Below are 72,089 nucleotides of genomic sequence, written 5' to 3' on the forward strand. Positions count from 1 at the left end.
ATTTCTCCTATTTTTTTTACTCTCTCTCTATAAAACACAAGTTTTAGAGAGAGGGAAAGACTAACCCACTTTTTTATAATATTTTATTTTAGTTTTTTTTTTTAATAATGTAATCTAATCTAGAAGGGGGTGTCGTCCCCTCTAAATAGCTTTAGAGAGTAGAGTTATACTTAATGTAGAAATCTACCTCTTCTAGATATCTCATTAAATTAAAAAAAATAATTTTTTTTATATTAATTAACTAAATATTCTAAAGAATATTTCAGAGGGCGTCGCCCCCTTCTAGAAGACCTCTAAGTTTTATCTTAGGTAAAACTCTACCTTATCCTCTTTTAATTTAAAGTTGATTTTAAAGTTTTAAATTGGCCAAGGATGAATTTCATATCGAGATATGGACCCAAGATCCAAATCTAAATCTACATGAATCCCACCTGAACTAGATCATAGTCAATATGGATCTTGGACTGAATCTAGATCTATATTAACTTGGATAAAAAAGAGTGGATCGAGACTGATCTAATCCATAAGAAATTAAAAATTGAGTTGGGTCATTTTTTAAAAATGTAATTTTTTGGGTCAGTTGTAATCCAAATTTGAAAAAAAAAGATCGCCAATGCAATTTGTGTTATGAGGCACATCTAATGGTGTTCATACATAAATTTCGCTTGAATTTAACTTGAATTTCATTAAAATGTAAATGTTAATTTTTTTTCTCAAATCACAATTGGCTCAATTGGTCTAGTCAATGGACTTTGGGCCATGCCCAAACCTAGTTGATGTCACCTATAATTTAAATCATTTAATTATAAATTTTTTAATTTAATTAGATATAATTAAAAAATCCTATTTATCAAATTTTAAAAAGCATGACAAAATACACGATATTACACTCTACACCTAGCTGCCCTTTTAAGATGAAAGACACTCGTTACAATGGCAACACTCAAAGCACGCCATGTGATGGCAGCTGATCCTTACTCACTTTTCAGAGCCCAAGTAAGCTGGTTCGGATTATGTTCCATACGAGGGCACAAAAAAATATGCCTTACACACCAGATCCGGATTCCAAACAAGCCCATTACTCCATCGACCCGAGTTTGGATAAGGTCTTGGGTCCCACACCTGACTGCCGTGTCCCCCAAGGTGGAGGGTGATCAGGTGCTTAATGCACAAATATTTGTGGAATCATGTGGTACGTGATCCTTTCACCCACCGACCCACCCACCTCGCGAATGCAACCCTAATTCATCCAATGCGGGTCCAGTAATAGTCACTTCGGATTCAATGTCAAACCCGATCCAATATTGTAGAACCCGGGAGTGGTAGGCTTGGCGGGGAAGCTGTTCAATCAGTCTAGGGCAAGGAGCGATCGTCCGTCTTCTCGCGCGGGAATTTTGGGTTCGCAGACTCTCTGGTAAGGTGGGTGGGGTCGATGGCGACGAGCGGGGGGGAAGGAGATCGGCCATGGCAGTCTTATCACACAGCCTACACCAATGCCAAAGCCGGTAGCCCTCTCTCTCTTTCTCTGATTAGAAATGATCGGTTATTGAATTTGAGTCTGACAATTTGCACATTCAAAAAATCTTTTTTTGAGAGCACAATGTATTTAGTTTGGTTATTGAGGAATGGTTGAGAGCACTGTTATCAATGGGTTATTTCGCGATCTAATTATTTGTGAACATGTCGAGGAATTCAATTTTTGAGGTTGCAATGTATTCACTGTGATCGTTGATCTCTTTTATCGGTTAGAGAATAGCTGATGGAACTGTAAGGCACTTCAGTGTTGACGATGCAACTTTCCCATTGGATTGCTGGATTACTCTGATTACATGGACACCGTTTGACCACACTGATCCGGTAATACGGCGTACACCAGCTGGACCGACATGCCGACTTGCTGATATTGAAGATACCATAGTGATCATATCTCAAGATATTTTGAAAGTATCCCAGATATAAAGGCTCCTTAAGAAAGAGGAAAAGAGGGAAATAATTATGATATTTTTGTATCACATCATTTTTTCTGAGAATTTTCTTTCTAGAACCCTTTTGACTTTTAAAATTTCAGTTATTATTTATGTTAAAATTTCAAAATAATCCTGAGGAAAGCCGCTTGTTTTTAAATTGTCACTAGAAAACCCCTTGCTGAGATATCACACAGACTGATATTTACTGATCGCGTGCTTATATACGTGGAAAACAACATTCTTCTGAGTCTAGTATGGTTCATATGCTGCTTTATGCTTCTAAATGTGGAAATTGTTTGATGCTTTAGTTTTTTTATATCCTTAGATATTGCCTGTTATAGAGTTTTTTTGTTTTTTTAAATTATTGATGTTCAAGACGATCAAGGCCTCCACTCTCAAACCTGCGAATCAAGAAACTGACATCTAGACCACCTCCATCTGGATCGATCTCAGTAGAGACTTTGATGAAATTTGTTTTCTGTAATGTCATAAATAAACCTTATTGTTGCTGTAAAATCTATTCATATATGGCGTCTTTCTCTGTCACATGAACAGCCTTCTTGGGCTTTCATAAATGTGTTCAATAATAGAACACAAACACTGAAAATGGATGTGCTATTACATATCACGAACAAGGTGAAGCAAGTGTTGGATGCAATCAATAATGTGTCCATGACTGCAAGTTACCTAGACACCAGCCACAAATGTGGGTGGGAAAAAATATGTACGGAGTTTGACATGGATTTGTATATAAATATGTCATTATGCAGATATTGTGGTCATGTCACTAGTACTGTACCATCTATTGGGAAGTCATAGGTCCAACCAAACCTGGCCCCTGTAGGTGTGTTCACCATGGTGTGGTTAGGAGGAAACATGCTTTAGATCGAGTCATTACAATGTAAAGACCTGATATTTCTGTTAATGTAATTTTGGTGTCGTATGGGGTATTGCTTTTTGAAGCTCTTGAGAAGCCTATTTACACATGGCAATTGCATGATCCAAAACATGTTTGTGCTGAACATGCTATATAGATCATATCTGTAGGACTTGCACAACTTTTTGAGAAACATTAAAACCCAGTGGCTTTTCGACTATATATTATAATGTTAATGGCATGCCTGAATATTAATCCATCCATATCGTTGGTACAAAACCATATAGTTCGGTCATAGTTGTGAGTTTTTCTGCTTGACATGTGTTTGTATGTTTAGTGGGAAAATCAGTTTAGATTGAGTATTTTTGAAGTAAATCTTTGATTTATTCAATTAAAAAATCTCAGTGCTCTATGGACCATTGATTTTTGGAAGCCCTTAAAATGGTGTTTAAACATTGAGGAATCCAAACATGTCCTATTAAGCATGCCATGTACATTAGGGCTCAATCGATGAACATTGGAAAAAAACTGATTGTATGATACCAATGACATAACAAAATGTTATCCACACACAAAGACACATGCACGTATGTATGTATATATGTATGTCTGTGCTGTCCATATATATAATACGTTGTGTGTGGAATGCAAAAAAATGGTTGAATTGTGCCATAAATATGAGCTCCAAAGTCATAAAAATATATTGCATGCTATTCGTGGAACCATAAAAACAAAAACCTAAAAGATTAACTTTGAAACCCGTATTTCAATCCAACAATGGAAAAGAAAAGGCCAAGGCCAAGGCTATTCATGGATATTTGAAAATGTGGACATTGTATGGTACTATGGAGTGTGGAAGGGGCACTTAAGGAACAAAAAAATGGAGGGAAGAGTGTCCAGGTGACATAGCATGACTTTATCTATGTGTTTAGGATCTTGGTCTATTTCTTTTGTTAATTGCTAATTTTCCTTGGTAAGTTACACATAGCAGAGACAATTATTTGCCAATCTAGCTACAACTATTGCTATGTGCCAAGGCTCACTTACTTATTTGAAAGATTTCACTAGGTCATGTTTGACTACTGCAATTTCAAAGTTTGAGGTTGGATCGGGTTTGGGTCCCACACCAGATCTGACCTTTAGTTAAAAAGGGATATTTGATCCCCGATCTAAGATTCCTAAAACATGTTAATAAGTCATTAATCTTTGGCTCAAGTGGGTGGGGGTTGCGAGGGGTCATGGATGTGAGATCCCCCAATCTCATATTCATGCTTAAAGTCTATGTCGCATAGGTGCTGGTGCAGATGTGACACTTAAAAAACTTGGCTGGGGAGGATATATATATGATTTTTAACAACAGGCCTGGGTTCGGCCCTTGTGTCAACGAGGGGAGGAGAAGAAAGGTGGAGAATGAAGAAGAAGAGAGGAGGAAGAGAAGAAAGAAGAAAGAAGAAAGAAGAAAGAAGAAAGGGAGGAGCAGCCGGCGGAGGGAGGAGGAGAAGGAAGAAGAAGAAAGACAGACTATGTCACATGGGTACAGGTGCAAGTACGACACAACAATTCCCAAAAAAGTGGGTACGGGGACTTGGCGGTATATATATAATATTATTAATATTACATAAATATAAAATAAATTTCAAAAATCAAAATCTATTATTCCAACAACACAACATAAATTAATTTAAAATTTAAACAATTAACATTTAATAACCAACTAAACTAGTAACAGAACAGGCTAACAACTTTTATTCAAAGAATCAAAATTCAATAGCAAGTAAAGCTACAACTACAACTGAAAATATCTAAATAATCTATATGCAGTCCGAAAATATCTAGATTATTAGATATATTCAATAGAAAATATCTAATAATCTATATTTTGTCTGAAAATAGACAATCTATATTCGGTCTGAATATCTAATAATATATATAAGTATAACTGAAAACACCTTAAAACAAAAAACAGCAACTAAAAAACAACTTAAAAAAACTGAAAGAGGAAAATCAAGAGGGAGACAGAAATGGGGAAGACAAGAGCAAGAGAGCGGGAGACAAAGAAGGGGAAGGCAAAAGAGATAGAAAGAGGGAAATCAAGAAAGGCGAGGCGAGAAGGAGACAAAGATAAGAGAGGCGAGTTGAGAGGGAGACAGAGATGAGAGAGAGGGACAAAGATGAGAGAAGTACCTGAGCTGCGTAGAGAGGGCAACAATGTGAGGGGCTGAGAGTGGCGATATTATGAAGGGTTGAGCGACGTTGCAAGGGGCTGAGAGAGGCAGCGTTGTGAGGGGTAGAGAGAGTCGAGAGTGAATGAGTCAGGGTAGAGAGAGCTAAGAGAGAGAGGGAGTCAGGGAGGGGGGTTCTTTATAAAACTCCGACACGAGTCAGGTTTTCTTGGATTCAACACGATGCAATGTGGGACCTGATCCGTGGTGTACTCGCTCTGCATCCGGTGGTGGTACTCATGTCGACATGGATACGACACCCTAAATGAAGTGTCCGTGTTACATATAAGACAAAAGAAGAAGAAGAAGAAGAAGAAGAAGAAGAAGAAGAAGAAGAAGAAGAAGAAGAAGAAGAAGAAGAGAGGAGGCAGAGAAGGAAGAAGAAAGACAAAAGAGAGAGAGAGAGAGAGAGAGAGAGAGAGAGAGAGAGAGAGAGAGAGAGAGAGAGGTACCTGTTGATCTTCCATAAGAAGAGGAGTCTGGCCGTTAGTTAAAATACATGTAATCCATATATATATATATTGTCTAATATACCCAATAGGGGTATTTTAGTTATTTCACAAGTACCCGATAGGGGTACTTGTTATTTTCATTTATTTTTGTAATTCTTTTTGCACTTTATTTTTTCTTTTTCTTTTTGTTTTTTTGCTCACATAAAAGGGGCCCCACCATGGAGTCGATGGGGCCCTCAACGACTCCATGGGGAGCCCCTAGGTGGCTCTTCTTTTAAGGCCATAAGGCCATCCCTCCTCTCCTTCTTTTGTGTATATATAGGGGTGAACCCCTCTTGTATTTTTCACTCTTGAGAGCTCTCTCTTTTTTTCAATAAGAGACATTTATATTTTTATGTTGTTTTGTCTCTTGTGGGTTTGGATGTTACCTCTTTTGTTTGTTCATTAGTGGGTATTGTAAGTGCTTATCGCACTCTTTGTTTTTCCGCATATTTCATTACATGGTATCAGAGCCTTGTGTATGCTCTTCTTCTTAATATAGCTAGTTGAGTAGTTATATATTATTGTTTTTTGTATCTCTCTTCGTTTGTCCTCTTGTGAGTGATTAAATGGAAGGGGAACAAAAGATTGATCTCTCCTTCAAGCTCAATGGCTCCAACTACATGATGTGGGCCGCCGCCATGGAGAACAACCTCAAAGGTAAAAAAAACTTTGGGGGTACGTTATGGGCACCATTCCGGAACCACAACTCCAACTCACTAAGATGGATGGTGGTCAAGAAAAAGCTCTTGAAGGAAATGCACGCATGAAGGCCATTGAAGATCACCAATCTAAAGTGGAAGATTGAGAAAGTAAGCATGCGAAGATTCTTGCTTGGTTCATGAACAATGTGGAGCTCAAGATTTGCGCCAACATTGCTAAGTTTCGGATGGCTAATGAAGCATGGTTCTTTATGAAAGGTATGTTTACTCAAAAAGACCTTTCTCGTCAATTCTTTCTCCAAGAAAAAATCCGGACTATCAAGCAAGGAGAAATGAGTGTAAGGGATTACTATAGCACTCTTGGACCCTTATGGGATGAGCTATCTTTACTAGAACCAAAGTGGGTTTCTAGTGTGGATGTAGAACTAAGAAGAGAACAAATGAAAAAAGAACACTTTTTCCAATTTCTACATGGGCTTAGGCCCGAATATGAACAAGTTAGATCTTCCCTTCTTCATATATCTAAGCCTCTTCCCTTGAAAGATGCCATAGCCGAAATATGCCAAGAAGAAACTCGTCTTGGCATGATTAAAGGAGGAGATGATGTTTTGGCCGTATCTAAACCCGCAACCATGTAAAAGCCTATAAGCCTCCACACTTTGCTAGGCAAAATAATTATAATGGCAACTATAGAAAAGCCATTTGCCATCATTGCCAAGAACCGGGTCACATAAGACCTAATTTCCCTAAGTTGAATGAAGCACCTAAAAACAAGGTTGCCTCCGTTGAAGAAGCTACTCAAAAGAAGGAGGAAACTATCAAAGGGAAGGAGTCTTTTTCTCTTGCTCAACTATCGGAAGCACTACAAACTCTACTCAAGATTCCATCAACCTCGGGTGCCGCCATAGCTTCTTCCTCTCCTCCAGGTATGTCTTCTTGGATCCTTGATTCTGGAGCTTCCTTTCATATGACCCCTCTTGAAAATGAGCTTTTCGATTTGTGTAATAACTCTAAAAACTTCTATGTTTCAACTGCCGATGGTACATCTTTACAAGTAAAAAGTTTTGGGACCTTAAATTTTTCTAAAGATTTCTTTATGCCAAACGTGAGAGTGGTACCTCAACTTAATTTAAATCTCCTCTCTGTTGCTCAAATATGTGATCATGGATGTGAAATCTCCTTCTCAACTACGGATTGCTCTATACAGGATCTCCGGTCCGGGAAGCAGATTGGGCAAGGCCATAGGAGGGGAGATCTCTATTACATGAGCAACTTGAAACTTCCCACTAACTCTTTTTGTAACCATGTTCAAGATAAAAATATTGAAATTTGGCATCAAAGACTTGGACATCTAAGTTTCTAAAAAATGTACTCCTTTCCATTTGGAAAGAAATTTTGTAATGAGAAACATTTTGTTTGCAAGAGTTGTATTTTTGGCAAAATGAAATCCACCCCTTTTCCAAATCGAACCTTTGTGTCCAAAAGACCTTTTGAGTTAGTCCATTCGGACGTTTGGGGTCCTTCCCCGGTCATGTCTAAAGGAGGATACTCCTATTACGTTACTTTCATTGATGACTACACTAGATATGTGTGGATCTACTTTCTCAATTTAAAATCCGAAGTCTTTGACTTCTTCAAGAAATTTCATATGATAGTCAAAAATCAATTTTCAAGTAATATCTCTACTCTTAGATCCGATTTAGGTGGAGAATATCTATCAAATGAATTTCAAAATTATTTAGAAATAAATGGAATTTGTCATCAAAGATCGTGTCCTAGGACTCCTCAACAAAATGGTTTAGCCGAAAGAAAGCATAGACACATCATGGAAACCACTAAGACACTCCTTATTTCCAAAGAAATTCCAAAGAGTTTTTGGGCCGAAGCCGCCTTAACCTCAACTTACTTGATAAATAGAATGATATCTTCATCCTTACAAAATACATCTCCATATGAAAAACTATTTGAAAGAGCACCCGATTTCAATAGATTAAGAATTTTTGGGTGTAAATGTTTTTTCCTTACATATAAAAGAGACAAATTATCTCCTAAAGCTATTGAATGTGTTTTCTTAGGATATGGAGAAAATCAAAAGGGTTTTAGATGTTTTGACTTAAAAAATAACAAAATCTATGTATCCAAAGATGTAACCTTTTTGGAAAATGAAAATGGTTTTATGAAAACTAAAGATATTGACGAAAGTGAATATGCTTTCTTATTTGATCTTCTCTCCCAAGAAGATGAGACTCCTCAAGAAGAGGAAATCTCTAATGAGTCGTTGAATGACCTAGAGGATATTCCCCTTGACAATGTTGAAGATGAAAGTGATAGACCAATCCAAACCTATGTTAGGCGTGGTCAACAAGCTCAAATGAGCGCCTTAGAAAAATACTCTCAAGGGTCCAACATAGAAGAAACTTCTTTAAGGAGATTCGGCCGAATCTCCAATCCTTCTAATAGGTTTGTTTCCTATGAGTCTCTAACTTCAAGGTATAGAGCGTGTCTAATTGCGTTACACTCATTTCATGAACCTTCACATTATAATGAAGCCAAAAACATTCCCCAATGGGTTGAAGCCATGAACTTAGAGCTTAGTGCCCTTGAAAAGGCAAAAACTTGGGAAATAACTTCATTACCCACTGGAAAGAGATCGATTGAATGTAGATGGGTCTTCAAAATTAAAACTAAAAGTGATGGTTCATTAGAACGCTATAAAGCCCGATTAGTAGCAAAAGGATATGCTCAGGAATACGGTATAGATTATGAAGAAACTTTTGCACCCGTAGCTAGGATGACCAGTGTTAGGACTCTTATCGCCGTTGCGTCAGTCAAAAAATGGCCTATCTATCAACTAGATGTTAAGAATGCATTCCTAAATGGTGAATTAAATGAAGAAGTTTACATGGATCCTCCACCAGGAGTATGTATTGGTAAAAATAAATTTCTCAAACTTAAAAAGGCATTATATGGTTTGAAACAAGCCCCAAAGGCTTGGCATGATAAATTTAGTAATGTAATGATAAGTTTGAATTTTCGTTCATGTTATACTGACACTGCTTTGTTTATGAAAATTGCAGGGTCTTCAGTAGTTATTTTACTACTTTATGTTGATGATATGATCATCACTGGAAGTGATGAGCAAAGAATTAATGATATTAAGAAAGTTTTAAAAGAAAAATTTGACATGTCTGACCTTGGTTTCTTAAGATATTTTTTAGGAATTGAAGTGGCGTACTCTCCTCGAGGGTACATTCTCTCTCAGATGAAACTTGCTGCTGACATTTGTTCCAAATCTGGTATCTCCGATTATAAGAAGACAGAAACCCCTGAAGTCATCAATGCAAAGTTAAGGTTGGAAGATGGAACACCTCTCGAGGATCCTACTCCCTACCGGCAACTTGTTGGGTCTCTAACCTACTTATCCATCACTCGGCCAGACATAGCTCATGCCGTCCACTCTGTCAGTCAGTTTCAACATGCACCTACAACCGTGCACATGAGTGCAGTCTTAAGGATCGTCAGATATATCAAAAACACCATAACTAAGGGAGTTTTTCTTTCCTCCTCCTCATCACTTGATTTAATTGCTTATATTGATGCTGATTGGGGAGGAAATCCCAATGATCGAGTCTCAACTACGAGATTTTGTGTTTTCTTAGTTGACTCTATGATTTCTTGGAGATGCAAGAAGCAGCACAAAGTATCCTTGTCCTCAACGGAAGCGGAATATCGTGCTATGACCACTACAACCATGAAACTTGTATGGCTAAGAAGTCTCCTCAGCTATGTCATAGGGACTCGGCTAGCAGGGTGCCGCACCCGCGTCGACGCGACTCGACGCGGGTGCGGCACCGGGTGCGGTCAACCCAATTTTGGGTGCGTTGACCGCACCCAGGATCATTTATGTCCTTTTTTTTCGGATTTTTTTTTAAAAAAAAAATTGCCCTATGAAATGGGCTGCGATTTTTTTTAAAAAAAAATTTGCTGACAGCAGTTGTCAGCTCCTGACTTTTCAATGATGGTGGTAGCCTTGCTTGTGCTATCGTGCAGCTGACTTTTCAATGATGGTGGTAGCCTTGCTTGTGCTATCGTGCAGCTGTATATAAAAAAAATCTGCTGACAGCTGCTGTCAGCTCCTGACTTTTCAATGATGGTGGTAGCCTTGCTTGTGCTATCGTGCAACTGTATATAAAAAAAAATCTGCTGACAGCAGCTGTCAGCTCCTGACTTTTCAATGATGGTGGTAGCCTTGCTTGTGCTATCGTGTAGCTGTATATAAAATGAAATTTGAAAAAACCCGCCCCCGACCCCTTTTATATATATATATATATTTACATTTTTGCCCCTGCCGCACCCCCGCACCCGGTTTTTTTGGAAGTGCCGAATCCCCGCACCCGCACCCATGTGACATAGCTCCTCAGTGATATGGGCATTGTCATCTCTACTCCTTCAAAGATGTGTTGTGACAACAAAAACGCAATTTATATTGCAAGCAATCACACCTTCCATGAGCGTACTAAGCATATTGAGATGGACTGCCATTACGTACGTGATGAATACCTAAGAGGAACCATAGCACTACCTTACGTCACATCCGAGTACCAGTTGGCGGACTTCTTCGCTAAGGCCCTTGCTGCTCCTTGTTTTTTGTTTCTCCTTAACAAGCTTTCGGTTATATCCCCGTAAAGCTTGAGGGAGGGTGTTAAAATACATGTAATCCATATATATATATATTGTCTAATATACCCAATAGGGGTATTTTAGTCATTTCACAAGTACCCGATAGGGGTACTTATTATTTTCATTTATTTTTGTAATTCTTTTTGCACTTTATTTTTTCTTTTTCTTTTTTGTTTTTTTGCTCACATAAAAGGAGCCCCACCATGGAGTCGATGGGGCCCCCAACGACTCCATGGGGAGCCCCTAGGTGGCTCTTCTTTTAAGGCCATAAGGCCATCCCTCCTCTCCTTCTTTTGTGTATATATAGGGGTGAACCCCTCTTGTATTTTTCACTCTTGAGAGCTCTCTCTCTCTTTTTCAATAAGAGACATTTATATTTTTATGTTGTGTTGTCTCTCGTGGGTTTGGGTGTTACCTCTTTTGTTTGTTCATTAGTGGGTATTGTAAGTGCTTATCGCACTCTTTGTTTTTCCGCATATTTCATTACACCGTTGTCTCTATTGAGAGAGAGAGAGAGAGAGAGAGAGAGAGGTACCTGTTGAACTTCCATAAGAAGAGGAGTCCGGCCGTTGTCGCCATTGGAAGAGGTGGAGGAGAGGAGGAGTTGTCGTGCTCTCTCCCTCCCCCAATGTATTTTTTTGTTTAAATTGGACCAAAAAGGACTCGGTCAAAGTTTGCTGAGTTTATTTTGGACAAAGATGGCCCTGCCGACTGCACCCAGTGTGGTAAAACATGGTTTTTTCCGCACCTGGTGTCCCACCCGCACCGGCGTCACGTCGACTGGGTGTGGCGGCCTCTTTGGCGACTCTATGTGACTTAGTTTAAAGTTTATCATGAATCTGAAATCAGGGAATCACACACCATAAGTAAATGTGTGGAACTAATGGACCGTTTGATGTGGGATATTCTTTGCTAAAATTTCTTGATTAGTTTCAGTTTGCTAGTTTATGCTTATTTATTTGATATTGAAGGTGAGATATAGCCCTTGATGGGTCTTGATCCCAAGACACATCAGTTGCAACTGGGATTTCTTGCCATCTGTGTGTGTGCATGCTCAAGCATGCATGTCTATATGTGCATGCACACATGCATGTGAGATCACATAATCTGTCTTTAATAAAAATTGAAACTTGTACAAACATGTTCACTGTGTCATGCATGTGGTGAAATTAGTATATCTTGTATTGTATGTGTACATGCTTATGTCAATGATAGCGTACATGGAAAATTTCTGCTTCTTTTATTGCATCAAGGGACATATACTTTTCCCTAGAACTGCCTTAGTCTTTTATTTCATTCCATGTCAGCTTGCATCTTTGCTTTTCTTAAATCAAGTTCACAGGGTGGAATTGAAAAAACATGCTTGGTTTTCAAAAGCAGGCATTTCACTAGTTTGCTTTGAGGCAAGTTGTTTACCTGATCTTTTGATTTCTCAGCTAGTAGAACTCAGTGCCTCCACACAATAGCTTGATGAAGCAAGTTCAACCGATGATTTTTCCATTTTCTTGGTCTTTTAAGGCTAACAAGTGCAAGTGGTTCCATGTTGAGTAGTTCATTCTGTTGCATCCCATTTCATGGTTTTTTCTATTCAGTAAACTTGCAAGTGAAAATGATACACATGATCTTTTACTATTTATTTTTCATATAAGTAATTACAGGTTTTTCATTAATAACTTAATTTGTTTCAGGAATGGAAGGTGTTGACAAAGAGAGGGTTCAGAAGATTATTTATGAGATGAGCAAGGGATCAAAATATTTTGAGAATGAGCAACGAAAAGAGTCTATTATAAACCAAAAAGTTGAGAAAATGCGTTCTTATTGCCTAAAACTTACAGAAAGTGACATATCACATTTCCAAATGGTACACATTGCAGCCTGATGTGCTTAGTTATGACAAGCCGTGTTCTTGAATTAGATTTTATTTATTGTATCACTTTTTTCCATTTATGTCAGCACGTTTCCATTAAATTGTATGAAATATATCTTTTGAAGACAATTATTGAATAATTTATGTGCAAGCAAGTTAAAGATCAATAACATCAAAAAATGCACAAACTATGAAGGGTAATCCTGTTTTTTCATGAAGAACTAAATATATTTGGATCATCTTCATCACTACAGAATAACTGGAAGAAATGTATCCTGATCAAAATAATGACTTTGATTGCATGCTAGTTGCATACTAGTTGCTTGACATTTCTGAGAGAAGAAACTGATGGACTCAGCTGTCGAAAAGTCACCATCACTTGGAGATGCCAAATTTTCCTCATCTATTGGCCATATGATACCTGAGAGATAGAGGATCTCTGAAGTTGATAATAAGTTGATTCAAGTGAGGTACAGAGTTGGGTCCAGTTAATTGGTTTAGGAGGAGTTCAAGCTGGTCTTGATGACTTGACTTAAGATCATAGAAAAATATTAGTTGAAAGGAACCCTTAATGATGTGGCTAAAGCTAATCATTACCTGTCTTTCTGTTTGGAAATCTGCTCCTCAGTTGAGATTTATGTTGCACGTACCTAGAAAATTATGGCTCTGTTTTAGTGATGGACATTGGCGGATTGTCAGGGAATATGGGAATGCCCATTGGTAATGGTTCTAAAAGTATATCCTTTTCTTTGCCATCCCTAGATTTCTTCAGAATCTCTCTCTCTCTTTTCAAAAGTCCCCAAATGGTGCAACATGATAAAATTGAATGTCTTCCATGAGTTGAAAGTCAGATATGGTTTACTTTGTGACTGAAGCATTATCCTAAACTGGTGCCAAAACAAGTTCTATCAACCCAGAGGGCCTGGAGGCTGGATTGGAGGCATGGATGATAGGCGGGTGGTTTCAGCTTCAAGTTCTTAACACATTGCACCACAATTGTCTCATGAGGGTTCTTTTCCATATGTGAAATTTAGGAAATCTATTAAAAGTGCTTGTTTACTGAGCAACCTTAGTCATTCTCTTTCAACCAAATTGGCTCCTAATATGTAAATAGATGCAGTAACCATATCCATGATAAATTGTTTACAGAGGGCAGAGGAAGATAGGCTCTTCTTCTTACCGTATTTCCCAAGTGCTCTGTCCAGGGTTACCGACTTACCGGAAACTCCACTTTCTTGTGGGAAACCCGTTTTCACAATGTGAAACCAACATTTTGGAAACATGTGCAGGAAATGTGTGGGAAACTAATGGGAAACCTGTTTCCCACCGTTCAATAAACCTATTTAATTAGTATGAAAAACCCATTTTATACATGTTTTTCATGCATATTACTTAAATAAAAAATCTTGTTCGTATAAAAAAGTTGAAACACACACACATCCCCCTGCACATACATATATACGTTTCCCCTTTCACATGAGCGTAAAAAGTCATGTTTCCTGTTTCAGTTTCTCAAGACGATATCTGTTTCCATTTCCCTGCAACAAGGTGATTATAGTAATAATTTGTTTTGACATATGGGATCTGACCATGTGAATTATCATGTATGTTCTTTCCCATTCTCTGAGCTCTTGGTTGGCACATATTAGTTTTCACCTTTATAATTTCACTTGTGCTTTAATACAGCTTGCTGACAAAAGAATCTTAGAGCTGGAGACTACAAGAGATCTGTCAAAGGTGTGGCTTCATGTTGACATGGATGCATTCTATGCAGCTGTTGAGACATTAGAAAATCCATCACTAACAGAGAAACCATTGGCGGTTGGCAGCACATCGATGATATGTACAGCTAATTATGAGGTGTGATGATTATCTAATACTGACTGATTAATGAATCAATGTACTAGGGTGGGAAATTGCTACGTTATACAATCTGGTCATTTCAATTTAGGCATCGCTTAAGATCATGCTGATGTTCCTTCATAGATCAAGGCCTATTTAACCTTCTGATGTTTGGCATTCTGTAATAATGTGAATTAAATCTGCTGATGTTCATAGGCTCGAAAGTATGGTGTTCGTGCTGCAATGCCTGGATTTATTGCATGTAAATTGTGTCCAGAATTGATTCTTGTTCCAACAAACATGAAGAAGTATGCACACTACAGTGAATTGTCCAGAGAAGGTTTTCTTTTTTTTTTAATGCGTTATTTTTTTGATTAGATGTCTGGTTGCCTAATTTTCATTTCTTATTAATGATGTTAATATTGTAGTTTTTCGCAAATATGATTGTAACTTCATTGCCACTGGCTTGGATGAAGCATACCTTGATATCACTACGGTTTGCAAAGATCAGGACAAACGTGGTGAACACGTAAGCAAGGATGTCATTTACTAATATTCTAACCTGTATTAAACTGTTTTTTTTCACTGAAAGGATGGAATGTCGTCACTCACTCACACTCTCTCTCTTTCTCTCCATATCTCCATATCTGGGTGTGTATGTATGTGGCTGGATGTGTACATGTGTGTGCGTGTGCCTGATGCATGCTTGCCTTTTGTTTCTATTCCATCAACAGTCTTTTAAATGCTCTTTTTCCTGCAATTGATAAGATTGCTGAAGAGCTCAGGCATGGCGTCTTTGAGGCAACTGGTCTTACTTGTAGTGCTGGCATTGCACCAAACCGCTTGCTTGCGAAGGTTATTTCAGCTATCCTGTGAACTCCTAATGGCTGCTGCTCTACATATTTTTGAAAGATAATTGACTTTGTACTTTTTGATGTATTCTTCCTACCATTTCTTTTAAGTAATGCTAATGTTTGTATTATCAGGCTAGTAAACCTTATTGGAGATCAAGTGCAACACAATAATTTCAAAATATTGCAAATTTGATTATATAGGAGAGCATCATGTTATTGCAATAATTTTCTATCTATTTCTACAATGAAAATTTGTTTCTTGTTCTTATTCATAATTTTTCTATATCTCGATAACTTTTCCACCTTTTCTACATCATTTTGTGAATAGATTAGTAAAGTAATTTGTTATTTTTTAATATTTTCAATTTTCTTTTTTATTTGTAATTCTTGGTTGTTAAAAGTACATGTTATTCCAAGAAATTACTTGCCAAAATATTTTTGAGACCAAAATTGATGGCTGTAGTGTATATGTACCTATTATGTATATAACTATATCACATAGGTGCGGGTTGTAACGACCCCAACTCATACCTCTTGAAAATGCAGATTTTTTTTTTTTTAAAAACAGTGCGAAAAACTTTTCAGAGACCCGGGGTCCTCACAGTTTCAATTCCAACTGGATAACCAAACACCACAAAGGGACTTACATTTATCATCCACAAGAACCAAAACAACTCTTTTTATTTATAAATCAAGAATCAATTTCAGAGACAATGTTTTACTCAACAGAAAGTAACTTACTGCAACAAAAGAAAAGTAGAACTAAAAAACAAAAGAGAGAGTCACTCTATCCACTAGCTGTCAAGAACCAAGTGTGACTCTCGTGCCTTCCCAGTAGCTGCCGATTTTACTGATCACCTGTTCCTGTAAAAAAAAAACAATAAAGTAGGGTATCAGAATCGAAATTCTGAGCACAACCATTTCTAGTGAAACCAAGTGAGACAAAAAATATAGATAAGGTTTCATGTAATAGTTTGAGTGAGTGCAAATATAACAATTTGCAGCATTTAAGTAATCATACATGCAACATGTTACATATGATAAGCAGGAAGAAACAGTAAAGTAGTAGCATATAGCAAGAACTAAGTGGTCAAGATTTTCGGCATGCATTAGAAAGTAATTAACATACACTCATCATCATGTAATGATTGAGAGAATAAGTAAAATGTGCATGTTCTAATGCATCACAGGAAAATGCATGATTTATGTGCGATGCATGAATCCTTTGTTATCTTTCATTTAAGTTTTTCTTTTCCATATGCATGCCCTATTAAATACATACAACATATGATCACATTTAAGTGTACATGCTTACGTTAATTACAAAATATCAATGACCTGGCGGTTATATGACAACATATGATCACATTCATGATTGCGTAACGAGGACAAGGCAATATTAAGATAAACTTTTGCATTCTTCGTATGTCAAAAGTGTAAGTTTCTGCATATGCTAGAGTAGTTGGTCGGGCTTATCAATCCCGGACCGGGCAACCTACCGGCTGCCTAGTCAAATTCCATCCAGCCAATTGGGCCTATCAGCCCGTCCAGCCGACAAACATATCAACTAGTTGTGCTGGAACTACATGGGCGGTCATAAAAGAAAAACATAGTTTGCACATCACCATGAGTCTATACCAAAAAGGAAATTATATTAGAAACCACAAGGACTGACTGATCATGAACATATCATAATCCAGAGTCCACGATTCCAGTAAGCGCTTATATGGGCTCACTCGTAAAAATTAGATGATAAACCTGTTTAACAAAACCAACTATATATATGCTACATGGACATAACTTATAAATCTCAGGCATAAGCAAATATTTCAATCTATCATGTTTGAATAGAATTAGCATTATGGACAACACTAACCATCACAAACATAGTTTAGCTTAATACACGTGTCCCCACATGCATTCAAGTTGCTTATCTCACGATTTCAGCGTCAGTACACCCCCCCCCACACAGTTTTATAACAGAAGTTTTATTTTCTGCTTGGCACTGAAACAACCCACAAAAGGTGGGTACCTAACAAGTATTTTCCCAGTCAGAATTTCAGTTAAGCACTGTACCGATTTCCCTTTTCTTAATTCTGAACAGAGAAATCAATTTTGTTAAGAAAAGCAGTTACACAAAATTAGTCTCAACCGCAGTGTCGCTTCTGAATGTGTAAATTAATCTTATTATGAACATAGATGATGTGTAAAACAATCTTATTATAATCATGGTTACCGTTCCACCCGAATCAAGCTTCACTCAACGTGAAACTTCATTCCAGCAAGGACACAGACTATAACTATCAGTCCTGTGTGCTCTCAACCCGAGAAAACAAGGAAACACGCAGGCAGATATACCCAGTTTAAGTCTTAAACAGAAAACGAATGGGACTGTGTAATGGCAGTCCAACTTTGGTACACGTTCGCCCCTTACTTGGTGGAGCAAAAATCAGCGTAAACCCCCTTTTGGTAAAGAAGCTCAACTACAGATTTATGCCCTGGCGTAAATCCATTCCAAGAACGTGAATCCACGTTGAAACAATGGCTTTAGTTTAAATAAAAACTAAGATTCTTAACAAAGAAGAAAATTAGTTTGTTTAGGCTCATCGATATACATAAATCTTTTTCTTAAAAAGAAAGAGGAAGGCATGCGAACAAGCAAGAGAAATCGGGCCATGGGGAAACGATCCATGGTCCTACCCCATGGATCTTGAAAAAAAAACAACCATCTAGAGTGTTTCCATGGATTCTCATCTCGAACAAATACACGGAATCGAACCCATATTCGATTCCTCACCCAGATTCAAAAGAAGGACCGTACCTCTTTTGATGCTTTTTCGACGATCGGAGACTGCCGTCGCGAGAGAAGAGTCGGCTGAGGTCGATCTCTCCGTTGTTGAGCTCGGGTCGAGGGGGAACAACGAGGAGGAAGAGGGAGCTTCACTCGACGAGAGTGGTATAAATGCCTGTCGCGGGTGGGAAGTCGCCGACGATGGTGGCTCTGACGTTGCGCAGAAAAACGAGAGGGAGATGAAAGATTAGGGGAAGAGAACACGAGAGTGAGGGAGAAAAAGAGAGCAGAGTGAAGAGGGCGAGACCCTCTCCATCCCCCTTTTATCGAACCGAGCCCCCTTCCCTCTCTCCGAGAAAAACGGGGTTGGTTACACCTTCTGTACCCCCCTCCCCTTTCGATCTTTGCAAGAATCGTGCCCTAGGCACGAATCTTGTTTTTGTTATTTTATAAGGCGTAACCCGGGTCCGAACCCCGCGACTCGGGATCCGAATCGGGATTTGGATCCAGGCTAATTAGGAATGTGAATTCGGTCACACAAATAACGGTGGATCCAATAGGATCCAACTGTGGATTAAACCAAAAAAATAATAAATTTCTTTCTTTCTTTCTTTTATTATGATTTTATATATATTACAATATATTTATATGGATATATGGATCCATAAGGTGGATCTCAGACCCATCTACGCACTATTTGAAATAGTTATCACTTGAATAATTTAATTAATTAAAATTATTGCACTTATATATAATATAAGTTTATACGAGATAAATATATACGTAAAGATTCCTTTATGGGTCCTGGATCCGAAACTTGGATCCCAAGCCCAAATCACAATATTATGAAATTTGTATATAATATTTCTAAATAAATGCCTAAAAATTACGGTTATTACACGGGTGTTGCGATGTGGCACTTTAAAAAAACATGGGTGCGGGAGTGCGGGAGGATATATATATATATAAATTTTAACAGTTAAGAGTAACACTAATGAAATAAAAAACAATTTTCATAATTTCATCAATTTATCATGCATGCAATAAATCTAATTAACAATCTATAATTCTATTCTTCATTATAAAAATTAAGCCTAAATATATTATGGAAACAATCAAACAAGTAAAGCAGAAAATAATTAAATTATGTAGTATACTAATAAAAGAAGCAAATAATGTATAATTACATACCGAAAGTATATCCTACGCAATGTATATGACGATGAGGTAATGATCCTAACAATTTCCTGCATCATCATCAAATGCTTAATAAGAAAGATGACTAGGCTCAAATAAGTCCATGTTTGTAATAATGAAATCATGCTCTCCTTCTAAGTCACACTCTTCTGGGTTTACATCCCAAAATTTGGATGATCCTTGTCTGTATTACAAATCCAATTTGAAAATGTTAAATACTTGCATATTTAAATAAAAAAACTAAGAAATAGTAAAATAACTAAGAGAGCAATTAGTACTTGCTCATTGGTTCGCGAAAGTAATCGAAGATTAGAATGGACATAGACTAAATCCTCTGCACGCTTACTGGTGAGTTTGTTTCTCTTCATGTTGTAGATTTGAGAATATATGCTCTAATTTCTTTTACAATAAGATGAACTAGCAGACTGAGATAACAATCTCAATACAAGACGTTGAAGAGGAGTTTCTGGTCCATATGTTGACCACCATGTGATATAATTTATATTCTCCTCCTCTCTCATTATTAATGCCTATCCATATAACCTCGAAGATGAAATTTTTTCAAACTGTAACGACCTAAACTTATTCCCATGAAAAGATAAGTTCCCAATTGTAGTTTAACACACAATTTGTATCAGTGTTTTAAAACTCGCCGAGTCAACTCGGTGACTCGGCTGACTCGGCCCTCCAGCGAGTCAACCCGACAAGCTTAACTCAGGCTGCGAAAACTCGGCGGCCAGACTCGGGCGAGTTCTGGGATGTTTGAAATTTGATTTTTTGGGTATTTCACACACACATATTCACCTTTGTACTAAATAATACATCTTTTCCATGGACTGTCAGGAAAGATCTTTTTGAACAAATAACTGTTATAGTATATGAATCAAACAACAAAGCATTCTAGTCTATAAACTCAATTAACAAAGAATTCTATGCATCTAAAAGCAGAGATTTCTTTCAAGACACATGGAGATTGGAGAGTTAGGACCTAAGGATTCCTTATCTGAATATCACATATTACTTTACATACATGATGATACAACTTCATAAAAAAACTCTGCCTCTATAACTAACATTGCCCCATCACCACCCTTTCGTGGACCACTAGAGGTCCAAGGCAACTTCTAGTTTTCCACTTTATGTTCTTGTAAATGATAGTTTATAGTTTTCCCCAGTCTGTAGCATTTGGTGCAGCTTCTGGGCAATTTTACCAACATCATCTGTCTCTGTTTCTGCCCTTTGTCTAATTGGAATCTTTTTTATTTAAGAGCTGGGCATCATGAATCTAAGGCCTGCAGCAATTTCACTTTTCCTAACCTCTAATCTTAGGCATTGAAAATTTTATTCTATCTTCTTTCGAGCTGCTAATAGCTGTTTGAATTCTTTCAAGGTGATGCATGGTGCAGAAAATCTGTCCAACTCCATTATGTGTTCTTTGTTTGTCCAAAATAATGAATCTCTTAACTCGACCTGCCATTCTCTGTATATTGCATGATCCAAGTGACTGCAATCCATAATCACACAGGATACCAGTGCCATTGGGATCATGTAGTTCCCAAGGGCTATGAAGGTGTTGGCGTGATGAATTACTCTTGTACTGAATAATACATCTTTCCCATGGGCTGACAATTTATATATTGTTTTTCTTTTAAAATCAAAAGTTAACAAAACTCGGTCCGAGTCACCGAGTTGACCCGTCGAGTCACGAGTCAAGTTCCGAGTCACGGGTTTTAAAACCTTGATTTGTATTTTATTACCGGGTTTTACACTTATTCCTCGACCAATATCAGGAATCAACATTTATCGGAACATTATAAATCAACATCTAATATTGGGACACCAGGAAAATCAATATATAATGATGCCACTTTCTTGGTATATCAATAATAACAACTCTGTCTACAACACCACCACAAGTCAAAGTGACTGAAAACTTCTTAAAAACGCGGTCGGGAGGCGAACCACCATATCAGATTCAGGGGCACAATCGCACACGGAGTTTTAGTATCCTCACGGTTTTCCTAAAACTGCCATCAAGGATTCCCATATTGTGAAAGGGACATCCAAGAAGAAAAAAAATCATTAATTACACTGTTTATCTCTTTTATCTTTTTAACAAGAGTCAAATTCTTTACAAAAGAATCGTTTTGCAAATCGATATGCAAAACACAACACGGAACCTTGGCCTGTTACAATATCTAACAGTGCAATTAATTCAGAAATCCAATAATTTCAAAAATGGATTTTTACAATGCATATACACAAATCTTAGAGCTACACATGCTCGTGGCCCACATGGCCTACAGTGGTTCACATCTGACTATCGATGCATCTTATTAAAAAATTCTCAGTGAACATGAAACCACAAAATTATTCAAACATGTCCACAATGCACATTCATTCCTACACAACAAGATTGTACATATAAAACAATTTGCATATGCATATGAACACTTGCTTGCAACATGCATTTTGCTTTCATGATTCACCTCATGCATAACATCCAAATATGCACATGATTATATTGATGCAACATTAAAATAACTTCAGAATTTACGTGTTCATGATATGCACATTTATGTCAACCTACTATTCAATTGCATGAGCATATATAACCAATAAATACTTTTGCCAATTTGGGCATTGCTCGGGATACAAAATATAACTATCGAACCATAGTTATGCTGCCCCCATTCACAAGACAACACTATCATACCATTGGCAACATGTTTCTCATGCATAAACATGTGGCCATTGGTAGTGGATAGTGGATGGTCTTTTACAAAAATGTGCAGCACTGGTCTGCCTCACAACAACCCACAAAATTCATAAATACAACACATTTAACAACATTATAACAGATCAAATGACAACTATAAAATCAAATTAATATTAAGCCTAATCATGATAGCATACATATTTTTTTTTTGACATAATACAACAACTACGTCTTCATCCCCCAAAAAATGGGGTCGGTTTTTTGACATAATGCTAACATAAATAAAAAATTATGATATCAAGGTTGTTTCGATGCCCACCCATAGGACAACATCAAACAACCTAATGACGTCCTCATTGTTGGAAAACAAACATGAATAGCCTGTTCTTGACTCACACAATGTCGGTTTATGTACCCAGGCCAAAAAAGCATTGATCTTTATCAAATTGGCATTAATGGCCTAACCCGATTTTTGGTTTATTTCCCTTCCCTGCATAACAACCAACCGAACCACTAATATACAAACTTCTGGACAGGCTTAACACACATAAGTGTAACAGCAAGTCTAGGTTTGATCTCACAACCTCGGTTTGGGGATTGATTCACATAAATAACTTCCTAAACAACTTCAACAGGTCATAAAACAACATTAAATAAAACAATTTTAACCAACCCAATGACATCAAGTACGATTTTTGATATAAAAGCAATTTTTGACAGCCTCGAAGTAGCTATGCTTTGCAACATTAACAGGGCTAACAAATAAAAAAAATAACGCTGCCATGCATTATAACAAAAAAATTGGCTTTAAAGATATTTTTATTTTGTCCGGCCAAAGGGGGTAAGTACATGATAGATCTAAAATAGATCTGCATGTGCAAAATCTCTGGCAGATCTACATCAGATCTGCATGTGCAAAAACACAACAGATCTGATCGCAATAGCAAGCCTAAACTCGGCAGATCAACACCAGATCTGCCTGCCAGAATCTTGGCAGATCTGCATATATATATATATATGCTCCAGATGTGCACATTTATTTGCCTCGTAGATCTGATAATAACATGAACAAAAATTTATTTTTCAGCTGCATATGTATGTAACACTTGACCGATCTGAACATGTAAAAAGAAATACATGATAACAATAAAAAACTGCATATGCATTTAAATCTGAACATGCTTCCTTAATTAGAAATGATACATGATAAACAGAAATTGCATATGCATTAAATTTGAACATGCTCCCTTAAACAGAAACTGCATATGCATTTAAATCTAAACATGTTTCCTTAATGGAAATGATACATGATAAAAAAAAAACAGAAACTGCATATGCATTTAAATATGAACATGTTTCCTTAATGGAAATGATACATGATAAAAACAACAGAAACTGTATATGCATTTAAATCTGAACGTGCTTATCAATCTAAGTATGTTGTTGTGTTCATCGTATGAGTAATAAAACATGCTAAGTGAAATTTGTACCTTCACTTAACAATTTAACTGAGTGCATGAACACATACAAACCAAGACCGGAATCAACCAGCTATATCGAAGTTGTAGATGCACTTAACGATAACATTAGAACACATACATATTTTTAAACCTCCAAATTAATGATTTCCAAAACTACACATACATATTGATAATCGCATTTTAGAAAAAGATAAATCTGTATATACATATACATATATACTCGAAATCATGTATTTCAAGATATATATACATTAAAAAAATCAAATTTTCCCCTTTTCTTTATTCTCTTTTTTTTTGCCCCCACCAAAAACATTATATAAACCTAATTTAAGCTATTTCTCTCCGTTCGAATTAATAGAAGAACCTGTACCTTCATTTGAAAACGGTAAAAGATCAGAAATAACGTTGAACGATCGGAGCGGAAGGAAGCCCTCTTCCTTCTTTCTTTCTTCTTTTCCCTTTCTTTCTCCTCTCCCACGATTTTCTCTCTCTCCCTCTTTCTCTCTCTTTTTTTTTTGAGTTTTTATAGAGGATGGGCTCCTCTAGAGAGGATGACGCCCCTCTAGAGTCCAAATCTGGTTGAGGATAGAGTTCTACAAGTATAAAACTCTATCTCTCTCTTTTTAACTACTTTTATCTCTTAATTTATTTTTATTATTTTAAATTTATTTTTTAGTTTTTCTAGAGGGTGTCGCCTCCTCTAGAATCTTCTCTTCATTAGGTAGAGTTCTACAATTTTAGAACTCCACCATATCCAAAAATAAATTTTCAGAATTAATTAATTATTGATATTTACTTAATTATTTATTTATTATTTATAAAATAATAAATTTCTATAAAGTTCCAGAGGGTATTTCACCCCTCTAAGAGTCTTTTTAAACTTCCAATTTCATAAATTAAACCTTTATATTGAATTTTAAACTTTAAATTCGTTGGACCTAGATTTTGGATCTGAATCCAAGATCCAAATTTATATGGATCTCAAACTGGACCATATCCTGATTAATATGGGTCTTGGATTTGGTTTAGATCTATATCAACTTGGATCATATGGATCGGATCAGATCCGATCCAATCCATAACCGGTCACATCTAGGCATGTTATTTTTGAAAAAATATGATTTTTGGGCCAACCATAGCTCAAATTCAGAAAAACAAAATATCAATGTTTTAAGAATTTTGAGACGCATCTAATGATATATTACTTGAATTTCGCTTCTGAATTTTGCCTGAATTTAACTTGAATTTCGTTCGATTTTAAAGGTAAAAAATAAAATGTTTTACCAAATATTAATTGGCACGTTTAGGTTTTGTCAAGGGGTCCTGGGCCACACCCAAACTCAATTGACGCCACCTAAAATCGAAGATTTTCATTGACTTCACAAAACCCATGATATTACATGGGGAAGAATTTTTTTGCCCTAATCCCCCTCCCAACCCCCATTTCATTGTGTTTTTTTTAGATTCCAGATTTGGACTATTATGACCTTGGGTGCGTTGACCGCACCCAGTGTCAGTTTGACTTTGACCACATCGGGTGCCGCACCCACACCCGCACCCAAGTCGCATCTCATCGACCCGAGTGTGGCACCCTGCTGGCTGAATCCCTCTGACATAGTGTTATCATTGCAAAATTTTACTTTTGCAAGTCAAACTGACATTTGAAAAAGATTTTGAAAATAACTCGCCTTCGTTTTAAAATGCAGATAAGAATCAGAAGTTTTGAAAACAGAGTTCTAGACTAATTGAAACTTTGGATTCAAGTCCTGAAATTTTGAAACTCTTGAAACTTGGGTTTTTTGAAAGAAAACGAAGAGGTTTTGAAAGATTTTTTCAGAAATTGGTGAAAATGAACAAAATACGAGACCAGGATCAAAGTTCTAATCAGCTGGGACTCTGGGATAGAGTCCCAGAATTTTAAAACTCTCAGAACTGAATCTGTTTTCGAAGAACAGGTGAAATAAAAGTAACAGGATGAAATCAGAGTAGAATTCTGACCCGATTGAGACTTTGGGGCAGAGTCCTAAAATTTTGAAACTCTAAGATAGAGTCCTAAATTTTTGAAACTCTGAGAATGAGGTTTGTTTTTACAAAACAAGTAAAACAGGGGTAAGAGATGACATCAGAGTAGAGTTTTGAACTGACTGAAACTCTGGGACAAAGTCCTAAAATTTTGAAACTCTACAACGAAGTCCTGAAATTTTAAAATTTGGTTTTTGAGAGTTGAATGAAGAGATTTTTGAAAGATTTTCTAAAAAATGAAGCCAGGGTTAGACTCCTGAAAGTTTGAAACTCTTAAATAGAGTCCTGAAATTTTGGAACTCTAAAAATTTGACTTCTTTTGAAATTTTTTGAAAGATTTTCTTGAAAACAAGTAAAAATGGAGATGATAGATAGAGTACTACTCTGACTGGAACTTCGGGATAGAGTCCTAGAATTTTAAAACTCTACAGTTTTGACATTTTTGAAAGTCCGATGAGAAGGTTTTTGAAAAAAAGTAAAAAACATGAATAAAGAACGAAATCAGGATAGAGTCCTAGTCCGACTGAAACTCTGAGATAGAGTCCTAGTCCGACTGAAACTCTATGATTTTGGCCAAAACGAAATAAGTGGATAAGGGATAAAGACTACCTCTGGTTTAAAATCGAAATGGAATTTTGAAGGGGTTTAAAAAGGTAAAAAGACAGAGTCCTGGTTCAACTAAAACTCTGAAATTTGAAGATTTTGAATGAAGTGATCTAGAAGCAACACCACCTAGATGAGTCTCATCTGAGAGTTGAGATCAGTTAAAAATTGAGTTTAAAATGAATCCAGATCGCTTTTCTAGGAAAAATATTTTGAAATAAAGAAATATAAGATCCTGGGGGTTGACAAATGACAAATATCGGTTTAAACCCCGTTTTTTTGAAATTGCTTTCGAAAGGAAGGTTTTAAAATCAAATTTGGATTAGATGTTTAGAAAAACCAGAGTGTTGAATCTCGAAAATGAGATGAAATGCAATGAAATGATGAGAAATGATAAATGCTAAGAAATGATGAGATATGACATGGAATGTCATGTGAAATGCAAACCCTGGATAAAGGATTTCAGGTATCGGACCCCGATCGACAGTTGTACTAGTTTAAAAAGTGATAAAATTGATAAAAATGAACAAAATGATTCAAGAAATGGTTTTTGTCCCTACAGGTCCGAGAGTGACACTGAAAACTGGGATTTTTAACTGGTTTGAACTGAGTTCTAGGGTTTCAAAATTCAAATGAACTGACAAAACACTGACTCAACTAAACTCCTAGACTGAACGATCGAGAAATGCTATCATTTCTTAGAGAAATAGTGAGAAATGATCACTGGAGTAAAGTGAGTTACGAACAAGAACCGGGTTTGAAGTAGAACAAAGATCAATAATACTGAGAAGAACTAAAACTGAAGCTCAAACGTTAGCTCAACTGACTGGACTTAGCTCAATTTCAGCTGAAATGGGCTAAAATGGACTCTTAGACTGTGAGAAATGGATTTAAACTGAGACCGCTCTACTTGAACTCTTGATGAGCTCAGGTTAGACTCAGGGGAATTGGGTCAACTGGATTTGACTGACTCGGGAGCAATTGACTGAGATTCAGGTTAGAAATAAGCTCATTTCTCAAGAAATGAACCCATTTTGGCCGGAATGGTCAGAAATGAACATGATCTGCTCATCGTGAGCTCAGGTAAGATGTAAATTACTGACATTCTAACTGTTCTGAGCTTAAAAATGAGCTTGGTCGACTGAAAAGGATTTAAGGTGGCCTAGGGGAAAAATGAGAATTTTACTGACAGAATGTGGGTGAAATAACACCTAAAAGGGGACAAACCTAGGGTTAGACTCTTACACTGACCTACAGGTTTGGCATCTATGGCAGGGGGTGTCTGGAAGTGAATGAGAAAAATTTGGGTGTTTACACATAGGTATATAATTGTTTTATATGATTGACTTTATTTGATTCTGACACCTTAGCTGTTTCCAGCCAATCAGATGCTGGATGGTGCGCAAAACACAAAATCGTCTGTCATACAGTCAGGCCAGCTTGGCTGGAAAACTGGCTTGGTTTTTTGTCAAGCAGGTGCTGGTTAAAATCAGGATGGTTAAAGTTTAAACCATTAAACATTCTATAAAAGTGACTGAAACACATGTTTTAGGAATACTGACCAAATCTAAGTTGTAAAGGGAACTATGTTAAGGAATCATTGTGAGTTTTTAGTTTGCATAAGACCTAGCATAGCAACAATTACAAAACAGGAAAAAACATAAATGGAAGACTAAAATTATCTGAAGAAAAAAATGTCTTAATACAATGTTATAATGACCTGTGTTGTGAAAACAGGTGTAGGCAAACTGCATGACAGCCCATCAAAATTACATGTTAGGCTTTACCCACTCTATGCAACAATCTCATCCTAAACTTGTTATTTACTTGTTGGAAGATGACAGTGTTCTTTTCTGCTAGGTGCATAAAAAATATATGTTTTGCATCCTTCTCTATATTGAGATTTTGTTGATGCATGAGATTCTGTGTGCATTCACTTTATGTGGAAGTTACTGCTCATTCATCTATTTTGCCAGGTTTGCTCAGATATAAAAAAACCAAATGGTCAGTTTGTTTTGTCCAATGATAGAAGAGCTGTCATGACATTTATATCGTCACTTCCTATACGAAAGGTACTTCTGATCTTTGGCTTGCTCTGATAATCATTGTTAGTTAATTTCCACACCATTTTATGTTTCAGTATTTTAACAAGTGCTGTTGTTTCTTGATGAAATTCAACATTTAATTATTGCCCTCTTTAGGTGCTAGCTTATTTATTGATATGCTTTTTGAATCCATGGACCAGATAGAAATGCATCATCATGCAAAATAAGTGCAATGACTTGTTGCTTCATAGGCTCTTTGTGGTTAATTATCTTGGTAAATGGAAGTGGTCTTGCTGCCATTATTCCTGTTTTTGCTGGTTGCTTTGATGTATAAAGAAACATTCTGCTAGTGGGTGAATTAGTCGGACTCGATTGGCCTTCAGTGATTTTAGCATGCTTATATTCATGAATCTCCAGTTGGTTTTTCTCTGATATGGAAGACTTTTAGGCCTTTATAACCCTTATCCCTTAGTTACTGCTAAATGTTGATTAGAAAATTACAAGTCATAGAGAATGTATAAAGTGATGGAATCCCGTCCAAATTGGTTTTTTGCTATTTTATTTTTTGTTTAGACCTTTAAAAATACTGTTTAATAAAACTTGAGCTTTCACTTGCTTTTTAGCAGTCCTCAGAACTGGTTTGGACTTTGAAGTTGAACTGTTAATCTTCAAGCTTGAAACATATATTAACTAGGCATTCAAATTGGAACTGAATGCGTAGGAACATAATAGGAATGCATGAATGGGTTTTGGGCTGCAAGATGAGCCTAATTGTAGGCAAATAAAATGCTGAGGTGCATGCCCTCTTGAACAAGTGCTGTAAAATAACAATTCCAAGAATTAATGTTTATAAGTAACTGTTTGTGGAAAATTTTGCACCAAAGAGTGTTTGAAAAGTGAACTTTGAAGTCAGCTCTTGTTTGCAAAAAATGTGGGTTCCTGTCTTGCGAGCTAGGCACCTTTCCTCCTCAAGCAGCGAGTTATCAACTCAAATAGGATTTTGGCTTTATGAATTGGATTCTTTTTCATATTCATACTCCATACCTCTTTTCAAACTCCTGAATTTGAAAATGGAGTTCTTGATGGTGTTACTACAACACCAAGCCTCAAAAAGTGAAAAGAAACATGCAATATGCAATAATGCAAGATGTAAGAAAAATCTAATTTATTGTTAAAATCAAGCAAATAAAATGAAAATAAAGACAAATAAACAAAGAAAAGAACTCAGCTTAGGCCTAATTGATCCCTTTTTCGGGATTGGCAAGCACACCAACTGTCCGACAAAGTTCCAACATAGAGTGGCCCTCCAAATGACTAGGGACATAGTGTTGGACCCAACACCTAGGCCTAGCTAAGACAGAGTTACAGCAGAGTTTCAAGGTGTATGCAGTATGCACTAAGGCTAGTCTCAACTCTCAAATACACAACATATCTCACTTATATTCTAAATGGGTTGGACTAGAGGACTGGTCCTGTTTATAGATTTTCTAAGTGCAATCTTTGCATTTTAGAATTTTGATTCAGATGCCATTCAGTGGCAGGCTTCTGATTGGTCAGAAATCTAGGTGGAGACCTTTGGTTGGCTGGTGAAATGCAATCCTTAATCCTATTGGCTGATCTTATATAGTATTTAGGCTTAGACAAGGTTTTAACTTTTAAGCACGAACCCTAGAGTTTTGGAAGGTTAGTGGGATGAAATTCTCCTTATCTACATGGTTTTCAGGCCCATGAGTTTCAATTCCAGTATCAGATTGATGTGATTTATGTTTTATTGGAAGATGAAACTCTTCTACTTTAGTTTCTTTTTGAAGGGAGAGACCTGAAAAAAGTGTTTTCATGGCCAAAATTGCACTTGAAGGGGGCCCTACCTAAAAATTCAGGTTTTTTATCAGACAAACCAATTTGTTTTTGCCATAACTGTTGACCTAGGCGTTATATTTGGATTTTTTGTTTCTTTGCAAAGCTAACATTTTCTAGTTTAATCGTTCTTCTAAGTGGAACCTTGAAAATGTCATCCTGAGTGCCAAAATTCTATTTGAATCCAGATTTGTCTTATTTTGGTTTTCAAAACACCATGACTGAGGAGAAAGCTCCAAAGTTCCGTTTTCAGAAAGTCCAATTGGTCAAAACCACTTGTCAATTTTAACCTAAACGTAGACCCAGCAGCATCCATGGTCGATATGGACCAACAAGATTTTAGACTAGGTCCGATTAACCTTATGAGCATGAGAAAATGGCTCATGATTCTACCTATGGCTCGTAGCCACGGCCATGATGACCATTGAGATAGATTGGGTTTTAGGGGGGCTGCCAACATATGCAGACCTGACAATGTGTTGTGGTCACAATACTCTGTATTGATGTTAGGGTACCCACTACACGTGCTCATAGCCTTTTGAGTCATAGCACTATTTGTGTCAGGCGGTTGTTAGGGTTGCATCCAGTCAAGGGATGAGCAACGAGCTGGCCCAGTCTGCAATTTGGATGGATCGACCAGGCTGTTGATTGGTCGAGTCCTGCCTGCGGTCCTCCCATTAGGTCCATGAGCCTAGTAAGACTGGGCTAGACCATGGTCAGCCTGCTAGGAAATGGGTTGGGCCTGGGGTCCAAAAAATAGGCCCAAGCTTGGCCCACAGTGGGCCAGGCCGGCCCAGCCAGTGGGCTGCTCGAGTCATTACCCATCTCTAATACAGTCAGCCCAGCCATGTCTCTCAAGAAATGATGGTCTAATCTCTGATGAATGTTCATCATAGAGTTTAGGCTATCCATGTCATCCTAACTATATCAAGCGGCTCTGAAGCTGATGCAGAACTTCTTAGGTCAGACTGAAGTTGAATTTTAGTGGCCTTGATCAATTTGACATTGACATAGATAATAATATCTGTATTGACTAAAACATATATATATATATATGTATGTATGTATGTATGTATGTATGCATGCATGTATGTATGTTAATAACTAGTTCTATTTAGGTCGCCCTAAAATATGGGTGAAAATGAAGAAAAGTCAAGGACAATATGAATCTTCTATGTTCACATGAAATCTTGCTTTCAGTTGCTTATTGAGGCTGTGCTGTTTGACTTCTGATCCTCATACCTGTTGATTATCATTTGCCTTTGTTGGTAGACACAGTATCTTGACTTCATTTTGTTATTGGGTCTGTCTTGTTGGCCATGCATTGATATGCTGACTTAGCTCAGAGGTCATCAAGCATAATATTCTCATATTTATTTGCTTAAATGTATCATCTTCTTCAGTAGATTACTCTATTGACATTGATTAAGTTTGTTACCAACTTCAGATCAGTGGCATTGGCAAGGTTACTGAGCAAGTTCTTAGACACGTTCTTGGAATCAACACTTGTGAGGAGATGCTGGAAAAGCGCGCTTTTATATTTGCTCTATTTTCTTCTTGTTCATCAGGTTGATATTTGCAAGTAAATTTTTTTTGCTATTTCTTGTTTGTTTGCATTTATTAGATGCTTTACCTTAGAACTTTGCAAGTATTTCCATGAAAAGGTGACATATTTGCTTTCTGCTTGTTGATTGCCTATGTTTTTCAGTATATATTCGTCTTATTCTTCACTTGCTTTATTTAGGAGGGCATTTGTAGAAACCCTTGCTACTTCATACTTGTTAAGGAGTAGATGATATCACTCACCATATCATTAACTTAAACCATCAATTACTATTAACAGATAGATACATAATATGTGGATAGATAAATCTATAGATATCATCTAGTTTCCTTATAGAATTTTGAAAGGGTTTCATGGTTGAAACTCATAAGGTGCAGTTAATATTTTCCAAATCCAAATGTAATTTCTAGGAAGTATTCTGTTTCTAAAGTTCAGTTGCTTTTCTCATTTTATTCTATAAACTTTTAGTGTACTTTTCAGAAACTAGGAGCATGCTTTGAGATCTAGGAAGCATTTTATCACCCGAGAAGGGGATCATTTTTTTCTCAAGCGCGAAACGTCTCATAGGTTTCACAAACATTTTTTTGTTACGAAAAATGGACAACTTTTTGAAAATTTTCCCACTTCTTTCCTAGAGAAATGATCCATAGGCTACTTTTCAGGTGAGATAGTGGCTCACAGGTTTGCATACGTCCTAAATGATTAAATCGTTGAAACCATCATACTTCAACATATTTATAGCTTTTCAGTTTTTTTTTTCCTGAAATTGGAAAATTGTTAAAATAGCTAAAATAGGTCAAGTTTGCTGATTCTTTTCCATTTTAATTGTAGAACCAAGGTTAATCATATTGGCCATATTGAGAAATTGGATCAAACTGGCAAAAGTTTGCTGATCTGACCCAATCTTTATAATGTAAATTGAGGCTCATGCTGAGATAGGGAGCTCATAGCTTTTCATATTAAACCAAATGAGTTTAACTAACAAATTATTGTTTCTGATGGCGCTCACTTGGTAAATCTTCTCCATTCAGGTTTCCAACACCTCATTCTTGGCTTCTGCCAAGTCTTTATTGTACTTGTTGATACACTCTATAATAAAGAAGCATTCTGAGAAATGGATATGTTGTACCTTGTCATTTTCTTACTTTTTATTAGAATTTTGAGCCAAAATATGTTGATTGTCTTTGGTAAATTAGATTGTTTTAATACATGTCTTCATTAGATTGGGGTTCAGGCAAAAGCAGAATAACTCCTTCAGCAGCCCCGGCAAACCCCAACATGGGTGCATTTATAGGGTGTATGGGGCTGACCTTGCCAGCATTGGGTTGGTCTCTTTCAGCCTTTCCACCCTGAGGAAACCCAGGTCCACGTTGTGGTTTGCTGGGGCTGCTGAAGGAGTTATTCTGCTTACGCCTGAACCCTGATCTAATCAAGGCCATATAACTGGGTTTTTAACATGTATTATTTGGCCAGGGCCTGGTTCTGAGCTCCTCATCAATTATCTGTCTGTAGGCCTGGGTTAATTGGGATGCACCACAGAAGTGGGTCCAAGGGTAGCTCATCCTGGCCCGGTACATGAAAGCCATTAGTTGCCTGGCCAATATCCTCACCAGTTATCTGTCTGTAGTTCTGGGTTAACTGAGCTGCACCACAGGAGTTGCACCACAGGAGTTGGTCAAGGGGTAGCTCATCCTGGGCTGGTACATGAAACCCATAGGTTGCCTGGCCAATTTCCATGTCTAGAATTTATATTCTGCTTAGTTTGTATGAACTATAAGAAGGCTTGGATGCTCACTTTTTCCAGATTTTTTTCTCTCTGTTGCACTCGGCATTGGGAGCACAAATACAAGCTGGAGGCCACGAAAGAGCATTAGCACTGAGCGGACATTTTCTTCCACCAATGACGAAGTATTGCTTTTTCAGAAATTGGGTAATTTTGCTTCGAATCTTGCATCACAAAGTTCTCTAACTTAGTGGAGGTTCTTATTCCTTGGAATTGAAACATGTGCATCTTAAGCTTTCTGAAGCATACAATGTTATGGGTTCTTCTGTTCAGCCTGTGGATATCAGGCTGGAGCTCTTCTATTGTTTCCAACTATATTTAGAACTTATCTGTAGATTTGCACTTTTTAATTTTTTTTTGCTATTAGGACTTCTGAAGCGTAAGACATTATTCTTTGCAGCTTTTTTCAACATAAACCACAAATTCATTCAACACATATGCACATGTAGACATGTAGCCAAGGCATATCATTAATCTAATTTATCTTCAGGTGCATGCACACAGACATACACATACTCACACACAAAAAGTGTTATCCATATCCTCTATTTTCACAGATTTTCATCCATCTCTTAGTGCTGGTATCTTCAATCGTTATGCTTTGTTGAGGAATTTGTTTGCTTTTAGTTTCTCTTTCCCCTGCATTCTTGAATGGGTCGTGGAGAAAGTGTAGCTTTTATTGCACGTGGACTACTTTTTAAAAGTTAATGCCACTGCAGTCATATCCTCCACTTTTTCATGGTTCTATTGATTTAGGAAATGCAGAAACTTCAAGGAACATTCCTGTATGGTAACACTATGTACTCTTTGCATTGTCATCTCGAACATTATTATGCTGGTTATTCTTTTGTATGATTACTGCATCAGTCTGTATTTCTGTAGCATATTGTGTGATTCGAATTTAAGTTATTACACTATGCACTTATTTGGATTAATGCCTTTTCTTATTACTGTGATGGTAATAGGACCATGTAATTTATTAAAAAATGATAAAAATTTCACATTTTCTTTTTCTGTTGTTATGCCTTCACTCTTATTTTTTGATTTTTGTTGCTGTTTGTTCATGCATAAATACATTAATACATATATAAACGCATGCATCCACACATATAGTAAGATGTTAACCAAAATTTTATAGCCCTAACAAATTTAAAAATGACATGATGAGTTTCATGCATTAGTAGTCACCAGAATGAGTACTTCTGTAAATGTATATAGAGTAAATGACCACCACCATGGGTACTTCTATTAATGTATATAGAGCAAATGGCACATTTGTTAGCTGTACTTTGGAAGTCTACTATGTCTTTTAATGTGTTCTCTTTGGCTTATGTGGCGCTACCATCTGGAAATCCAAGTAGCCATGCCTGCACATAACCTTTTATTTTTCATTTCTTGTGAATAATTATATATTAAGAAATCATTGCTCTTGAATCCACCCTTGCGCTACTGTCTTTTTGTTTTTTTTAATCTTATTCCTGTTCCATAATATGTGTTAAAAATAAAATTGTATCCAAATACCCGATAAGGGTATTTTTGTCTTTTATCATATAGTACAGTCCATTAGGGACTGAAATGTAATTTAACATTATAATAAATAAACTGTACTGCTTAGGCAAAACAGTCATATTTATGATTGTTGTGCACAACAGTCAAAAATATGACTGTTGTGCACAACAATCAAAATATGACTGTTGGGCAGCAGTCCAACTAGACGTTGGACTGCCACCCAACAGTCATAATAATGACTGTTGGAAGGCAGTCCAAAGAGCTGGACTGCCTCCCATGTGTTGGAGTGAGGCTCTATAAATAGAGCCTCACTCCCTTGTTATTTCTCAATGCTTTTAGAAGCATTTGAGGGTTTTCTCTAGAGTTTTTTTCCCATCTTATAGGCTTGTATGCCTCTTGTGCTGTTTGGTATTTTTATCTCTTTTGAGATTGTATTTGGTCCATTAGTGACCAACTTCAAGTGAGTTTATTAAAGCCCTTTGTTGGCATTGTGTTTGTTTCCCTATTGTTCCATTGTACCTTGTTTCATTACATGGTATCAGAGTGAGGTTCTTGAAAGAAGGAGAATCTCGTGAAGGAAGTGTTCTTCGATCATTGATCATTCCCTATCTCCTCTAGTCTAAACTCAAGTATTCATTATGGGAGAAAGAGAGTTCGCCACCGTCATCACCTACAAACTCAATGAAAACAACTACTTGATGTGGGCGACGGCTATGGAGAATCATATCAAAGGAAAAAAATTGTGGGGTTTTGTTAGTGGTTCTACTAGTGAACCACAACTCAAATTGACTAGAAGAGAAGGAGATCAAGTCAAAGCCTTGTTCGAAGAAGAAAAATAAAAAGCCTTGGAAGAATTCCAAAATAAATTGGAAGGCAAGCAATGCACAAATACTCTCATGGTTTATGAATACCATGGAGTTCAAGATCGCCACCAATATCATCAAATTCAAGAAGGCATGTGACACATGGAGCTTTCTAAGAAGTACTTTTATCCAAAAGGATATGGCTAGACTTTATTATCTCCAAGATAAGGTACGTAATTCAAAACAAGGAGATAAAAGTGTAAGAGATTTTTACGGTATTTTATCTCCTATTTGGGATAAATTAGTCATGTTGGAACCAAAATGGGAAGGTTCGGCTATTGATATGAGAAGGACCCAAATCGAAAGAGAAAATCTTTTCTCCTTTCTTTATGGCCTTCGACCGGAATTTGAGCAAGTAAGATCTTCCTTACTTCATAGGACCACTTCTCCTTCTATAAGTGAGGCCCTTGCTCAAATTTGTCAAGAAGAGACAAGACTTGGAATGCACAAATCTAATGATGAGGTCCTTGCCATGGCAAGACCCGAAAATTTTGTGAAAACATATAAACCACCTCACTTTGAGAAGAAGTTCAATGGAGAAGGACACAATGGAGGAGGATACAAAGGAAAAATTATTTGTCATCATTGTAAGGAACCCGGACATATAAGACCGGAATGTCCCAAATTTAAAAAGGTGGCCGCCTTAAGTGAAGAACCTCAATTTTTGTATCTTCTTAGCAAACTTTCGGTGATTTCCCCATAAGTTTGAGGAGGAGTGTTAAAAATAAAATTGTATCCAAATACCCGATAAGGGTATTTTTGTCCTTTATCACATAGTACAGTCCACTAGGGACTGAAATGTAATTTAACATTATAATAAATAAACTGTACAGCTTAGGCACAACAGTCAAAAATATGACTGTTGTGCACAACAGTCAAAATATGACTGTTGTGCACAGCAGTCCAACTAGGCGTTGGAGTGCCACCCAACAGTCATAATAATGACTGTTGGAAGGCAGTCCAAAGAGCTGGACTGCCTCCCATGTGTTGGAGTGAGGCTCTATAAATAGAGCCTCACTCCCTTGTTATTCCTCAATGCTTTTAGAAGCATTTGAGGGTTTTCTCTAGAGTTTTTTTCCCATCTTATAGGCTTGTATGCCTCTTGTGCTGTTGGGTATTTTTATCTCTTTTGAGATTGTATTTGGTCCATTAGTGACCAACTTCAAGTGAGTTTATTAAAGCCCTTTGTTGGCATTGTGTTTGTTTCCCTATTGTTCCATTATACCTTGTTTCATTACAATATGATCTTCCACTTTTCTGTTACAAAATAAGAAAGGACATTGAGCATTTGATGTTGATTTTGATTCGAAAAAATAGTTGCACTCAATCTTACTTGGAACCTCTTGCTTACAGCTGACCTTGCAGAAACATTATCATTTGACATGCAGAAGGACGGTCTTTGTGGACGCACTTTGACACTTAAATTGAAGACTGCATCTTTTGAGGTGTATTTGCTAATTCGCCTTCCAGGAATATTTGCTAGATTGTTACTCCTTATTGTAAATTGAATGATGCTCCTGTGAGAAATGAATTGAAAAAACATTATTGATCATGTCACTTGAAAACTTGACTCTGCTGGAACATCTGGGAGCTAGTTGTACCATGAACTTAGCAACCAATACTGTTTTTTTGATTGGTTATTTGAGAGCCTTTTATGTCAACTAAGTGTGTTCTTTTTGCTGTTGCGAAAAGTTCCAAATGAAGTTTGACTGGGTTTTTTGACTCCATGCTGTTGTCCCTGGTTAATGCCATATAATTAATTTTTTAGAAATTTGTTATGCTTATTAAGAATATTGTGGACTTTAACGATGTTTTGCAGGTTTGTTCAGCTAAGAAAATTTTTTGTGAGAAATTGATTTTTTTTATATTTCAATGTTTTTATAGGGAAAATCTTGCTCAACATAAAATATAACAGTGTAAGAACAAAGAATGAAATATAGTTTTTTTTGAAAAATAAAATAAATGTTTTCCCCTGATATTTTGCCTGTGAAAATCTAAGTATGGTGATAAAATCAGACATCTACATTTAAATGATAATATCAGGATACTTAATGTTTTAAAAAGCTGCTAAAATTTCATGTTTGTTTTTTTTGTTATATTTTCGGAAATATTTTGCAAATTTGTGTCACTATGATTTATATAACATTTTTTTAATCACTTAAATTCATGGAACTCATTATGTTATATATATATATTCTCTTGTATCCTGGATTTACTGGAGTATGCATGCACAGGATGGCACTTACTCATAATATTATATCTATAAATTTCAGGTCCGAACTCGAGCTGTTTCACTGCAAAGATATATTTTCTCAAAGGATGATATACTTGCTCATGCTTCCAAGTTGCTAAAGGCAGAGCTGCCTATTTCATTGCGGCTGATTGGTACAAACGAAGCTGCTATTTCTTAATATTATTCTTGTGAATGTTGATATGTTCTTTGTTCTATTTGCTTATCCATTTCCGTCGTAATGTGTTTATTCTGTATTTTTCCTGTTTTTCTTACTCTGTTATTTATTAATCGCTTATGTGTTTCTAAACAAGTCAAATATTCTGCTTTTGCAAGTCTTATACTACTCTGGTCCTTTAATTAATTATTTAATTGCAGTTTCTACTGATTGATTTTCCAGATGATGTTCATGAAGATACAGGTGATCCGAATTTTAGTACTTGAATATGTCAGCTGATCTAAATTTTAGTAATCACTATAACTCTTTTGGAAAGCTTTCTAAGCTATGTCACACAGACTCTTCTAACAGGCACCGCATCCACGTCGCACCGCACCCAGCTGGGTGCGACACTTGGACACAGCTTCCTTTGTGTTAGGTGAAGTCAACCAGACTGAGGTCCATTTCTATCCAAAAGTAGATTCAGTTAACCCTAATCAAGTCCATTTTTATCTATATTATATATGTAAATACATAAATGCACACACATACACATAGTCTTAACTTAAAACTGTTAAAAATTATATATATATACCCTTCCTGCACACCCGCACCCAAGTTTTTTTAAAGTGCCACATCTCCGCATTCGCACCCGCACCTATGTGACAGTTTCTAAGGCATATTTCCATCTCTAGGTTGCAACACTTGGTAGCGTCAGGGAGTCTGGGTAGATCAAAGTTGGTAGTGCCTATGCATGTATAGGCATGTGAAGGTTGTAGGTTGGCAAAGGGTCATGCTTTGCCATTTGGGATGGGAGATAGAGAGTTTGAGAGTCCCTTTGAGCTTGTATATTTAGATGTGTCATAGATGATTGTACAAGATATAAGTGGGTTTACTTCATGAAGAATAAAAATGCACCTATTTGATATCTTTAAGAAATTTTATGTGATGATTGAAATTCAGTTTTTTGCTAAAGTGCTTTATGTTGATTCAAGTGGAGGGTATGTTAGTAGTATGTTTGAAAAGTTCCGCAGGAAAAACAAAACAAAACATTAGAAGTCATGTCCGTACACTCTTGAGAAAAATGGTGTAGTAAGGAGAAAAAATAGGCACATTTGGGAAACTACTAGAGCATTACTCTTTGGTGGATGTGTGCTTAGGGACTATTGGGCAAATGCTATGTACATGGAAATATACTAAATTAATCGTATGCCATTAGGGACACTTGAAGGTATATCTACATTTCAAAAGTTATATGGAATTGTCCCTAACTATAAGATGATGAAAGTTTTTGGATGTACATGCTTTGTACTATTGCCTTGTAGATACATAGACAATCTCTGACTACGATATGTAAAGTATTGCTTCTTGGGATTCTCTCATGGGCAAAAGGGATATAAGTATTATGATCCAATTGAGTGAAGAATTTGGGTATCAAGGCATATTGTGTTTCATGAGGACACACCTTACTTTGGTAAGGGTGTGCTAAAGGAGAATGAAACTATTGTTTTTTCCTTCTTAGTACCATTTTTTGAGGAAAGAAGTGCTGATAAGAGGCTGGAGATTGGACAGGAGGCTGTAGAGAAAGCCAATAGATTTGAGCAAACTTATGTCAGAAGACAAGAAAATGTAGTGGAAATACCTTTTTTGGATCAAATGAAGGTAGTAAAGGCAAGAAACTTAGAGGCCAATTTTGATTCTCACCCAACTAATTCAGAGAACATGAGTTTAGAGTTATTTTCCACTCCTTAGGTATGTAGAAGCTTTAGAATATTTGTTTCTCCCACTCATTTGGTGTCCTATGATTTCTTTTCTCCTCAGTATTGAGCTTACTTAGCTCTGATCTACTCGGATGTTGTGCTTAACTCTTATGCAAATATTTCTTCTAAAGAAGAATGACAACATAATATGGCTGAGATGAGTACACTTGAAAGGATGCATGCTTGGGATCTTGTAGAACTCCCACAAAGAAAAAATGTAGTTGGGTGCAAGTTGATCTATATGATTATGACTTAAGTAGATGTTCAATTGAATGATATAAGGCCAGATTGGTAGGTAAGAGATATAACCAACAATTTGGAATTGACTTTGCAGAGACATTTGCTCTTGTTGCCCTCATGACTACCATAAGAACATTGCTTGTTGTTGTTGCATAAGGCAATTGAGACTTTGACAGTTGGACGTGAAAAATGCATTTCTTAAATGGAGACTTGGATGAGGAGGCATATATAGAGCCTCCACTTGGATATTCAGATTCTCAGGTCAAGGTGTGTCGGTTAAGGAGATCTCTATATGGGCTTAAATAGGCACCTCGTGCTTAGTTTGATAAGATTAGCACTGCTGTGAGATCCCTTGGATTTGAGCAGAGTCGTCATGATCCTGAGAGTCGTCATGATCCTGCTTTGTTTGTGTCTTCCTTTGCTTAAGAAAAGTGTATATTGCTCCTGTATGTTGATAATATGATTGTTACAAGAGATGATTTCTAGAGAATAATTGACACCAAAAGCAAGCTGATTGACATCTTTGAAATGAAAGATCTAGGAAGGTTGAAGTACTTCCTTTGTCTTGAGGTTGCACATTCAAGAAGGGGCTCTTCCTATCACAACATAAATATGCAACTCATCTTGTGGTGAAGGTTAGGTTGGTAGATGACTCCAAAAAAGTTACTACTCTTATGAAGACAAATATCAAGCTGAGAATGTCAGATGGAGAAAAACTTGAGGATCCTGTGGTATACAGGCCATTGGGAAACTTGATATCTTTAACTATCACTAGGTCAGATATCACCTATTCTGTGCATGGGGTCAGTCAATTTATGAGCTCTCCTACTTTAGTACATCTCGCTGCAGTGCTTAGGATTATTCGGTATGTGAGAGACACTGCATTTTTGGCTGTCATTTTCATCTTTATCTTCTCCAAATATTAGAGCCTTCTGCGACTCAGACTTTCGAGTCCTGTACCCATCTTTTCTTAATGTTTTTGTCATGCCTTTCTCACCTATTCTTGTGTGACATATCATTAATAGTGTGATTTAAGAGTTTGTTGACATACCTAAGATGGTAGAGTTTTTGGCTTTGAGAGATGCTTGAATTCTAATTTGAGCTTCTTGGGTCTTGGTTAGTTCTATTTAGAGCGGATTGATTAAAGGACTAGCTAAATCCCAAGCAAATCTTGTCCATCTATGTAACATAGGTCTATCTAGGGACCCAAAGTACTCGTGTCAACATGGGTTGGTAGCGGTATGCTTTGGGTTGGGTTGAAGTGTTGAACCTGACTCAGAATCGATAATCAAAGTTCCTTTATTTCCTTCCCTCCCTCTCTCTTTTTAAAGTGATTGTACCACTGTCTAGCTTGTGGCTGTTGATGAGTGACAGATAATGAGAAGGAGATTGGCAGGGTGTGAGGGGTAGGGGGTGTGGGAGAGAGAGGTACCTGGAGTAGGGTGCTGCTGCTGGTGGCCAGTCGGAGGAGAAGGGGGACGGGTGTGTGGCAGGAGCCTTAATCTATTTCTCCACCTTTTTGAGACAAATTCCAACCCAACCCTAACTTGTCAGCTATTCACAAAAAGCTGCCAACATTTTGATAAAATTACATTCAGCCATGCCTTTATAGCATGTCTCAAAAAGCATGCTTAGTCTTAAAAATCATTCAGTTAACTGTAATTGCTAAAAAAATTGACTAAAAAAGCCTTTATTTTTTTTCATTTTAAAAAAAATCATAAGATGTGTTTTTTCGAGAGAAGGACAATATAGAAACTGACCTTTGGATCATATTTTTCTTATGTATATGTCAGATTTTACGAGGGTACAAAAAATCAACAGCCTACAATGCACCAAATTTTTAGACCTCAAAAACACATGTTTTTATGTCCAACAACTATGATTCAATTTATTCCTACTATTTTGACCATGATGAACACATCCATGAGGTCAGATTTGGTCAAAACAACCTCCCCCTATGAGTTCTAAAATATTTGAAAATTTAACAGCTCAAGAGATCATATTTTTACATTAAATGACTATGATCCAAGGTGCATTCCTTACCAAATAGACCATGCTGAATGCAGCCATGATGTCAGATTGGGTCTGTAAGGCATATATATATATATATATGAAAAGTGGTAGCTGCTTAATCCATAGGAGTTTAAATGAGATGCACGCTCACTGAGCGCTCATCTCACGTGCATGATGGATGCTCAGCACCCGTTTTGTGCAAAACACCTTTAGTACTTTTGAAGCGCCGCTAAAAGCCCCGTAGGGGATGCACCCAGTATTACATAAAAGCTTTTGAAGTGCCATTAAAGGGATTTTTGCTCATTTTTGTGTGTTTTTGCGCAAAAAAAATGCTGAGCATGCTTTCATCAAGCTGCTATTGATCAAGCAGCTCTCTCTCTCTCTCTCTCTCTCTCTCTCTCTCTCTATATATATATATATATATATATATATATATATATATATATATATATATATATATATATATATATAGAGGGAAACTGGAATATGTTTACCAACCAAATATGTTTGCTGGTTCATACCAGTAGACATATTTGGGAGACCAGTAAACAAATATGTTTTGTTCAGAGCATCCTGATTTGCAAAAAAACCTATGAAAATCTAGGTTCATACCAGTAGACATATTTGGTTGGTAAACATATTTTAGTTACCCATATATATATATATATATAGATAGATAGATAGATAGATAGATAGATAGATAGATAGATAGATAGATAGATAGATATATAAACCCCCGCACCCATCTTTTAGAAATGTTTATTGTTCACAATTCATACCCTTAGCACCCACTCCTTTGTCACAGGATTGATGGAATATGTTTCAGGAGTCTGTTGGTATACCTAAGATGGTAGGTTTTTGCTTGGAGAGAAATGCCTGCATTCCAAGTTGAGGTTCTCGAGTCCTGGCTAGTTTTATTCAGAGCGTCCTTGATTAAAGGGATAGCTGGATACCAAGTAAAGCTTGTCTATAGGCATTCTCATGGAAAAGTTGGAACTGCTTATACCTAGTTAGTGATGCATCTGACTTCTGCCTGTGGCATGCCTGGGTTTTATCTAGGATTTTCTTTTTAATTCATATGCTTTATTCTGTTTACTTTAAGGTCTTTATTTGCGATTTCAAATTGAAAAGTGAAAACCAGAAGTTTCCCAAACTGTTGAATATTCTTGCCATATGCTTCTTTTGCGCAATATATTTTCTATTCAACATTTATATTTAAGTTTTTTATTTTCAAGGAATTGATGGTGCTACGTTTTCATAGGATTACGCATGTCACACTTCAATGATGAATTGAGTATTGGAGATCCTATGCAGAAAACACTTTCTAGCTTTATCATCTCACATAATACATCTGCCAAAGGTGCTTCATGTGATAATTTCTTTGACAAATATATCATCGATGATTGTCCCAAGGATGACACAGGAATTGCTCTTCCTCTCAAAAGTCAAGATGTTTCCCTCTCAGATATTGATATGAATGAAGTGGAGAGTATATCTGATCTTGGTATCCTATCTGATCCGGATCCATCATCTGAGCCTCTCACCCTATGCAATGCTGGAGAAACACAGGAAAATGTTGTGGAGCAGCTAAAGGTGTGCCCTTGAACTCGAAGTTTAATTTTTGATGCCACAAGTATTTGCTAATTATAATCTAATTGGATGTACATAACCTAACCCACTCTTCTGCATAGTTATTAATAAGTTTCTATCTCATATCATCATCATCATCATCATTGTCTGTTGGGTGGGCGATGTAGCCAAGCTGGAGGATTACTGTTGGTGAGACAGTGAGGCACCTTGGTTAAAATTGTTTCACTCTAGCCGGTACACCTATCTTATTCAACCCTACTGCATAATGTGTTTATCATGTGAAAATTTGCTGTAAATGAATAATGAGAGTTAAATATTTGTTAGATGCAAAAATATCCACATTAATAGCATACCAAAATGCAGAGTGCTCTCCCAAGAAAGTGAGAGTCGATACTTGGCCAGGCAGATTAGAATACTTAATGAAAAGCTGCAAATACTGTGATATGCGTTTGTTAAAACTGAATTTAGGCTGTGAATGGCTCTGTAAGGATTTCTTGGCTTAAGCTTATGAGATAGCTATCTAATTGCAATGAACATTCTCAGTTGAAGGGAGTTAGCAGCATGTTCTCCTGCAGCTATATGATGTTTGGACATCAATATGGTTACCATTATGTGATTTGATGGAGTTTTTGTCTTGGACCACAGACTGTAGTGGACTTGGAATAACTCACATGCTTACCACAGAAAAAGAAAAAGATTACAAGTGACACGATTGACTTCTACGAAGCCTAACTATATTTCAGATATTGCTGAATCTTACTGGATGGGAAGATTGCTAGCATGGAGTATAGGATCTCAAACTAATTAAAATTGTGTCTATAAATCAACCAGCCATATAATGTAACTCAAATATGACATGGAACTGTACATGCCATGATAAAGTCTTTATACTTCTCAAGTTATACTTGTAACGCCCCAAAATTTCGAACCTTATAAATTCCTTGAAATAGTTGGAAAATTCCTTTTCTTTACAGAGTTTATTTTTAAATCAGCGGAAACGATTTCTTTTAAAAGAAAAAAGGCAGGTTTGACAACCTTGTGCACGTTAGCGAGAAAACAAAGATTTACCATGGACGATCTGCAATAATACTTAGGAAATCATTCCTTCTATTTAAAGAGAGTATCAAGTTTGTACAAAATTTGGGTTTTCTCAAGGGAAAACCGTATCAAAAACAAAAATGTCCAGGAGAAGCACTACGAGCAGAAACAGTGGATCCTTAAATCATCTCGCAGTCGCGCCATCGCCTGATGCACCTAATCGTCACATGTGCCCATGAAATGGGTTAGTTTTGCGAAAAACTAGCAGGAGAGTACAAAGACAGAAAGAACTAAATTAGGCATAGATAATTTATGCAGCAGGTAGTAACGAGCAAACTAAGCAGATAGACTGGAGGAATAAGCTAAGTACAACAAACTGAAAAGGGTGTTCATGCTCAATTTAGTTATTACTTGATAACCGACCATGCGGGTACATACATGGCACGTGAGTCGAAACAGTCGATTTCAAGCCGAGTGTTCATTATGTTAAGTATTTTAATATACCTCGGTTGTCTGACTGAATCCTATTCCTATGGAGACGACCGATGGTCGAGAGAGTAAGTCCCCAAGGCCTGATAGGGATGCATCCAACTTCTGCAGAAGTGTTAGGCTAACTTATGTAGCCCCTATCCCTCCCCCTAACCTCCGATGACTGGGGAAAAACGGGTCTTTTGCCCTTTTTGAAAGCCATAAATGGACTGTCTATCGGAGTTGGTACCCTTCGTCCTCTCTCTTGACGAAGCAAGGTTGAATTGAGCGCGACGGGGTTTCTTAGCCGTTGCCTCATTCTTCATGCTCTGGTCCATTAGACCGAAACGAGCATCTTGCCTATGAAGGCGATCCCACTCTTATATGTGTTTTCAACAAACTGCACTAAGCATTAATCGATGTCATAAGACTCTCTCATCCAATCGTCGTAGTACTAACATGTCTCGCATGTTTAAGAAGTACACTTACGAGAAAAGGATACAGGTCCTTAATAGGAGCCTCGGGAGTGTGTTTCGCAAAGATATAAGGTTTTTAAAAACTAATTTAACATATGAAATCTTTCGAAACCACACACAATCTTGCCAACCTAAGGCATGTGATTTTCTCGAATCTGACATCCGATGACGCAGTGTCTGGGTGCTATGTAAGTCACGACACTGGTTTTGGTAAATGGGTTTCACAAAGGAACCTATCACCCAACAACTTGGTCTTGCTCCAGATCAAGGGTTTTCCCAAAACATATCGGGTGGAAAGAGGAATAGGTATTCCTCTCGAATACACTGATTCTATGGCAAGGAAAAGAAACAAAAGATAATAATGCGAAAAGGAAGTGCCTGGGCGCGAAGCGCGACGGCAAAGAGGAACTGCGAAAGCAAGGGACAAGGATCGCGAAACCGCGTCCTTGAATTAAAAGATAGTACGTAGTAACTATGAAAGCAAAAGCCTGGGCGCAAAGCGCGACGGCAACAGAAACAGAAAGTGCGTAAGCAAAGGACAAGGACCGCGAAACTGCGTCCTTGAATTAAAAGACAATAAGCAGTAAATACGAAGGTAAAAGCCTGGGCGCAAAGCGCGACGGCAAACTGAAATGCGAAAGCAAAGGACAAGGATCGCGAACCGCGTCCTTGATTTAAAAGTGTACTTATATACATATAAGTATATAAATATATCATTAAGTCCTTTCGATTATCAATTATTTAAGCTTGATTTAATTATTTAAGTCCTTGTGCAACTTCTCCGACCTTGGAGTATTGCGAGAATGAAGCCGTCTACGAACGTAAGTGATCGTCGGTTTAGTTCGCGGGGCGCGAACGGGCTCCGTTGCGTAACACTGCAAAAGTATGTAGTTAAGCATGCATAAAATAAATATAGATAGGGAGAAAACTCAATTTCTCCGCAATCCAATGCAGGGGTCATTGGCTCCTACCGTTGCGAAAGAGAACGGGGTAGGGTCCAATGACCCATGTCGTTAAAGGAGATGGGTGCAGGGGCCATCGGTCCCTGCCGGATTTCTAAAGGAGGGCGAGGGCCTTCGAGGCCCTTGCTGGGTGTTAAAAGAAGGTGGGGCAGGAGCCTTCGGCTCCTGCCAGCCTTTCTTTAAAAGAAAGGAGCCGATGGCCCCTACCAATGAAATGAAAAGGGTGGGGGAGAGTGCAGGGGCCAAAGGCCCCTGCCGAGCTTTTGCTCGACAAAAAAAAGAGACAGGGGCCTCTGGCCCCTGTCGGTTAAAAGAGGGGCAGGGGCCATTGGCACCTGCTGGGTTTTTCCAAAAGAAGGGAGGCAGGAGCCAAAGTGGCTCCTGCTTCTCTTTTAAGGAGAAGAGTAGGGGCCATCGGCCCCTACCAAAAGAGAAGGGCAGGGGCCTATCGGCCCCTGCTAGAAGAGAAGGGAGAGAGCGCAGGGGCCAAAGGCCCCCTGCGGCTATCTAAGAGGTGGCAGGGGCCAATGGCCTCTGTCGTTCGTGGAGAAAAGGGGGGGGGGGGGGCAGGGGCCATTGGCCCCTGCGGGACTGAAAAAAAGGGGGCAGGGGCCGATGGCCCCTGCTGGAAGGTGAACAGAAGGAGGGGGGGGGGGGGGCAGTCGCAGGGGCCTTTGGCCCTTGCCTGCCGTAACAGGAGAGGAGACAGTGAGGGAGGGGGCTCACCTGCGGCTGCCGGAGAGAAGGGAGGACGCCGGGGAGGTGGTTGCCGAGGAGGGAGCTCGCCGGAGAGGGTGGCGCCGTGAAGGGGGGGTTGGCCGGTGTCTGCAAGGAGAGAGAGAGATGGAGTCGGGGGAAGATAGAGCAGAGGGGAGAGACGAGAGATGAGAGAGAGAGTCGGGGGGGTTGGGGGAGGCTCGTAAGCCTTCCCCTCTCCCCTCTCGCCTTTTAATAGGGAGGGGGCGCACACAGGGCTCGCCCCCTGTGTCGCCGGAGGCTCCCCTCCCCCTGTGGGCTGCCAGTTCCCTCGAAAAGGGTTTTCGAGGGGCTGGCACAGGTTGGATTCGGGTCGGGTCTGGACCCGACCCGGGTCCGATCTTAAATTTTTTTTACTGGTTTTACAATACTTCTCTTTTGAATATTTAAGGTCGGAGGACTCGTTTATCTCTTGCCAAAATGTTCATGTAAAGAACAGTTGGATATTGATAAACAGTATGTTTTTGGTCTTTCCTGATCAAATGTGTTTGTCGGCCAGGATGAGCTTTGTGCAATGTTGACTGAGTTTGCACTTTACAGCATTTGAGGATGTTTGAAGATGTTCTTAATTTTCATTGATGGCTTTAGTTTGTCCATATTTCAGTTTGTTTCTTCTGCTATTTGTTCTATGATCATCATCATCATCACCATTAGTAGTAGTAGTACAAAGTTACCAGTCAAGGAAGCGGGAAGCGAGGCACTTTCAAAAATTTAGGAAGCGGGGAAACGTGGGACCACTTAGAAGAAAATTACGAACCGTCTCGGAAGCAAATCGGAAGCGACCTAGGAAGCAAAGGGGGAAGTGAAAAAAATGAAAAAATGGGGAAGTGAGGGGGAAAAGTGGGGGAAGCGCGCTATGGGAAGCGCGTTTCCCATAAAAGGGAAACACGCTTCCCATAAAAGGAAAGCATGCTTCCCAAAAAAGGGGGACGCTTCCCCACGCATTTCGGAAGCGCGACGTTTCGTGCTTCCGAAGCGCGCTTCGGGGAAGCACGCTTCCCCTTTTACCTAGGCGCTTCCGGTAACTCTGAGTAGTAGCAGTAACAATAATTGTTAATATTGTTATGGTCTATCATTGCACTCATATTGGTAACTTGTATAATTTTCATTCCTTAAAAAGCTATGCTCTATCTGAAACATGTGAGGTACTAGATATTGTGGCCAATTAATTATCACATCCTATGGATCCATCTATGTTTGAATAGTGAGACTATTTGTATTTACGACAGAATATCTGATATGCCAGTATACAACAACAACAACAACAACAACAACAACAACTACAACTACGCCTTCATCCCAAAACAATTGGGGTCAGCGATATGAACCAAAAAAGAAAATCATTCTGGGTCTTCAACATGAATCCTTCTCCTCCAATCATTTCTGTTCAATGCCATGTCCTCGGTGAGGTTCAAAGCATTCATATCCTTTCCTATCATCTTCATTCAAGTCTTCTTAGGCCTACCTCGACCTCTTTTAACTAATATATTTTCCCATTTCTCCATCCTTCTAACTGGAGCATCATTAGGCCTTCGCCGAATATCTCCAAACCACCGTAAACGATTCTCTCTTATCTTATTTTCAATGGATGCAACGCCTACCTTCTTACGTATCTCCTCGTTCCAAATCTTATCTTTTATTGTATTTCCACACATCCATCTAAGCATTCAGCTATACTCATTTTTTGAATATGATGTCTCTTGGCAGCCCAACATTCTGTATCATATAGTAAAGCGAGCCTAATTGAGTATATTAATTCGGTATGAATGCCAATATACTTGAGTATATTAATTTGGTATCCTTATCATTGGGAAAATATTTTGGTATACCATTTTGACAGATATAGCTAGTATCTTTTAATATATTGTGACGTTATAAGGATATCAACACATTCAAATATCAGCACAATAAATGTGTTTGATAATTATCATGATAATAACATGATATGATCACAACTTTCCAGTGTTTTGTACATTTTTCTATGATCTATTTCTCAATCCTTACATGCTATATCTTAAAAACTTCTCTACCTTTTAATTATATCTTCGTAAAAAAATCCTACTGAACTATTCCTTTCTCAATTTTGTATTATTTTGTGTTTTTTTCATTGTTGACATTTTCCTGAGGTTTATAACACATCCTTTAATATCCTCAGAAATTCCTCATCAAGATATAACCAAAACCATTGTAGGTGTCTAACATATATGGCATATCCAATGAAATACAAAAAAAGGTTTGCCATTCATAAGTAGGTTGGATCTCAATGTTTAATTGTACTGATCCATGTAGTATCAACATGCTCGGGATTGAGCAATTTGAAAGTTTCACATATTATTGATGATGTCTGTTCTCTGGATCAGCCATTTTTTTTTGTTTTTTATTATCATTTTTAAAATTTTCCTTTTGAAGACTATTTGTATTTTGAACGGCTAGATTCAAAACATTGTAGGTGGTAAATGGTATGATGCTGTCATATTCAATGCATCCAAAATAGAACCTTCTCTTTTTTCGCCCTGATTTTCCCTGTTGTTTTGCTTGTTACTTCTGACTATTCCAAGGGAATATCTTCCTGTGAAGTTTTAAGAATGTAGAAGATATCTATAATAATGATTGTTTTTTCTCCAAAATTATAAAGCAAGATCTGGTAGCTTGCGGACATTTTCAGGGGAAACTTGACAAAGTGGTGCTTCTTTGGCTCTTTTGAGTTTGGCAACTCAAATTTTCAGTGTAGTGGAATTGAAGTGACATGAATGCTTTTGCATCTTCCACAGTGTGAAGCTGGCAATCTGGGTCCAGCATGTGATGGAATCAACCTTCTGGATTCCTCTGGAGTGAAAGAACTACCTTGCTGGATTGACGATTCTAGATGTTCACTCTGTGGGCTTGAACTGCCTCCAAGTTTCTTCATTGAGAGGCAAGAACACTCTGACTACCATCTAGCAGAGATGATTCAGAAGGAAGAATCTCAACATACCCCTGCTGAAAGGACTGTGCAAGCGCATGGGTATTTTGCTCTCTCTCTCTCTCTCTCTCTCCTCACTCTCTCTCTCTCTCTCCATTTAATTCTGTACTGTAACTTCCATTATAACAGGCCTGGATATATTAAGAAAAGTGGGAGGAAGAAGCACAAGTCATCTCGGAAAGAAGTTAAGCATATTCCTATTGACCTGTTTTTTGTAAAAGAGAAGTAACTTTGTATGCTTTTTCCTTTTGTATGGTTCTTTGTACTCTTCTGCTTAATTCTTCCGTCTCTATATATATAAATTTTTTTTGCCCACTTTCCTATTGGATAATACACTGATATTGCAAGCTGGTGACAATCTAGCTGGGACTAAACATATTTGTACAAGTTGCAAAATGTGTTGTAATAAAAAATTAGGGAATCATTGGCTCTGTCCAAGGTTTTGGTGATAATTATCATCTAAGTTTCTGAAGATCACCACAAGCAAATTCAATTATCTTTATGATGTGAAACTTTTTGAAAGTACGTTTCTATAAGTCAAAACTTTAGTGAAGCTTTACTCAAAAGTTGTAACTTCTGCAGCTTGGTTTAGGTTCTATTTCCATTTTTTACTGCACAGATCAAGATGGTTATATATGGCCCGGAGAGAGTTATCAATGTAGATTTAAAACTATCAAATTACTGCTGGAAGTTGATGGGTTAAATCAAATACTCAAAGGTATAGACTTGGGATTTTGTATGATGTCCTAAGTTGCCAAAGTAGTCCGACCAAGTCCCTTGTAAGAGGCATGATGGAAAATAGCATTGACAAAGGATGACTGTCCACTCGAGCACTAAACTAGCATTGTCATACAAGGCATCATGTAAGTATGATTAAACTCAAACGAATGTTTAGATCTTTATGTGAATCAGCCTCAGATTTCAGCTAGATAAAATCATGACTAGTATCGCAAGGGTATTGCAAAATTTCTTTTTCTTGCGAAATTTTGTTCTATATAAATGATGTTTTGTTTTTCAACCCCTTATTTGCATTCAGTTGTCTTATTTTCACAACCCTAGGGTTCTTTTGGTCTCAAACCGACACAATTGGCGATCTTTCGATGACATTTTGGCGACATTTCAATGACATTTAGGTTTTGCGAAAATCTCTTATGGTGGTTCATCGGTATTGGTAAACCTCAAAAGCATGGCCAACACTTTATCGACGGTAAGTTTTTTCTGTAAAAGCATGTGACACTTTATTGATGGTGAGTTTTTTTAGTAAAAGTACGAGCGACACTTTATCGAAGGTGAGTTTTTCTGGTAAAAATATAAGTGATGAGAAGATCGACAACACTTCATCGATGAAAATATGTGAAGGATGATGATGAAGAAGGCAAAAGTTTTAACGAACTTTGAAAATATCGAAGGTGAGTTTCTCAACCCTTTTTTTGCATACAGATGCCATATTCTCTCAAATCCTGATTTTTGGTCTCCCTCCAACGATTTTTCTAGCGAATCTCTTGCGAATGGTGGAGGTGAATAAGAAATTTTTTTTTTGCACCCCTCATGTGAAATTCATGAGGAATTTCACAATCCCTATGCAAAATTCTGAATATATCATGGGGGTTAAAAAATTCTTCACGATTTTCACACTTATAGTACAAAAATTGTGACACTACTTGTAAAGTTCATCAAGAGTTTCACGCTGTTGGTTGCAAAATTCTTGAAAAACTTACAGAATAATTGAAATATTTGCGAAATTCATGAAGTTTTATATGTGATAATGCCATTTTTTTCAGTGTGCAAAATTACTGTCGCATTAAATGGGATATTTCATTTTCGATGACTATTTCTTGCGAAACATACGTCGATGACACTTCATCGATGGTAATTCATCTTGTTGCTGTTTTTTTACCCAAAAAATGAAGTAATATGAAAAAACACAAAAAACAACATGGATTTTAGATGAAAATATATTTTCAACAATATTTTGTTCACTAAAAAATGACTAATGTATGCTAAGATACAACTTCGAGAACGTTCTTAAAACACGAGCGGCGCAACTGTGCCTATTCTGGTGATTATATAATATTTTTCAGCCACCTGTGCCGAGAATTCGGGGAAACAGAAAAAATAACAGAAGAATATCAAGATGTTAATTTTCAATGCCACCAATATTACATCGATCTGATGAACGGTTGGAAAGAAATACCTGAAATACAGACTATTCGGTTGTAACTGTTTTAGATCTCAGAAACAAGAATCCTAGATGGGTTTTAGGTTCTAATTAAAAACAAAAAAGTTCGAGATATGTGTTTCAGCTTTCCAACGGCTATAAAAATATGAGTTTTCAATGTCGGTTGATTGAGATATAGATTTGAGAACAGAAGCTGTTCTCAATTTTTTTAGAAAATTGACATGGGGGTTGCAAAATTCGTGAAGTTCACATATGAGAAAGATAAAAAGGTCATAAAAATTTGAAAACATGTGAAGCTGTCTAGTTCACGGATTTGGTAAATTATGGGGCATTTTCTAAAACACATCATTTTTATCATACAATACATTTATTTTCTGGATAATCATTGGGTCATATTTTTTAAGTATAAATGAATAATTTTTGACCGATGAAATTTTCATATATTTTGGGCCATTGTTTTTTCAAGCTCTTGAAGGACCTTACATATGGAAAATACATTATCATTAACCCATTTTCTGCTAAGCAAAGCATGTAAATCAGATCTACCGGGTTTGATTTAAAAATGACCAAAAATAACATGAAAAAATGGTGATTTCTACTCGGGCACAATACTTCTAATAGTACACGCACAGATGCTTGCACTTGCACCGTACATTGGAAACACTTTCTAATAAAATCTGTTGGATCGGAATTGAATTAATGTTTCTGGATATGAAACCTGTACACATGTTTAAAGCTCCTAACGTGAAGGGTTCTTTAGTGACAACCGATCTATCAACCTTTGGATCATGTTTTTTCAAGGAAAAAAACTTGTTTTTTTCGGTTGAAAAATATTGGTGCATTACAACCATTGATTTTTACGTCACCAGAAAAACCTGTACTAATGTTATATTTTGGCGATCTAAAAGTTGGTTCCTACTAAAAACAGCATGTAAGTCACATGTATCAAGTTAGATATGTGAATTTTCTGGTGATGAAAAAAGACAAACATATATAAAAAATTAGCTTTTTAGGTTGATTGTATCAAACATTAACCCGTTTAAAGTTGAGCTTGTTCTTTTTTAAATGATCCGAACTTTAGCCAAATCTAAAAGTGAAAAAAAAAGTAGGCAAATTTTGTACCAAATGTGAAAAATAGAATTTTCCCATGCTATATTAAGTGAGTGAAATTCCTTCACATGAATATTGTCACTTTTTTTATGCATTTTTTGGCTCAACAAGCTCAAGCCAAACTAGAGTCCAGACTCAAAGTCGACAAGCTGAACTTGAACAATCATATTGTGGTCCGAGCTTGGCTCATGTGTGGACCTTATTAAAACCTGACAGTCACTTAGTGTGTCCAAGTTAGGGAAACCGTCACCAGTACTACCTATGTAAGAGTCACATCATTCGAAACCGATCCAACCAAGCTAATTGGACCCACTAAATTGCCTGGCTACTTCATATAGCTGGATTCATTGGTAGCCCTACCAGATGGTTGTGAGTTGACCATTTTTTTTGAGAGAACGATATATAACATTAATATTAATAGGTATATCCGAAGAATTCAGCTAGGTGGTGTGTGATGAGGTATCACACCCCCCCCCTTACAAACAAAAAATATAAATCAAAATGCAAATCAGAAAAAATGTTACAAGAAGACTAGCGTCTAACCCAACAGGACCAACGTCCAACCCAAAACGGTTTCCATGATGCTGGATTTTTGATCCAGACGGGGACCGTGAGTTAGCCTCAAGTTTCAGTCCAATTTCCCCCCAACCAATCCAAAGAGAGATCTGGCCATTTGCATTGCATACCCTTTCCTTAACCTCCCATCGCAGTTGGTATAAAATACAATGTAGACTGCAAGTCTTTCTCTTGAAGATGCGTTGATTCTTCTCTAGCCAAATGAGCCTCCAAGCTGCCAATATCCAAACACGCCATTGGTGGCCTTTGGAATGCAACTGCAATCAATGCCTCCCTTGTGAAGGATATGCTGTCCCAATCTATAAAATGATATTTTCATGCTTGATGCAACAAGGAGCTAATGGAGATGCAATTACAAAATAGGTGTGGTGTGGTCTCTTCTTCACAATGACAAAGGGAACAATGACTAACAAGTTCGAAACCCCGGCTTTTGAGTCTAATTTCTATGTTAATTACATCATGGAGAAGCATCCAACCCATAAGAGATCCTCAAAGCGGAAGCCATGTAAGTGTCAGTGTGCCAAGGAACCGGTACATTGTTGATGTCTTGAAGACACCATCACCAGTGAGTGACCAAATGACCGTGTCCTCTCCTCTAGATAAAGACCTTTTGACAATAAGCCCAAGAGTGCTGTCCATTATTGGAAAACTGAATCCGAGGGTTCCCTTCTAAGCATAATATCCCACATCTCCACCTTATTGGATAAAAAATCACACACTTTATCGTATGTGACTCTAGTTGCTTAGTATAAGAGAATAAATGAGTCCTTTAGTTTGGTGTCACCACCCCATATATCATGCCAAAATAAAGTTTCAATACCATTTCTTATCTTTATCCAAATCGCCATATTGAAGTGGTCCATTGCCACCACCCATCCCTTCTAAATCCCAAAGTATTTTTTTCATTTATGATTTTCGGACCAGTTTCAAGGCCAACCAACTAAGTCATATTTTTTCAAGAAGACTAAGCTAAGTTTGCCTTCTCTCCTACATAACCTTCATAGCCATTTCGATAAGAGGGTGATGTTGAATATTTTCAAATTGTGTATTGTCAAACCCCCAACATGTAAGGGTTGAGAAATAAGCGACCACTTGACGGGTGCCTTAGACTTTTCTATAATCGACTCATGCCATATAAAATTTTGAAATAAAGTATTGAAAATTTTTTCTACCTTCTTAGGCATCTTTAAAATTTGGAGGAAGTGTATCACCGAAGGAAATGTTAAAACAAACAAGATTATTTTTTTCGCTCTAGAGAGCAAGTGAGAAGCGCATGATTGATTTTTTTCGTAAATTTTATCTTCTACCTTGCTCCAATGTAATTCTCTAGAGACCCCAAAATGAAGTGGGAGGCCCAAATATTTCATTGGTAAGGAGCCTTCCTTTAATTGTTGAGGAAAGCCTTTATGATTCTCCAGTATAGTCATTGAACACCATGATTTGACTGTTACCTTCATTCATACATAAACCCGAAATCTTCGAAAAGTACTAAGGACCACATATTTTCTTCCGAAGCCTCCCCCAAAATTAACAAGTCATCTGCGAAGAGAGGGTCAAAGATTTTTTTCGATTCCGATGCTCTACATCTATGAAATACACCCCCTCCTCCACATTAGATATCATCACCGAAAGTGCTTCCATAGCCATGATGAAAAGAAGAGGGGAAAGCGGGTTCCTTTGTTGCAACCCCTTTTTGGGTTTAAAAAAATTATTGTTTTCCCCATTGAGTGTTATCACAATCTAATTGTTTTCCCCGTTGGATGTAAGAATAAATGAGAAAAATAATTCAAAGAAGAAAATAATTTGGGGACCACTCCTCTTATGGAGTACCTTTGTTTGGACTTTGATGATGTGGAATAGTTCCATATTGATGAATCACAAAATGGTGGTGGGGTTTATATCCCACATGATGATTCAATCACTTGTTCCAAGAACAAGGGGATGGAATGATAACCACACACGCGCGCCCACCTGCCCGTCGTGCCATGCCGGGTAAGGGTAAGGGTAATTGGCCCTTTAGGGCCATATCCATTAATCTAAGTCCAATATTCTTTTGTCCCGCATTAATTATTTTATTTGGATTAAATAAAGGAAAAAGAAAAATGGACAGCAGATCATTCCGTTGTAGAGTCACATCTGTTCGTAATGGATATCTTCCACGTCTTTAGTAACCGTTCAGAGATTATAAAACGTGGTTAAAGGGTTACAGTTATGAGTCAAGAGTATTATCCTATAATCATTTTTTTTCTTCTATCTCCCGCTCTCTCTTGCTTTTCGGGTGAGACATTTCCTGGAAAGGCGAGTTCTACAGTAGTTCCCAAAGGTTATTTTCGGAGGGTGATCTACCATCGGAGTGCACCGATCCAGATCGCAGAGGTTATTGTATCATGGGGGAAAGACGCTGAACCCTTTTGACACCGTATATGGGGGCAAATCTTCTCTAAGGAGAATATTTTTTATACGCCTTAACCTATTGCAGAATATTAACATATTGTCATTGTTGTTCTTATTCTGTTATACACATTTGTTTGATCTGTTGTCCTTGTTTGAATTTTGGTATAAATCAGAACTTAACATGATTGAACACTGTTACAGTTTGAATCTATTGTTAAACATGCATATCATGTTGATTTATAATCTGATTTTCATCATGATATTGTATGTGATTTTAACAGTCTTAGAGAAGATTCTAAGCATGTCAACTTCATCTAGTTTTATACCAAAAGTAGACATGTTAGGTATGCCTGAAAAGTTTGCCGGTCAAAATTTTAAGCGTTGGCAACAACGTATGAAAATCTGGTTCACGACTATAGGCTTGATTTCTGTTCTGGAGTTCGAATGCCCTAATTTTTTTAATACTGATCCTGATCCCACCACTGTTATTATGGCTGTAGAGTGGAAAGAGAAGGATGGTATATGTCATGGTTGCATTATGTTGGCTCTGGCTAACACTTTGTTCGACGTATACAATTTCTCTTCTACCACTGCTAAAGCCCTATGAGATCAACTTGACAAAAAGTACAATGCCAAAGACCAAGGTCTTGAGAAGTACTCTGTTGCCAAGTTTCTAAAGTATCAGATGGTTGATGGCAAGTCAGTTACTGAACATGCACATGAGTTTCTGCTATTGCTTCATAGTTTGGCTGAGGCAGATATGAAACTTCCTGAGAAGTTTCAAGTCATGACCACCGTAGAAAAATTTCTTAAGTCTTGGGTAGACTTTGGCATGTCTCTCAAGCACCATACAGGAAAGGTTTTCCTAGATGATCTTATGGTAGCCATAGCCATTGAGGAAGAGCATATGAGTCATAAACAAGTTGTGATGCCAACTGAACAACCTAAAGTTAATATAATGACCGGATCATTTAAAGGCAAGTGCCAAAAAGCTAAATTTGCAATGAAAAACCAATTCAAACCCAAGGCTAAAATCTAGAAAAAGACAAAGAACAAACCTTGCTGGAACTGTGGACAGGTTGGGCACTGGGCCAAGGAATGTTCTTCCAAGAAGGCCAAAACTAATGGGACCACAAATGATACTCCTCAAGTCAACATGGTGACCAAGGACATTAGGACCAATGCTGAGTATGTTTCTATTAACCCTCAAATCTATCTTGTTTATGAGCCAACTGAGTGACTGGTTGACACTGGAGCTAATATGCACATTTGTGCTGATAAGTCTGTCTTTATCTCTTACCAGGCTGCTTAAGGTAGATCCGTGACTATGGGCAACTCCATGGCTGCAAAGGTGTTGGGGATTGAACTCGTGAACCTGAAGTTTCCTTCAAGACAAGTTCTATCTCTACACAGAGTATACCATATGCTTGTAGTTAGAAGGAATATTTTAAGTGGTTCATGTCTAGTTAGAGAGGGTTATGAGTTTAACTTTAAATGTAATAAAGTTGTTATTTTGCATTCTGAAACATTTATTGGCAAGAGGTATTTAGATGGTGGTTTGTTTAAACTTCATGTTGAACATGTTTGCAGTAATAAATTAGAGAATGATATTTCTTTTGATTTATTGTCTAATGTTGCTTACAATATAGAATTATCTGATTTACGGCATAAAAGATTGGGTCATGTGAATTTTATTTCTGTAAAACGCATGATGATCTTGAAGATGATTCCTGAATATTCCATAGATAAAACTAAAAAATGTAAAATTTATATGCAAGCAAAACAATGTAAAAAACCATTCCATACAATTATTAGAGAATCTGAAATATTGGATTTGGTGCACACAAATATCTATGAGTTTAATGGAGTGTTAACTAGAAATTATAAAAAGTATTTTATAACTTTTATAGATGATTACACTAAATACTCTTATGTATATTTGCTAAAATAAAAAGATTAAGCTTTTGATTTTTAAGAATGAAGTAGAAACACAAACTAGTAGAAAACTCAAAAGATTGAGGTCTGATAGAGGAGGAGAATATACATCTAACAAACTTGATGAATATTGTCAATCCATTGAAATAGTTCATGAGTTTACCGATCCATATTCTTCTCAATCTAATGGAATTACAAAAAGAAAGAATAAAACCCTAACTGACATGATAAATGCTCTACTTGGAAGTTTTGGATTACCTACCTATATGTGAGGGATGCTCTGAATACAGCTTGCCATATTCTAAATAGAATTTCCCAGAAGCATAAGGATAATAGCCCATTTGAACTCTAGAGAAATAGAAAATCTAGCTTAAAATACCTCAAAGTGTGGGGGTGCCTTGTAAAGGTACTTGTCTCAGAGTACAACAGGAAGAAGTTGAGTTCTAAAACCGTAGATGCTATCTTTTTGGGTTATGTAGAGAACATCTATGCCTACAAGTTCTTAGTAATTAAGTCTGAAATATCTGGTATAAATGTAAACTCTATTGTTGAGCTTCGAGAGGCTACATTCTTTGAGGATGTATTTTCCATGAAAGTTGGTGTACCTCAGAATATTTTTTTTAGATGTACCTTCAACTTCTGGTTCCATTCTCGAACATGTGAAAAGGATGACAGATGTGAAGGTTGAGCCACCTTGTTCCCACTCTGGACCAAATGAGTCCAAGGAAGTGGTTGAAGCAAGAAGGAGCAAGAGACCACATATTACCAAGGATTTGGGAAGTGATTATATCACTTACCATATCGAGGATGATCCTCCCACTTTTCGAGATGCAATGGCTTCACCTAAAGCAAGACATTGAAAGGAAGTCATAAAGAGTGAAATGGACTCCATTGTCTCTAATGACACTTAAAAATTGTTTGACCTCCCTCATGGTAGCTCTACTATTGAGTGCAAATGAATATTTAAGAAGAGGTTAAAACCAAATGGATCCATTGATAAGTACAAGGCTAGACTAGTTGCCAAGGGGTTCAAACAAAAGAAATGAATAAATTATTTTGACACCTATTCTTTGGTTACACGGATGACCACAATTAGGGTGCTTATTACACTGACTTCTATTTATGATCTCTCCGTCCATCAAATGGACGTGAAGACCACCTTTTTGCATGACGATCTTGAAGAAAAGATGTATATGGATCAACCTGAGGGCTTTGTGGCTCCTGATAATGAAAATAAAGTTTATAGACTTGTTAAGTCATTATATGGACTAAAACAAGTCCCTAAACAATGACATGAAAAATTTGATAAAGTTATTTCATCATTTGACTTTGTTGTTAATGAATCCGATAAATGTGTTTATTGTAAAGTTAAAGGTGATACATGTATCATTTTATGCCTGTATGTAGATGACATTCTATTGTTTGGTTCTAATATGAGAATTGTGAATGAGATGAAGTCCTTTTTTAGTAGTAAATTTGAGATGAAGGATATGAGTATTGCAAATGTGATCTTAGGCTTAAAGCTGACTCGTTCAACTGATGGTATAGCTATTTCTCAATCTCATTATGTTGAAAAGTACTTGAGAGATTTGGCTATAACAAAAAAAGATATGTAGCAACTCTATATGACCCTTCTACTCCTCTTTATAATACTATGATTGGTGTTCATGTGTCTCAATTAAAGTATTATCAGATTATTGAAAGTTTGATGTATCTTGCAAATTGCACAAGACCAGATATTGCATTCTCTATGATAAAATTAAGTAGATACACAAGTTGTCCAAATCACACTCATTGGAAGGCATTGGACAGGGTACTTAGGTACCTGAAAGAAACTATTTTCTTGAGTTTGCATTACAAGAGATTCTCTGTCATACTTGAGGGATATACTGATGCGAGTTGGATAGCCATGAACTCTAGAAGTTATGGCATAACAAAGCATGTATTTACCTTGGGTAGCGGCGCAGTTGCCTGGAGGTTAGTAAAATAGGCCATCTTGTCATGGTCTACTTTTGAGGCTGAGCTCAGTGCTTTAGATATCACAGAATTAGAAGCTGAATGGTTAAAGAGACTTCTAGAGGAACTTTCTTTAATGAGCAAACCAATTTCTGTGATATCTGTGCATTGTGACAATATAAACATAATTGCAAAGATCAAAAGCACAAAATATAATAAAAAATAGAGAAAACACATCCAACTCAGAATAAAATCTATAAGGAAACTGGTGTCTCAGTTAGTGGTTACAGTGGACTATGTGGGATCCAAAGAGAACACAATCGATCCATTAACAAAAAGACTAGATAATTCATTAATCCTGAAATTCAGAGAGAATATGGGACTGAAACCCATCAGTAGTTCATCTACAGTGGCAACCCAACCTATCTGAGTAGAGATCCCACAAAGTAGGTTCAATGTGGTAATAACAAGCTATAAGGTGAACTGGATAACATCTTCTTAATGAGATACTATGTATTTGTGTCTTTTTCTTTGATTACTCTGAAAAGATACTGTAGCTGCAAGTAAAAGAAGAGTGAAAACTCTGAATGAGTTCAAAGCCTTCTAGGCGAGATGTTAGCAGTGCATCTTTGGAGAAGCCCACCTATGTGAGTATGACTGTGTGGCCACAGTTTAAGGAATTGGGTTATTATTGAAGTCACTCATGAAACAGGATTCAGATGCATGACCATTAACGCGTCACCCCTAAAGATTACAACTAGAACCTTTATCATGTTGTTGCTAATGGAAACTCCTACACCAAAGGTTCAAGTTTAAGACTTTAGTTTACTTTGTTCCTGTGGGAGTAAAGTTAGCCAACTAAGGTAGTGGTTCAAACTGAAAGGTACCATTACTGAAAGCATGATATGTCCTTCTTCATATTACTCCATCTTGTATCTTTGTTTTCTCCTGTTTTCATTCTTTTAATTTATGGGGAATGTTGGATGTAAGAAGAGATGAGAAAAATAATTCAAAGAAGAAAATAATTTGGGGACCACTCCTCTTATGGAGTACCTTTGTTTGGACTTTAATGATGTGGAATAGTCCTATATTGATGAATCACAAAATGGTAGTTGGGTTTATATCTTACATGGTGATTCAATCACTTGTTCCAAAAACAAGGGGATGAAATGGTAACCACACACTGCGCACACCCACCCGCCGCGCCGTGCCGGGTTCAGATTCGGGTAATTGGCCCTTTAGGGACATATCCATTAATCTAAGTCCAATATTCTTTTTGTTTCGCATTAATTATTTTATTTGGATTAAATAAAGAGAAAAGAAAAATAGATAATGGATCATTTCATTGCAGAGTCACATCTGTTCGTAACAGGTAACAGATCTCTTCCACGTCTTTAGTAACCGTTTAGGGATTATAAAACGTGATTGGAGGGTTATGATTATGAGTAGGAGTATTATCTTATGGTCATTTTTTTCTTCTCCCGCTCTCTCTTGCTTTTCGGGTGGAGCATTTTCTGGAAAGGGGAGTTCTACAACAGTTGTTCCTAGAGGTTGTTTTGGGAGGGTGATCTACCATCAGAGTGCACCGATCCAGATCGCCGAGGCTATTGTATCCCGAGGGAAGGACACTGGTCTCTTTTGGCACCGTATGCGGGGGCAAATCTTCTCTACGACGAGTATTTTTCATACGTCTTAGCCTATTGCAGAATATTAACATGTTATTGTTGTTCTTATTCTGTTCTATGCATCTGTTTGATCTGTTGTCCTCGTCTGAATTTTGGTATAAATAAGAACTTGACATGATTGAACACTATTACGGTTTGAATCTATTGTTAAACATGAATATCATGTTGATTTATAATCTTATTTTCATCATGATATTGTATGTGAGTTTAACAATTTGGATAAGAGGGCGATGTTGAATATTTTCAAATTGTGTATTGTCATGCCCCTAACATGTAAGGGTTGAGAAATAAGCGACCACTTGACGGGTGCCTTAGACTTTTCTTCAATCGATTCATGCCATATAAAATTTTGAAATAAAGTATTGAAACATTTTTCTACCTTCATAGGCATCTTGAAAATTTGGAGGAAGAGTATCACCGAAGGAGATGTTAAAACGAACAAGATTATTTTTTTTGCTCTAGAGAGCAAGTGAGAAGAGCATGATTGATTTTTTTCGTAAATTTTATCTTCTACCTTGCTTCAATGTGAATCTCTCTCGAGACCCCAAAATGAAGTGGGAGGCCCAAATATTTCATTGGTAAGAAACCTTCCTTTAATTGTTGAGGCAAACCTTTGTGAGTCTCCAGTATGGTCATTGAACACCATGATTTGACTGTTACCTTCATTCATACATAAATCCGAAATCTTCGAAAAGTACTAAGGACCACATATTTTCTTCCGAAGCCTCCCCCAAAATTAACAAGTCATCTGTGAAGAGAGGGTCAAAGATTTTTTTCGATTCCGATGCTCTACATCCATGAAATACACCCCCCTCCTCTACACTAGATATCATCACCAAAAGTGCTTCCATAGCCATGATGAAAAGAAGAGGGGAAAGCGGGTTCCCTTGCTGCAACCTCTTTTTGGGTTTAAAAAAATTATTGTTTTCCCCATTGAGTGTTATCACAATCGAGGTTGTGAAAAGTAACCCATCCACCTATTGCTTCCACTTATCTCCTAACCCCTATATATTGCATACAACATAAGAAGAATCTCCAATCAAGAGAATCAAAAGCTTTTTTGAGGTCAATTTTTAAGACAAAGGATTTCATACACGTATGCTTGATGGAGTGGATAGTCTCATAAGCCATAATACAGACATCATAAAGCCGTCGACCGAAAATGAATGCACTTTGCGATTCTGAGATAAGTTGTCCTATATCTCCTTTGATTCTTGTGGCCAAAATCTTGAATATGATCTTAAAAACCTTGCCCACCAAATAGCTGAGCTTAAATCTTCCAATCTCATCAACTTTCAGATCCTTAGGAAGGAGAACAAGTATCGATTTACCCACGACTCCCCGAACCTTTGCATTGAAGTGAAAATCCATCATCATTTGAAGTAGATCGACTTTCACACACTCCCAAGTAAGTTTGAAGAATTCAATAAGGAAGCCTCCAAACCCAGGCTCTTGCCATTTGGAAATGACCAAATAATATTCTTTATCTCATCCAAAGTAAATACACTAGAGATGGCCATCCTTAAGTCCTTGGTTAAGGATTTAAAAGCCAAGTCAAATATATCATATTCCACCATCACCACACTTGAAAAACACATTTTGAAGAATTTGGTGGCACTAGGCAATATATGTGACTCTTCCTTTCGCATCCCATCAATCACCAATGATGAAATGCCATTCATCATTCTTCATGTAGAAGCACATTGGTGAAAGAAGTGAGTATTCAACTCTTCTGATTTGAGCCAATGAGCTTTCGCTTTTTGCTTTCACCGAATGCATTCCTTCATCCTCCACTCTCCAATACGATTAACAAGATTTTGTCATTCTATTTACAAATTTGAGGCCACCTCCACATCCATATTTTCTTCTTGCCGGTGTTGTATGATCTTCAATTGAGCCTTCCACTCATCAATATCTTTTAACTTAGCCAAACAATTCTCCTTGTTTCATCCGATAAGCTTACTTTTCACAAACACAATTTTGCATTAATTCTTTGCGCGATCTACACATCCACACGAGAAGCCGAATTCTACCATTTGCATAGGAGCTCCACGAAGTCCGGCTCCCTTGTCCATTGACAATTTTTTTTTCTTTCTTTTTTTTGGATTTCACAATGAAGAAAAAGGTAAATATGAGGTCTGAACATAAAAACTACCCTATAAGAATCATGGCATTCTATGGCTAAAACTGAGCACACGTTTACATATATTTAGTCAAGCCTCATTTTTAAGTGGTAAAAAATTCACAGGCTGAATCTTTATATAAAAACAATTTATATAAAAGGCATGAGATGCATAGCTGAGAAAAACTTCATGGCCATTCCTTCACATATGGAGAAATTTTTGGTATGTACGGCCAGAAAAAATCATAAAAAAAAGTAAATGAAAAGTGGAGATTCTAAAAAAAACATAATGATTTTGCAAATTGGTCCCCGCCTTATCAGCTCTTTGCCAGCTAGTCCTCGCCTTATTGGGTTTTGCAAATTGGTCCCTCGTTTACTTGCAACTTATCCCTGAGGTTAACAACCACCCTTTACCTAAACCATTAAAAGCAAGTAAATTAACGGTTCTACCCTTGTAACGTTTTTTTTTTTTTTTAAAGTCTAGCTGGGGTTAGACCTCCTACCAGATATCTCTTAAGCCTCATGTAGCAGAGGGATTCGAACCTGGGCCTTAAGCTTGGCACAGGACCCCGCTTACCACATGGGATACCAGCTCGATGGTCCTTGTAATGGTTATAGTGTGTGATAACGGCGATGGTGAGCAGGGTCGAGGCACGACCACAACACTAGTGCTTTCTCTCTCTTGATTCTATATCGTCTCTAATTTTTGTGGTTTGCAGCAGAGAAAAATGTGGGCTCGGAGTGGTTGGTAGGATTTGTCGGTGCACGTTTCCTTGTGTTGAGATGTTGCAGGTTCAAACCCCAATGGTACATTGAATAATAACTGATGATGGGGTCAGACTAACCACAGCTTGCCTTTTTAAAGAAAATGGCAATCTCACTCAATTTTGGTCAGTGAGCAACATGAGGAAAAAAGCTGAGGGTTTCATCAAGGATTGAGTTGCTGGGGGGAGAGAGGAAAAGAGAGTGGCTGGAGAGGTAGAGAGGAGGGAAAGTCGCCGACTCGCTGGGGAGGGAGAGTTACACGGGAGGAAGAGAAGAGAAAAAAATGGACAAAGAGGAAGCCAGGGTGAGAGAGAGAGAGAGAGGAAATAGTTACCCATTGTATGTTTTGACCATGGTTAACCTAATGGATGTGAACAAAGGATTATTTTATAATAATGGTGAGAAAGGAAGGTACCAACTTGTAAAACCCAATAAGTTAGGGACTAAGTTGCAAATGGTCCAGATTCCAAAGGCAGGGACCAATTTGTACTAAACGCAAAAAGAAAAAGGTGAGGCTTAAAATGTTTGGCTCATTTAGAAAGATAAGGTTGTTAAAAGTTTGTCGGATAATTATTTTCCATCCCGACAAGATTCGGCACTGGGAAAATGCCGTTATAACTTTTTTTTACCTTATGTAAAAGGTTGAATGGGGGTAGCATGGTGCTGGTTCTAGGTAAAGTAGGCATTGGGCCGGGCAGCCCGCAGGACAGCCCAGCCCAGCCCAGCCCAGACCGCCATGGGTAGGGCCTGGGCCATTAATTTGGACCTTGGCTCGAGCCAAACCGGGCTTATGGCCTAGCCCAGCCCGAAGCCGGCTAACACAAGATGGCCCATCTCAGCCCTTGTGTATATATATATATAATTATTTATATATATATAGGAAAATAAAAACCTACAAAATACAAAACCTATTAAATGAAACATGACAGTAGATTTTCAGTATTTTTTTTCTCAAAATTTTGACTCCATAGTCATCAAACGATTGACTTACTAAAAATCAATACTTGGATCATGCATTTTGGATGAAAAAATGGTATTTGGAGCCTAAAAAAATTTATGAAAATTCTAGATGAAAATCAACCTTATAAAAACCAATTCATGCATTGAAATCAAATGTTTGAAGAAGTGATTCCTCTAAAAACAAGCATATAAGATCATATCTGTATGATCAGAATTTCGAAAAAAACACAAAAAAAAAATCATAAAAATCTAATAACATATTTCACTTAGTAGGTTTTGTATTTTGTAGGTTTCCAGCATATTTGAGCCTATGGCCCAAGCTTTGATCGGGCCAGCCTGGTCAGTTAGCGGTCCAGGCCAGCCGGTTGCCCACACCTTGTTCCATGTGTAAATTAGGGAGTCAAATCGTAAGAAACCAATGCAGCCAAGCTAATTGGACCGCTAGGTGCACCCTGTGCTCGAAATTGCCTGCCTACTTCATAAAGCTAATTTATCCAGAGAAGGGCATATCAGGTGCAATCACATTACTTTAAGTGAGTGTTTTTTCGATAAAGAAAATGGGCAAGTTAGAAACTTCAAATAATAATAATAATAATAATACTAGTATAAATAAATAAATAACTTAAATGTGAGATTTCTCCCTAAATAAAATACTATGTGGGGGCAAAATCATGATGTATTCAATTTAATCAGGCAGAATATTGCATTTGTTTGATATTTTTGAAAAATAGTATGATAGTTGAGACAAATCACCTCACCAACTTTAGTCAGTCCTAGGTCCAGATCGAGTCATATAGGATTCGATCAGTAGATATGAACCGATAGTGGTAGGCATGAGTTAGGATCCAGTTGTAAATCCACCTGGACTTAACCTAATTCAGTACTAGTACCAAACCACATGTATTGCAGTTATCACAACTGTAAGTCCAATTAGGTAAGTTGGTCAAGGCAACAAGATCCGAGTAGTAGATTGATTCGAGCCTGGTTTGGATGTCTATAAACCAAAACCTGATTTCACCCTTAGATCTGTTCAAGATCCATGGTTTATACATAAGAGTATTAAGAATAGATCCTCTCGCTTACAAGCCCAGACCTGGATCTAGTCATACCTAAGCTTGGTCTGCAAGACGCACTAATTGGCCCCAACTTATACTGGTGAACCCCAAGAATGTAAACCATGGACCTTGGCATGAAAAAGTAGAAAAAACAACGTATGGTGTTCTTTCATTCATATCCATGTGACATGGGCAGGGTGTCAATGGGTCGGGTTTGGTTCAGATCCTGTTAAACCAGATCTGACTCTGATTTTTGGGTAATGTATCGAGTCCAGACCCGGATCTAATTGGACCCAATAAGAACTACATGAACCGGACACGGGCCATACCCAATAAAACCATAATTTTTATCATTTTTACATTGAAAAATTGCAGGTCTTAATCGAAACTCGGGTCGAGCCCAAGTCTGGTATAAAATTTCACAAACTATACCCAGGTCCATGTATTAATCTTGACCTTCGGGTCTAGACTGGGATCTTCTTATTTATCACCATAGCCAGACCCTATAGGGTTTGGTTTGGGTCGGGTCTGGGTAAACCCGCCCCACTGACACCCCTAAACGTGGGAATTGAGTTCATTAAAGTATATGGATGCATTTGGTATCCAAGGTGAGAACTAGAAAACTTGTAGCCCACATTTAACTTTTTATTTTTTATAGTTCAAGGAAAAACCCCTCATCGCCAACCGCACATTAGCTGACCTTCGATTGGTAAAACCCTTGAGTTGAGGTCCCCATTTCACTTGCTTGAGCCAATGATAGGAAAAGTGCATAATGACAGGAAAGTTTCAGATAATGTTCAAAAGCCACAGAAATGTTGCCGATGTCTAATTTGATTTTTTCAAAAGATTGCGTGGCAATGACATTATGATTGTAAGAAATCTTAACAATTCAGATCCATCGTAAAATACTTCAAAGGATCCTAACGAAAAAAAGAGGGCCTAATATGTTCAATTCTTTATATATATATATATATATATATATATATATATATATATATATATATATATATATATATATATATAGAGAGAGAGAGAGAGAGAGAGAGAGAGAGAGAGAGAGAGAGAGAGAGAGAGAGAGAGCCCGGGTGCTTAATGATAAGTGATTAATGGGTTTTTCTGCTCTTCCAATGTTTTTTTCAATAGTTTTGACCCCCATAAATGTGTTGGGCATGGTCGATTATGAGGAATTAAGACTTGGATCATGTGTATTCCAAGAAAAAAATGATATTTGGAGTCTCAAAATTTTACAAAGATTTTAGAGGGTTGATTTTTCCAACCTTATAAAAACCCACTCATGTTGCAATCGAACACTTCAAGAGCTGATCCCATATAAAATCAAGTATATAGATCTCATTTGCACAGTCAGAATTTAAAAAATAAAACAAAAAAACCATGAAAACTCCATTAAGCACGTATCATTAAACACCTATGCTCTCTCTCTCTCTCTCTCTCTCTCTCTATATATATATATATATATATATATATATATATATATAGAGAGAGAGAGAGAGCATTCACCATTCAACATTACCAAAATACATCCAACAGAATATTGGATGGGGGAGACAAAAGAGAAACATAAGAGCAAAACAACCACAATCTAGATGGTGATTGTGCATAGATCAGAGTACAAGTCGATCAGCCCCTCCCCCCTACTATGTAACTTAAGAGCCAGATACACATCAGACATGACCCGTTGCCGAAGCCTTCCGAAATCGAATTTGATGCCCCTGAAAAAGATGTCGTTTCTTTCGGTCCATATGACCCACCATGCTGAAAGCAACCAAACCCGCCACAATAATCTCCATTTTTTTTTGTGTCGTACAATCCTGGGACCAAGCAAGAGGTCCCGAATCACGGAGCACGGACGAGCTTGAACAGGTGGCGCACCCCAAGTTTGAAAAAATAAGTCTAGAACGACCGGGCAGAGCCAAAATAGGTGAGTCGTGTCCTCTACAGCCTTCTCGCAAAGAACACACATGCTTGGAAATTGAATCCCCCGTTTCCTGACATTAATTTGGGTTTGAACACGATCCAGAGCCACAAGCCACGCCAAAGCTTTTGCCCTTGGAGCTGGCCCCTTACCCCACATACAATCACTGGGAAACCAGTCCATCCCGGACGACAACAAGGAATGGTAAACTTGCTTAATGGAGAACCTATCTCCGCTCGCCATGGCCCAGTGAAGCCACGACAGGCCATGGACCGGCCTAAGATCTCTTCCACTGAAGGATCGAAGTGTCTTCCGCCACTCCAGCCAGAGGGACGAGTGACACACTGAACTGGGTGTGGAAAGAAGGGATTCATGTAGACTACCATATTTTTGCCTAACAAACGTAGCCCAAGAAGATTGAGATGTGGAAGCTTCCCAAGCCCACTTCAAGACTAAAACGATGCTCCTCTTTCTCAGAGCTGGAATCTCCAAGCCGCCTCGCTGCCTCGGGAGAACGATCTGTTGCCAAGAAACAAGCGGGTACTTTTTGTGCGACACATTCCCAGACCAAAGGAAGTGCGAAAGCAAACAGTTAATCGTATGCTCTACTATCGTCAGTATAATAGACATGCTCATTCGAAACTCTGGTAATCTGGCTAAAACATGGCGAATGGGCGTCACTCATCCCGCAAAAGATAGATATCGAGCCTTCCAAGCCTGCAATCTCCCTTGCACCCGCTCTATGGTAGACATCCAAGTAGAAGTTCCTGCTGGCTGCAGAGAGTGCAACGATAGACCCAAGAAATTGACAGGAAGGTCGGATATTGGGCAGTTGAAGATCCTTGCAGGAGCCGATTGGAGAAGAGGATCAACATTGAGTAAGACCAGAGCGCACTTACTTTCGTTCAGGCGAAGACCTGAAATTGCAGCGAAGACTTTAATAATGAAGCACAACCTGGACATTTGATTAACATTCACATGTCCAAATATTAAAGTATCGTCTGCATATTGAATTGTGTGACCAACAAAACCAGGAATGCCCAAGGATTCCAAGAAGTCTGTTTCTTCTGCCCTTTTCATGAGAATAGGTAAACCATCTACCGCGATATTAAAAAGGATAGGTGCTAAAGGACAACCCTGTCGTACACCTCTAGCCAACTTGAATTCTTCCCCTCTCATTCCATTGATGCAAACTGATGATACAGATTTTGTGACCAACTCCTTAACCCATGCTATAAACCGGCTGCCAAACCCCATATTTGTTAGAGATTCAATCAGAAAATCTCATGCCAGACTGTCATAAGCTTTGTGAAAATCCAATTTTAGCATGAAGTGTGGTGATCCAGTCGACTGTAAAGAGTGAAGAAGCTCAGTTGTACAAATAAAAGATCCTTGCAAACTTCGACCTGGAATAAAAACACCCTGGTTCGGAGAAACAAGTTGATCAATGATAGCGCGCAATCGATTAGCCAACACCTTAGATATAATGCGATACAGAGCACCCATCACCGAAAGAGAGAGAGAGAGATGCGGTTCTGCCCATTCTGCCCCCTCAAAATCATAGTTTTTTGGTATTTTTCTCACATCCAACACTATAGATATGATCTTTAGTGGAAACCAGCTTTTGGATCACTGGAATATGACTTGTATATAAGTTTTTTCAATGATCCAAAATCAATTGCTACGAAAGCATCATTTTGTTGGGCTCGTAAAAATACATTTTTTGTCAAAAAAATATGGTCCAAGAGTCGATTCCCATTAAATCAAGCATGCTAAACACATCTAGTAATTCGTATTTATCATAAAATACTTCAAACAATAGGGCAGAAGGGGTCTAATATGTTTAGTTCTCATATATATATATATATATATATATATATATAGGGTAACAGGAATATGTAAAACCAACAAAATATGTAAACTGGTATACACCAAGATGTTCATAAGTTTTTTTTTTCTTCTAAAACGTCACCGTATAAATGAAATCTAGATGATTGGTTTTATAGAAACAAACTCTTATATCATCCTATAACGATATTTTAAGGCTTGAAAATAAATGGCTCAAAATTTTTGTAAATATTTAAACATACAAAATCACGTTTTTTGATCTGGTTACGATGATCCAATAGTCGATTCCAAACAAACTAACCACGCCGAATGCATATGCAGGGGTTAGATTTACAAAAAACCCTATGAAAATCTTGGTTCATACTAGTTTATATATATATATATTCTAGTTTATGTTGGGTTTATTAGGTTTTTATAAATGAGATATCTGGAACTTGGCATGAGGATCTCACGCTTGGCTCCGCTCACCATAGAACAAGGACATCGACTTGCCCCAAACCTATTTAAATTTGGTTCGTTCAATGCCCTAGATTTTGATTCTAAACTTACACAATGTGATGCCACATGTGTGGGAGAAGAGGCAATGATACATGAATCACGTTGTGGCCTGTGGGGGGCGGGGTTTAACTTTTACAGCAAAGTAAGGTATTTTCATGTTTTTGCTGTAGATTATGGTGAAACACGCAACCAGGGTTTGTTTATTGGCCATATCAAATATTAAGTGTGCTTTTAAAATTTTAAAAACACAAGTATATTTTGAAATTATGCTTAAATGTTAGGTGCCAATATGAAATACAGAGAGAAATCCACAAATAGGAGCAGGGGATAATTAAAGCCACAACTAAAACATTTTTCAAATCGTAAAACTCCAAATGCTTACACCAAAAAACAAGACAGATCACTGTGCATTTACGGAAAAACACAAACGCCTAATATCAATCCATTAAAAAGAAGGATTAAGGTCTAAGAGGGTTAAAATTCAAAAGAAAATCCCACAGATTAGTGACCGAAACATTTAGAGAA

The 72,089-nt window shown here is 37.5% G+C and overlaps 1 protein-coding gene across 1 annotated transcript; it reads left to right on the plus strand.

Annotated features, from left to right (window-relative positions):
- The first annotated feature begins 1,333 nt into the window (after positions 1 to 1,333).
- LOC149835557 (DNA/RNA polymerases superfamily protein) lies at positions 1,334 to 50,986 on the plus strand. Its single transcript, XM_090008586.1, has 14 exons — positions 1,334 to 1,505; positions 12,588 to 12,760; positions 14,453 to 14,626; positions 14,825 to 14,948; positions 15,037 to 15,137; positions 15,377 to 15,463; positions 28,252 to 28,347; positions 31,625 to 31,745; positions 33,546 to 33,671; positions 37,250 to 37,341; positions 38,170 to 38,281; positions 43,558 to 43,889; positions 50,358 to 50,590; positions 50,678 to 50,986. The coding sequence occupies exons 1-14, from the start codon at positions 1,433 to 1,435 to the stop codon at positions 50,775 to 50,777; spliced, it is 1,944 nt and encodes a 647-aa protein (XP_089864712.1). The 5' UTR covers positions 1,334 to 1,432; the 3' UTR covers positions 50,778 to 50,986.
- The last annotated feature ends 21,103 nt before the right edge of the window (positions 50,987 to 72,089 follow it).

This window comes from Nuphar pumila, chromosome 6, assembly GCF_984573655.1.
Source record: "Nuphar pumila chromosome 6, dmNupPumi1.hap1.1, whole genome shotgun sequence".
NCBI classification, from domain to species: Eukaryota; Viridiplantae; Streptophyta; class Magnoliopsida; order Nymphaeales; family Nymphaeaceae; genus Nuphar; species Nuphar pumila.

Bases quoted from the DNA above. Each gene is read 5' to 3' on its own strand.
- LOC149835557 (XM_090008586.1), top strand. From the start codon at position 1,433: ATGGCGACGAGCGGGGGGGAAGGAGATCGGCCATGGCAGTCTTATCAC. The intron at 14,627-14,824 runs GTGTGATGATTA...TGATGTTCATAG, and splicing joins TATGTACAGCTAATTATGAG to GCTCGAAAGTATGGTGTTCG. The intron at 37,342-38,169 runs GTGTATTTGCTA...TATAAATTTCAG, and splicing joins TGAAGACTGCATCTTTTGAG to GTCCGAACTCGAGCTGTTTC.